At 46.6% G+C, this 70,975-nt stretch overlaps 2 protein-coding genes across 3 annotated transcripts in view; both read left to right on the forward strand.

Moving 5' to 3' along the window:
• Positions 1 to 6,937, forward strand: part of HTATSF1 (HIV-1 Tat specific factor 1) — a 14,126-nt gene extending 7,189 nt beyond the window's left edge. The window contains exons 7-9 of one of the 2 annotated variants that reach the window (XM_029930487.1): positions 3,127 to 3,216; positions 4,020 to 4,157; positions 4,628 to 6,937. In XM_029930487.1, the coding sequence (XP_029786347.1) occupies positions 3,127 to 3,216; positions 4,020 to 4,157; positions 4,628 to 5,917 (1,518 nt within the window). In that variant the 3' untranslated portion in view covers positions 5,918 to 6,937. The remainder of the gene's footprint in view (positions 1 to 3,126; positions 3,217 to 4,019; positions 4,158 to 4,627) is intronic. The other variant, XM_029930488.1, reaches the window with a different exon arrangement.
• A 19,169-nt stretch (positions 6,938 to 26,106) lies between these two features.
• Positions 26,107 to 52,606, forward strand: VGLL1 (vestigial like family member 1). Its single transcript, XM_029930602.1, has 5 exons — positions 26,107 to 26,195; positions 30,547 to 30,769; positions 42,289 to 42,708; positions 44,393 to 44,452; positions 51,119 to 52,606. The coding sequence occupies exons 2-5, from the start codon at positions 30,568 to 30,570 to the stop codon at positions 51,157 to 51,159; spliced, it is 723 nt and encodes a 240-aa protein (XP_029786462.1). The 5' UTR covers positions 26,107 to 26,195; positions 30,547 to 30,567; the 3' UTR covers positions 51,160 to 52,606.
• Positions 52,607 to 70,975: the final 18,369 nt, after the last annotated feature.

Here is a 70,975-nt window from a genome sequence, read left to right on the forward strand (position 1 = left end):
TTTATTCAGGGGAGCCCTAAGCTCCCCTTGCCCCGTCTCTCACATCATGCCCCGCACGTCCAGGCAGTTTGCAGGGGAGGAAGATAAAGCCCAGGGCCAGCGTTTGGATTCTCCCCTGGTCGGCCCAGGGTTCTTGGAGTTACTTCCCAAGGAACGCTACCTGACACCCACACGGTGGCCGCAATGGCCCCTGCTTGCTATGGGAACTCATTAAAAATCCCGTCACGGGAAGATTTCCAGGCGCTGCTCATAGGTTCCGAGTGCAGTTCAGCAAGTACGGGCTGCCTTTGGTGGGGCATCATTTTGCGCTTGGAAATGAGAAGTCCCTTTGGTCCTATAGGTCTGAGCCTTAAAAACAAACAAACGTCAGGTTAACAAACTTTGGCTCCTGACATTTAAATAGCATAGGTCGTTTCTCAAGACCCAGCTTTGACAAAGCTCTTCGTGGCTTGTTGGAGGACTTTATGATACTTACGGCCCGTGCTGTACGTCCGAGAACAGCACGGACACGTGCATTGAGGAGAAAGAGCCGGGGGCGTCTAAGAGGTGTAGGGGGTATGGCTCGCCCCCGCGGAACCTCGGGCTGCATTCTGCCTCCTGTTTGTCTCTGCATAGACCTGGGGCCGCCTTTGTGAAAGATCTGTTCTCCGTTCCCTGCCCGGGTTCTGAAATTCGGGACAACCAGCGACGAGTAAGCTGGAGAAAAGTAACAGGTGAAGATAAGTAAACAGAAAGATAACAAGTCACATGAGAAAAAAATGTTCAGTGTACAGTTCCAGGTTTACAAACGGTTTAGTTGCAACGAAAGCCCACTCTTGTTCCTTCTGTGCATTGAAACAAGAATGGACTTTTCACCGTAGCCCCCCTCGAGGGGACCCCAGAATGGTCTGTTGAGCTCCAGCCCAGCCAGCAGTGACGCGATCGGGTTTACGGTGCCCCTGTGGGGTCCGCATACCTTTTGAGATCATGAGGGAGATCCATGCGTGTGTCTTCTGAGTGGAATTCTGAAGAATTCTGAAAGATGGCAGAACTGCCTAGGCCTGCGGTGATAATGGCGTATGTGCACACGCACACTTCTCAAAACACTCTTTCTGCCTAAAAATACTCTTTGGTACCAGGGTGAACAACGTGAAGACTAGTATGTTTAATGTAACTTCAGAGGGTCTTCAGTATTTAATTCAAAGCCTTATATTTAAAAATACATGTCTGGAGCACCTGTATGGCCCAGTCAGAAGAGTGTGTGACACCTGATCTCCATGTTGTGGGTTTGAGCCCCACGTCGGGTGTAGACAATACTGATAAATAAACAAACACACTTAAAAAATAAATAAAAAGGGGCACCTGGTGGCTCAGTCTGACTCTTGATTTCGGCTCAGGTCATGATCTCCTGGCTCATGAGTTTGAGCCCCGCATCAGGCTCCATGCTGACAGTGTGGATCCTGCTTGGGATTCTCTCTCTCTCTCTGCCCCTCCCCTGCTCACACATGCTCTCGTTCTCTCTCTCTCTCTCTAACTCTCTCACACACACACACACAAATAAATACATAAATGCCTGGCAAATTTGAATGCTGGGAGAGGAAGAGTCAACATTTCAATACAAATGTAGGTTTCTCATTACGTAGACCAGCACTGTCCAGTAGAAATAGAATGTGAGCCACATGTGTAAGTTAAATTTTTCTGGTAGCCACAGTTAAAATATAACCTGAAATAGGGGAAATTAATTTTAATAATGAATTTTATCTAACCTAATATATCCAAATGTTTTTAATTTCAACACGTTCTATAAAAATATCAATGGGTTGGGGCGCCTGGGTGGCTCAGTTAGTTGGTTAAGCGTCCAACTTCGGCTCAGGTCATAATCTTGCGTTTTGTGAGTTTGAGCCCCGCGCCGGACTCTGTGCTGACAGCTCGGAGCCTGGAGCCTGCTTCGAATTCTGTGTCTCCCTCTCTCTCTGCCACCCCCCCCAGCTTGCACTCTGTCTCTCTCTCAAAAATAAACATTAAAAAAATATATCAGTGGGTTACGTTGTGGGGTTTTTTCCCCCTTTAGTAGTAAATCTTCAAAATCTGGTGTTCTTTTCAGACTTGGAACTCACCTCACTTGGGACTAGCCACATTGTAAGTGCCCGGTAGCCGCATGTGGTTAGTGGCCACGGTCTTGGCCAGTGTCGGTTTAGATTGGAAAGGAAGGAGAAACACGGTTTATTTCTTCCTGGGCAAACCAAACACCACCCTGGAGAAAAGTTAGGAGAGTCGTGCTGAAGGTTTCAGTGCACCAGTCTTGATCTTAGTCTCCAGTCTTTTGCTACACGAGTGTGTCTTCTGAAGATTTCCATTCTCAGCTGTATTAACGAGCTTTCCTAGAGGAGGGAACGGTTGTCTTTTAGCTTCAGGCTGCCACACAGCAGTGAGGATATGTTCATTTTTCAAGCTGGTCTACATGAAATCGGAGGTGTAGGAAGATTTTGGCTAGAATTTTGGTATCCTTGTAGGAAAAGCCCGGAGACTTTGCTACGGAAATAAAATGATGCTACTACCCTCCCCACCCCACCCCCACAATGGAATCACGCCGAAACGTATTAAGTATTTTGAAACAGTTTTCATGTGTTTTTACTAGAATCTGATTTCCTTCGGTCAGTAAAGTAGACGTGTTGGTCCAGTTCTGTCTGCCATGCTTGGCCATTTCCTCCACCTTCTAGCCGGGCCAGCCTGTAGCAGCAGCAGCCGCCTTGGTGATCTAACTGCATTTGAATTGGACTTTTTAGAATTTTGTAGACCGCAGACAAGAATAGCTTATTTTAAGCGAAACCTTTTTTTGTTTGTTTGTTGGCGGGTCAAAGCAAGAAATTCGATTCTCAGGATTCTTACTTAAAGAAGGGGGCGGAGCACCTGGGTGGCTCATTCGGTTAAGTGTCTGACTTCAGCTCAGGTCATGATCCTGCCCTGCTTCGGGCTCTGTGCTCAGACCCTGGGGCCTGCTTCGGATTCTGTGTCTCCCCTTCTCTCTCTTCCTTTCTCCTGCTCCTGCTCAGTCTCTCTCTGTCTCTGAATAATAAATAGACATTAAGAAACTAATTTAAAAAAAAGAAGGGGGCAAGCCTGTATTAATCACGTGTATTTTTGCAGGATGATCCGCTGGTGTTGAATGAGATCAGAGAAGACCTTCGAGTAGAGTGTTCAAAGTTTGGGCAGATTAGGAAGCTCCTTCTCTTTGATGTAAGTTCTTGCAGTTTAGCAAGCTATTCGCAGATGTCAGGGTGGTAGTCAAATGTCAGCAATAATTAGATGAACATGGATGGTAAGTCAGGGCTTTGCTGGATGGTCGGATACGGTCAGACGAAGGAAAGCACGAGAAAAGGTGTGTGAGACCTTGTGGTTTCCTGGTTGCCCCTATGTCCCCCTCTTTGTGAGTTATTCTCCATATTTGAAGAACAATCAAGCAAAATATTTTTCTGTATGTTCCCCTTGTTACCCTTTTTTTTTTTTTTACTTCCAAGATGGACACAGAATAATTAAGAGAGTCACCACTTATTGATTGCATATGAGCTACTTTACACATTCCCTCATTTGATCTTCGTGATCCCTTGAGGTAGATGGGCGATAGGTGCTAGTCGACCCATTTCACAGATGGGGAACCTGGACGTTTAGAGATTGAGCACCTTGCTCAAGGTCATTCAGCTGCTAAGTGGCTTTAGCCACTTATCCTGGAGGATTTAATCCCGAGGCTATTTGACTTGAGAATCTACACTCGTTAACAACTCTACCATCTTGCCTCTCTTTAGACGGTGTTGTCAGTAGAAACATTTCCAAGGACATCCTGCTGGGTTCTTGATAGACAAGATTACGCTAAAGAAGCAGCTAGCTTCAAGTCACCGGCTGGGGTCACAAGGAAGAATGGCTTCATACATAAAACGTTGAAGCTTAAGTTATCCGAAAGAACACTACTATATACCTGTTCTGTCCAATGTGTGTGTTTTAGTTTTTAATTTTCTCATTTATTCCTCCTTTTGTCTTTCCAGAGACACCCAGATGGTGTGGCCTCTGTGTCCTTTCGAGATCCAGAGGAGGCTGATCATTGTATTCAGACTCTTGATGGGAGATGGTTTGGTGGCCGTCAAATCACTGCCCAAGCTTGGGATGGGACTACCGATTACCAGGTGAGTTCTGTAACCGTCCAGGGCACATCACTTGGTTCATTACCAACAAATACTGATCTAGTAGTCCTTTGGGTTCCATTTAATCTGTTTAACAGTATTTCTCCTAAATAATACTTTGCATTCAGAGCATAGAAAGAGATGTTTTAGTCTTTCAGTTTAGAAGCCTAAGATTTTGAGGCATGTTCAGAATGGTGACCAGTACTGACAGAGCTCAAATATTAACTTTTTCGTGGATGACACCTTTCTGGAATACTGTGGTGTTGGGCATTTATTTTAAATGCTCTTAAAATCAACCCGAGTTAATCAAGGTGTTCAAGTTTTGTCAACTGGAGATAGGGAAATGTTCTCATTTCCCAGGAAGAGATGCCTTATAAAATCAGGTACTCGAGGCAGTATCAGAAATGTGCAGAGAGATTGCTACTTCTTTTTGCTTAGAACTTATTTTAATGGCAGTTCCCATTTCCCCACAGGTGGAAGAGACCACAAGAGAAAGAGAGGAAAGGCTAAGGGGATGGGAGGCTTTCCTCAATGCTCCTGAGGCCAGCAGAGGCCTTCAGCGTTCAAATTCCATCTGTGCTTCGGAAAGGGCGGGGCCTTCTAGAGTAAGGCATTTTTCGGAGCACCCTAGCACCTCGAAGATGAGCACGCAAGAGGCCACCACTGAAATGGCATTCGAAGGGCCTGTAGATGAAAAGAAGTTTGAAAAAACCGAAGATGGGGGAGAATTTGAAGGAGATGCTTCTGAGAAAGGTGCCAAAGAATGTGGCCCCGAAAAAGAGGCCGAAGGCTACCCCCAGAAAGAATCCGAAGAAAGCTGCCTCAAAACCGGGTCTGAAGAAGGCTGCCCCAAGAGAGAGCGTGAAGAAGACTACCCCGAAAGAGAGTCTGGAGAAGGCAGTGCCGAAAAGGAGTTTGAAGAGGGTAGTCCTGAAACAGAGTCTAAAGAGAACAGCCCTGAACGGGAACCCAAAAAGAAGAGGCTCAAAAATGATCACGAAGAGAATGCCCTGGAGAAGGAGTCCGATCAGGATAGCTCCAGCAAGGAGTGTGAAGAGGAGGAGAACCTCCAAAAGGAGTCTGAAGAAGAGGACTCAGAAAGGGAGTCTGAAGAAGAGTACTCTGAAAAGCAATTCGAAGCTGGCTCCGAAAGAGAATTTGAAGAGAACGGCGTTGAGAAGGATTTCGAAGAGGATGACAGCTCTGACAAGGAATTTGGTGAAAACATCCTTGATAGGGAGTTTGAAGATAATGACTCTGACAAATCGGAATTTGGAGACAGCAGCTCCGAAAGAGTGTTTGATGAGGAAGTCTCTGAGAGAGAGTTTGACGAAGAGTCTGATGAGAAGGAAGAAGGGGAAGACACCTACGAGAAGGTCTTTGACGACGAGTCCGACGAAAAAGAGGACGAGGAATATGCTGACGAAAGGGGCTTCGATGATGCCGACGAGAAGATGTTTGACGATTCAGATGACAAAGAAGATGAGGAGGCTGTCGAGATAAAGGAAGATGAAGACGTGGATGAAAAGATGTTCGAAGGGGAGGATTCCAACGGAAAGCCGTATGATGATGAAGATTCCAGCGAGAAGCTGTATGATGATTCCGATGAGAAAGGGATGGTGAGGGGCGTGGGGAACGCAAAGGAAGAAGGGCCCTTGTCCACAGCCAGCAGCTATGTCCTCAGTAGCGATGACGAAGATGACGATGATGAGGAGGACAACGACGTCGACGATGATGATGACGACGCCGATGACGACATTTAATCCCTTACACTTGCTTTGTAGGGAGCTTCCTCTGGCTCTGTTCTGCCCGTGCTCCAGGGCAATTGCTAGTAGTGTTACATGCACACATGCCTCGTGGTAGGATGCCATCAGAGTAATGCAGTGACGTTTTCATTGTACCTGTACTTAATGAATTTAAATCTGTGTTCATTGGCTGTTCAGTTAAAACTTCGTAATATAATGCAAGTAAGCTGGGTACTTTGTCCTTCGTCCGATTTGTTAATTGCATGCAGAATAATATTTTTTAAAGTATTCTGATTGAAGTTTGTGATACTCAAAAATAAAAATAAGTTGTTAATATGCTGAAACTGATAAGTGGACTTGGCGTTACATTGCATTTGAAATTCTTGCAATTGCTTAATTCTTACTAAAGTGTGGTTTTTGTGAGGACTTGACAAAGCCCGTAGGAGTTGTCTTGCTTCCAGCTTACGTTAGAACTTATGTCCCCACTTGTCCTCCCTAAACCAGAACGTGTTACTAAACTTACAAAGCAGATTAACAGTCTGGAGTGTCCCCCCCGCCCCAGTCCTTGCAAGTTACTTTGATAACTGTTTTCCTTTTCCACCCTGTTTCCCCGGAAATTGACTCTTAGATGTGCAAAAGTGAACTTACTGAGGCCCACAGCTTCTGTTAATTGGAAATATGGAGGGGGTTGGAATTCTGTGTACCGTTGGGGCCCCTTGAGAAGCTGATTACAGTTATGGGACCTTTCCCCAGAAAAATGTATGCACACACTACACAGCTCTTTTGTACGCACTTTTCAGAGGTTTATGGATCCCCTGGAGTTTAACATTGACTTTTGTCACACATACTTCAGCCTTTTGTTCTACGTCATGGTGCCTAGTACTGTGTTCAGTTGTGGAGTCCCAATAAAAATTGGAGTCTTTTCTTCATTGTGCTATCCAGATTCAGTATTGGTGAATTTACTTCTGATGTAGTAGTAAGAAGTTATTCTCGTGAATTAGAAGCATTAAAATAAACTGCCTTGGTGCGTTTTCATTACGCCGTCTGTTAGTGTCATCATTACCCTCTGGAGACCAAAAAAGTAATAATAAGGGTTCTCTATCAAGCCAAAGCAGAGGATTTTGTAGTTGATGTCTGGGATTTCTTAAATCTCAGGATTTTCACCAGGGGTAAATCAGTAAAAGAGCTAAAGACGTTTACTGGGGCGCCTGGGTTCCCCATTCCGTGGAGCACTGGACTCTTGATTTCGCGTCAGGTAGTGATCTTGTTCGTGGGATCAAGTCCTTCTTTGGGCTCTCTGCTGACACTGGAGCCTGATTAGGTTTCCCTCTCTCTCTCTCTCTCTCTCTCTCTCTCTCTCTCTCTCTCTCTCTCTCTGTCTCCCCCCCTCCCATGTGCATGCTCGCTCTCTCTAAATAAACTTTTTTATTTAAAAATAGGGGCGCCTTGGTGGCTCAGTTGATTAAGCATCCAACTCTTGATTTGGGTTCAGGTCATCATCTCACAGTTTGTGCGTTCGAGCCCCACATCAGGCTCTGCGCTGACAGTGTGGAGCCTGCTTGGGATTCTCTCTAACTCTCTTCCTCTCTCTTCCCCACCCCCACTGGTGCTCTCTCTCTCAAAATAAAAACAAATAAGCAACATTTAAAAATAAAAATAATTTTAAAATAAGAGCTAAAGAAATGTAAATCTGGAAAAGTCCCAAGCCATAATAATGTTCGCTTTAAAGGTAAGCCAGAAGCATTTAACATTATATTTTTAGGTTTCCTGTATCACAGGTTGCGTTAATCTTTCATACACGATGGTGGGAACACAGAACAATAGCACAGACCAGCTCTAAGACCGTTAGAAAGGGGGCTGTTTTCTAACTTATTTTCCCCTGCTCATTAATTTGGCTGATAACAAACACTCATGCTCATTTTATTGGAACACCCTGGAAGCAAAAGTCACATGTAGCTGTAAAATAGCACATTATTTGTGAGGTGCTGTTGACAGACATTAAGAGCATGAACCATATACACACCGTCACCTGTTTAACTAAGTAGTCAGGCCTTATTGGTCTTAACCATGGAGTTTATTGTGAGCGAACAATATGTCGTGGTGGCAAAAGAAAAGAACAATATAGGGGTGGGTTTTAAGCACACAAGTGCTCCACATTTACCCGACAACGTCTAAGAATGTTTCTTAAGACTACGTAGCTTACACAAATAATGTACTCAACCCTGAATGCGTGAATCAGAAGTGGCTTGGGGGCACCCTGCTCTTTCGAGTCTCTAAGTGCCCTATATAGGAATAAACTTGAAACTCCATGTTAGAAGATAAAGATACTACTGGTCTTGGGGCGCCTTGGTGGCTCAGTTGGTTTAGTATCTGACTTCGGCTCAGCTCATGACCTCATGGTTTGTGGGTTCGAACCCCGTGTGGGGCTCTGTGCTGACAGCTAGCTCAGAGCCTGGAGCCTGTCTTCGGATTCTGTGTCTCCCTCTCTCTCTGACCCTCCCCCACTCAAGATCTGTCTCTCTCTCAAAAATAAATAAATGTTACCCAAAAAAGTTAAAAAAAGATACCGCTGGTCTTGGCAGTATTCACAAAATATTTGAAATTCTTCCTGCTTTCTGCAAAAGAAATCGGATAGGGAAAAATTGGAGTAATTTGTTCCAAAGGTCTCTGTTTTCCGCCTCCATTTATGTCAACTCTGAGCTCTTCCTAAAGCCCCCAGTGGTCAAATCTGGTCGATTTAGAAGCCACTGCCTCTTCATTTTAAGAATGGAAATCTATTTTTCTGATATGAATTATTTGGGAATTCTGAGGCTTGGAGAAAAGATAGGAGTTAGCTGATTTTCTGAATACACCTTTCTCAATGTGAATCTTACTTTTTTTTTCTTTATGGAAAGTAAACTTTTCAGTGTAATGTGGAGAAATGCTCTTAGTTCATTTGAACAAAGCCATGGCTTGGAGAACAGGAAAAGGCTTATAAATGTGCCCCTTGTGAGGATTTGTCACTATTCGCAGATTGTTTTTTCCTTACTGAATCTCAGATACAAACCACATGCCTTTTTTTCAAGACAGTCACATCATTTAAAATCTGACTGCTCGGATCATTTTTGCCTCTAAACCCATCTCATTTACATGTCTGGCTAATTCATACCTAAGTAAAATACAAACCTGATGTAAGGGGGAAAAATGTTACGATTAGCCCTTTCTAAAATCACAAATCCATAAGGAGCCTAAATTCTTAGCAGGGATCATAGAGATCAATTGCTGGAGAGAAAAAAAAAATCATGGTTTAAAGTTTACTTTTAGATGTTCAGAGTCCCACCGGTTTGTCTTTTCATTTGGAATCGAGGAGGTTGTGATGGTATGGGATGTCAGACGCATTACACCCACACAGAAAGCAAACGCAAGGCAGCCTGTGTATGTTATCTGTAGAACTTCCAGACTATGACACCATGATGCACTGCTGGTCCCAGGCTGGGTAAGGAAAGCTAGACCAGGGGCGCCTGGGTGGCTCAGTCGGTTAAGCATCCAGCTTCAGCTCAGGTCATGATCTCACAGTTCGTGAGTTCGAGCCCCGCGTCGGGCTCGGTGCTGACAGCTCAGAACCTGGAGCCTGTTACCAGTTCTGTGTCTCCCTCTGTCTCTGCCCCTCCCCTGCTCATGATCTGTCTCTCTCTGTCTCTCAAAAATAAATAAATGTTAAAAAAATTAATGCTTCTGCTGAAATAGCACTGATGATGTGAGAAGAGTAAGGCTCTAAGCAGAAAGCATTTCTTGACACCTGACAGAGTGGCTAAAATCAACAACACAAGAAACGACAGGTGTTAGTGAGGATGTGGACAAAAAGGAACCCTCCTACACAGGTGGTGGAAATGCAAACTGGTGCAGCCACTGTAGAAAACAATACAGAGGTTCCTCAGAAAATTAAAAATAGAACTACCTTATGACCCAACAATCACACCACTGGGTATTTACTCAAAGAATACAGAAACACTAATTCAGAGGGATACACTCACCCCATGTTGATAGCAGCATTATCTACAATAGGCGAGGTATGGAAGCAGCCCAAGTGTCCATCAATTGATGAATGGATAAAGACGAGGTCATAGAGGGGCACCTGGGTGGCTCAGTCAGTTGAGTGTCTGACTTGAGCTCAGGTCATGATCTCGCAGTCGTGGGTTTGAGCCCCGTGTCGGGCTCTGTGCTGACAGCTCAGAGCCTGGAGCCTGCTTCGGATTCTGTGTGTGTCTCTCTCTGCCCCTCCCCCCAAAAAATAAACATAAAAATTTGTAAAAGAAGAGGTGGCATATATGTACTGTGGACCATTATTCAGCCATCAAAAGGGATGAAACCATGCCATTTGCAATGACATGGATGGAGCTAGAGAGTATCATCTTAAGTAAAATTAGAGAAAGAAAAATACCACATGATGGAATTTAACAGACAATAATGAGCAAAGAAAACAAAAAACAAGAGACAAAGCAAGAAACAGACTCTTAACTATAGAGAACACACTGCTGGTTACCAGAGGTGAGTGGGGTGGGGGATGGGTGAAACAGGTGATGGGGATTAAGGAGGGCACTTGTGATGAGCACCGGGTGATGTACGGAAGTGTTGAATCACTATCCTGTACACCTGGAACTAATATAATGCAATATATATTAACTACACTGGAATTAAAAACTTAAAATAAAAATAAAATCTGGGACACCTGGCTGGCACAAGTTGGAGGAGCACACAACTCTTGATCTTGGAGTCCTGAGTTCAAGCACCATGCTGGGTGTAGACATTGCTACAAAACATAAATAAACTTAAAAATAAAATAAAATATGTTAAAAATAAAATAAAAAATAGATATTAAAAGAAAGCATGTATTGATTTGTCATTTCCAGCTTAGTCATAGAATTTAGATTTAAATAATAGTGGTGATAAATCTGCATCGTCAATGTCAAATTTCTTGATTCAACAGCATGTCTCAAGTTTGAAAATGTGGGGCGCCTGGGTGGCTCAGTTGGTTAAGTGGCCGACTTCAGCTCAGGTCGTGATCTCGTGGTTCATGATTTCGAGCCCCACGTTGAGTTCTGTGCTGACAGCTCGGAGCCTGGAGCCTGCATTGGATTCTGGGTCTCCCTCTCTCTCTGCCCTCCCCTATTCATGCCCTTTCTCACTGTCTCTCAAAAATAAATAAATGTTTAAAAAAATTTAAGTTTGAAAACGTGATAACTTGACCTCTCTTTTTCTTAAAGTATTTTATACTGCCCTTGCTTTTTTTTTTTAAAGTAATCTACACCCAACATGTGGCTCGGACTCAGGACCCCACAATCAAGAATCACACACTCTGGAGGGGGGGGCACTTGTGGGGAGAAGCACTGGGTGTTATATGGAAACCAATTTGAAAATAAACTATTAAAAAAAAAAAGAAAAGAATCACACACTGCTGGCTAAGCCAGCCAGGTGCCCTATGTGCTTTGGTTTTTGGTGATTGATTCTTTTTTTATTATTGTTTATTTTTGAGAGGGACAGAGCGTGAGGAAGGGTCAGAGAGAGGGAGGCAGAGGATCTGAAGCGGGCTCTGTGTGGACAGCAGAGAGACCCATGTGGGGCTGGAACTCATGAACCAGGAGATCATGACCTGAGCTAAAGTGGGACACAACTGACTGAGTCCCGCGGGTGCCCTTGATTCTTTTTTTTAAGTTTATTATTTTGAGAGAGAGAGAGAGAGAGGCAGAAAGAGAGGGAGAGAAAGAATCTTGGGCAGACTCCACACTCAGTGTGGAGCCTGATGCAGGCCTTGATCTTGAAGATCATAAGATCATGACCGGAGCCAAAATCAAGAGTCAGATGCTTAACTGACAGAGCCACTCAGGTGCCCTGGTGTTTTGGTGATTCTTAAGAAATGGTAGACAAGGGGCACCTGGGTGGCCCAGTCAGTTAAATGTCTGGCTTCAGCTCAGGGCATGATCTCTTGGTTCGTGTGTTCCAGCCGCGCGTCGGGCTCTGTGATGACAGCCAGCTCAGAGCCTGGAGCCTGCATCCGATTCTGTGTTTCCCTGTCTCTCTGATCCTCCCTTGCTCACACTGTCTTTCTCTCTCTCAAAAATAAATAAAAACATTTAAAAAATTTTTAAAAAGAAATAATAGACTAGGGTATCAAAATCGCTTCAATGTGTTTGATATCACGTTTTGCTGGAAATAAATTGATTACCATACTGAGAACCTGTTCTGTATTTACACTCACTGTAGCATCTATTTAATGTAATTTGGTTCAGGCAATTAGTAAGTAGAGATTAGGCTACTGTATGCCCATTAATAGGCTAAGAAGAGTTAGGGCAGTGGGGATAAAGGCAGCATTAGGCATGGACCCTCCTCAAAAGGCATCTGTAATCTATGTTGAGACAAGGCAGATCCCCCAGAACGTGGCAATATCATTTCTAGAGCCCAGAGCAGTGCCTGCCACATAATAGAGACTCAATAAACAGTTGTTGAGTGAATGAATTTATGCTATGGTTACACTTGAGTACCCATTTATCTATTTGAAGAAGTTCGTAAGTTTCACCGCTATCTCGGTGATTTTGCTGTTGAAATAAAGAACACTGTTGTTCCCCAAGCCTTCCCGCCTCAGCAGCCAACTTGTGCAAACCAAAAATCTAGAGATCATCTTTGATTTCTTGGTCTCCTTCACCCCCACATCCAAGCCTTGATGGGGCATCTAACTCCAAATATACCGAGAATCTGAATACTTCTCCCTGTGGCCCCTCCCACCATGAGAGGACAAAGCACCATCACTCCTGAGAGATCTTCTGAGCTGGACTTCCCATTTGCCCACTTGTTCCATTCCAAGGGATTTCTTACATGACTGTGGTCCGGTAGCCCTTAGAATAGAATCCAAACCCCTTGCTGTGGCCTGCCCACAAAGCTCTCAATGGCCTTGCTACACTGCCTGTCCAGATTCTAGGCAGACTGCCTCCTCCCAGTGCACCAGTCCTCGGTCACATAGGCATTAGTTGTTTTTCATCCTGATCTCAGGTCCTTTGCACATGCCTTGGTCTGGGATGCTCCTTCCCCAACCAAGCTGCATCATTGTCATCCTTCAGAATGCTTCGATATCACCTCTGTAAATTTTTTTAATGTTTTTATTTATTTTTGAGAGAGAGAGTGTGTGAGCAGGGGAGAGTCAGAGAGAGAAGGAGTCACAGGATCTGAAGACAGGCTCCAGGCTCTGAGCTAGCTGTCAGCACGGAGCCTGACACAGGGCTCTAACCCACGAACCGTGAGATTATGACCTGAGGTGATGTCAGACGCTTAACCAACTGAGCCAGCCAGGCGCCCCAGTATCACCTCCTTAGAAATTGTGACCATGTTAACCATGGTACAACGCCCCTCCTCCCTATCGAGCTATCCGTCCAATGCCTTCATCTGGGAGCCTTCTTTGGAGCAATTATGCACTCTAATACTATCTTGTTTGTGTGCTTTCATGTCTTCTCCCCACCTCCCCTCACCCAGCAGTGTGCAAGCTCCATAACAGCAGGCTTTCTCCTGGTCTCTGCTGTCTCTTCAATGCCTAGAGCAGTGACTGGCATATGGTAAACGAACACTTTTTCGGGACTGGGAAGAATTATCTTGAATGTATTGTATTCTGTGAGGAGCTCCATATTTTTAGCGAAATGTGCAGAACTTCCAGGAGGGCAAGGGAAGGGGAGTAATAGCAGTTATCTATAATATTAAACCAATGAGATAAGATTTTGAAAATACAAGGCTCACGGGTAAAGTTAATCTCTATTTGGGGACATAAAAATTATATTATTGCCATTTTATCACATCATTGTTCATTATCGTCAATGGAAACTGGATTTGAATTATCATAACAAGAACCTTGGTAAGATATGTTAAACTTTCTAATAATTCATCACCAGGACATCTCAGAGGGATGCCTATGGAATCCACATTTCTGGAAATCTTTCTGTATATACAATGCCTTTTGCAAATGAATTACATCAAATTTCCTTTGGAAAACACCTTGATTTGATTTCTAACACGACTTGTTCTCTGACTTACCTACACTCTTCTTCCCTGTCACTTATCCTCTCTATCTGCTCTGGAACCTCTTACCAAAATTTTGTGTCTTTACATACTTGTTTGGGTCCCTTCCAATCTGACTAGAGGTGGTACCATTAACCATTAGAATTATCTGCAGTTCCAGGTGGATGTTGAAATCACCCAGAATGATAACAGGGATAATGGTGAAGTCGATGAGCCTCTTTAAATGAGTCAGTGGGAGCGTGTAAGTATATCCATGGAATACAAGAACACGTCTTCAAATCACAGACTTTTTTATACCTGAGTCCCATTCAACTGGGAGTTTGTTTATAAAACTTTCTGAAGTGGGGCAACTTCCTGGCTAAGTTGGTGGAGCATGTGACTCTTGATCTCGAAGTTGTGAGTTTGAGCCCCACATTAGGTATAGAGATTACTTGAAAATAAAATCTTACTGGGAACTTCATGTCTGTGTGGACCCCTATTACATTTTATGTGTCTCCTGTTAAACACATCTAAAAAAAACCTTTCTGAAGCATTAGTTCATCTGCTCTTTCATTCTGTGAATCCAAACTATGGGCCAGGCAGGGTTTTAGGTCTGGAAATACAGGAATTAACAAGAGGAAATTGAGGGAGAAATAGACAATACTCATATATTTTTATTTTTTTTTAATTTTTTAATGTTTATTTATTTTTGAGAGAGAGAAAGAGAGAGAGCACATGCCTGTGCAAGCAGAGGAGGGGCAGAAAGAGGGGGCGACAGAGAGAGGGAGAGAGAGGATCCGAAAGAGGACTCCACGCTGACAGCAGAGAGCCCAATGCGGGGCCCAAACTCATGAATCATGAGATCATGACCTGAGGAGAAGTCACATTCTTCACCAAATGAGCCGCCCAGGCGTCTCTCATGTATTTTTAAAAGATAAATTCAGATAGTGCTGGAAATAAATCAGGGTGATTTGCTAGACAATTTTAAAACTTTTTTTAAGGTTTCTATTTTTGAGAGAAAGAGACAGAGTATAAGCAAGAAAGGGGCAGAGAGAGAGGGAGATACAGAATCTGAAGCAGGCTCCAGGCTCTGAGCTGTCAGCACAGAGCCCGAAGCGGGGCTCAAACTCATGACCTGAGCCGAAGTCGGACGCTTAACCAACTGCACCACTCAGGCACCCTGACAGTAGTTTTTAAATTTACTTTTATTTATTTTTTAAAGTGTGTTTATTTATTTTGAGAGAAAGAAAGAGAGCACCAGTGCACACGAGTAAAGGAGGGGGAAAGGGGGGCTGGGGAGAATCTCAAGCAGGCTCCGTGTTGTCAGTGTGGAGCCTGATTTGGAGCTCAATCCCATGACCCTGGTATCATGACCCGAGCCGAAATCAAGAGTTGGATGCTCAACCGACTGAGCTGCCCTAGTGCCCTGAAAGGCGATATGTAAGCAGAGTGGTGATGCAATCTAATTTTTTTTTCAACAGGAACTCGAAGAAAGGGCAGAAATGAGACTATTTGGGTAGTCCAGGTGAGCCAAGATGGTGGTCTGGACTAAGGCTGTAGCTGGGGTGGTGGTGACAGATGATTGGGTTCAGGACGTATTTTGGAGGTTGGGGATCAACCAAAGGCTTCCGTCTCAGCCACATGGTTTGAGATATCTACGTGACATGTCAAACAGGCAATTTGATATGTCTTTAAAGTCTCCAGTCAGAGTTGGAGGTTTCAATTTGGTGACATCAAAATATAGGTGACATTGAAAGCCAGGAGGCCGGATGAAGAGACTTCCAACATTCCTGCCATGTCTGCCTCTGGTTCTCTTTGCTCTGTCTCTTCAAACTGGTTTTTGCCATTTAATGTCTTATGATTTTTTCTTTTCTTGTTTAAAACTGTTTATTTTTCAGAGAGAGAGAGAAAGCGAGCGCAAGTGGGGGCGGGGCAGAGAGAGGGGAACCGAGGATTTGAAGCAGGCTCTGCACTGACAGCACAGAGCCCGATGTGGGGCTCAAACCCACAACCACGAGATCAACGGTCTTCTGCTCCATCAACTGAGTCCACCAGGCTCCCCTGGTTTTCCCCAAATTGCCTGCTGTTGACTGGAAACCTTACCAATAAAATAAATAATAGATTAACATGCATTTTGTATGGTATATATTTTACAAACTGTATTCTTCCAACAAAGTAAAGCTAGAGAGAAGAAAATGGTAGTAAGAAAATCACAAGGAAGAGAAAATGCATTTCCAGTAATGTTCACTCTTGAACCCGGGTTCGAACAGCACGGGTCCACTAATACATAGATTCTTTACAATAAACACAGTGGACCCTTAGCAACTCATTTCTCTTGAGGGCAGACCTTGTTATGAACAACACAAAGCAAACAAAAAAAAGAGAAAGAAAGAAAAAAATCAAGCAAGCAAGCAAGCAAGCAAGCAAGCAAGCAAGCAAGCTCCGGTGTTTTCACAGTGGTTCGTTTCCCCAACCCCCTGCTGGCAACACAAGGGGGGATTTTTCTCAGATATTCAGTGTGAGAATATGGCCAAGCTCAGGGAGCTAAAACTCACACAGCTGCGGGGACCCACCAGCGATCAGGCCCCCCTGGAGTGTTTGGTGTCTCAGACTTGTCCACTAAGCTGCGATTCTCTGTATTCTCCCATCAGTCTCTCCAATGTCGCAGCAATGGACCTCACTTCTCTTCTGATTCTCTAGGAAGAGCTGTTGACATTTCAGTTTGTTCAGCTTTCCGCCTGTTTTTAGGACAGAGCGGTGACTTTCAGCCTTCTTACTTGCCGAACGAGCGCGGGAAATCTTTTTCTCCCGTGGGTGACGTTAAGTCCTGCCTTGGCTATGCTGCCGGGAGGCCGCAGAAGAGAGGAGCGGACGTGCAGGAGACCAGAGGATCACGGCAGGCTTGAAGTCCTGGGGGAAGTCGGCTGTTTCAGATGGAGGGATGCAATCAAGCGGCCTTTGGCGGGGCATTGCGATTGTTCGCTGCGAGGTATCTGGTACCCAACATCATGTAGAGCCCAGCGTTGTGCCCAGCGGTTTCCCCGCCCTCATCCTACCGGGAGAAAACACATTTTGTACTTTTGCTCACCTTGGGAAATAGGCTGGCTTTTCAGTGGATTGGGCCGAACTGTCTGCTTAAAAGGCCCTCATGCCCTGCACAAGTGAGGGGCAGCCCTGATCAGTTCTGGAGCACGTGTGAACACACCCTCGGGACACCCAGAAGTACTCTGGGAGGAGGAAGCAGACCCAAAAAAGATTTAGGAGTCCTGCAGATGTAGGTGATCAAGGGAGCTCAGATCCTTTGAGCACTAATGTCAATGTGACTAGTTAACACTGGACTCCATCCCCATGGGTTGGGGTTCAATAGGTCTGGGGTAGAGTCTGAGATTCTGCATTTCCTTTTTTTTTTAATGTTTTATTCATTTTTGAGAGAGAGTGAGACAGCATGAGCAGGGGAGGGCCAGAGAGAGAGGGAGACACAGAATCCGAAGACAGGCTCCAGGCTCTGAGTCAGCCATCAGCGCAGAGCCTGAACCACTAGATCATGACCTGAGCCGAAGCCGGACACTTAACCGACAGAGCCACCCAGGCACCCTGAGATTTGGCATTTCCAACAAGGGTCCAGGTGGCTACTGTGGCCTCGGAGAAGAGGGCCACAGAGAAGCTGATTCCTTCTCAACAGAGAAGGTCAGGAAGGAAGGGTTTGGGAGCTGCAAAGATTCGTAGACGCAAAGGTGTTTTGGATGTGCCAACAACAGGAGGAGTCAAAGGTTGCTTATTTTTCATGGTGGAGGCAGCTCAAAGTCAACTGGTCATGTGGCCGTTGACATTGTTAACACAACTATAATGAACACATCTTTCTGTGTGTGCTGGTGACTGTTCCAAGGAAATACTGATTTCAGGTAATGCAATCTTAACGGATGTGTTAGTTTTAGTAAATAAATATGATGGGGAACCACTTGAATGACCCTCAGCTATTTCTTTACTGCGAATTTAGATGATGGGAATCGAATTCATTTATAACACTTTTCTTTTAAGTTTATTTATTTATTAGTAATCTTTACACCCAATGTGGGGCTCAAACTTAATGGCCCCGAGATCAAAACCACATGTTGTTCTGACTGAGCCAGCCAGGCGCCCCCTAATTCATTTATAAAAGAGGAAAAGGAGGAACATGAGTGTGTTTCCTCTCCTGCCATAAAATATAATAAAAATTTAATAAATACTTTAGATAAATATCCATCTTGCCTCCTCCAGACACCGTTTGCTTATTTAATAGCTGTAGCTTCTACCCCTCTGATGAAGAGAGAATTTTACTGTACCTCTTTGTAGATTAACAGTCCTTAGTTTGGTTTAATTTTGTTTTGTTTTTAAATTAAGCAAAGGTCAAGAGCATTATCAGTCTCTCTGGAGGTCTGTGCAGATAAACTGTCTTCATGTTGAAGCCTCGCAGATGCCTTGGAATTATCTTGTTATAAATCAGAAATTTGGTTTGGGGGCACCTGGCTGACTCAGTCAGTAGAGCATCTCTAGATCTCAAGAGCATGAGTTCAAGCCCCATGTGAGAGATGGAGCCTACGTAACCATAACAACAAAAGGAGACAATAAAATTTAAAAAATCTGTTTTTGTTAAATGCGGGTTTATATTTACATATCTTTTCATACTGCTTTAAGACAGACTTCATAAAGGGCCATGTGGGCGGCTCCATCAGTTAAGCATCCAACTTTGGCTCAGGTCATGATCTCATGGTTGGTGAGCTCTAGATCCACATCGGGCTCCGTGCAGACAGCTCGGAACCCACTGCACTTCAGATCTTCTGTCCCCTGCTTTCTCCGCCCCTCCCCTGCTTGTGCACCGTCTCCCTCTCTCTGTCTCAGAAATAAACATTAAAAACAAGATAGACGTCATAAAGGAGGCTTCCTGCATCATAAATCATATGTATTTGACATTTCGATGGATGGTGGCCAAACTGGGCTCCAGAAATGTGGAACGCACACTACCACTCAGAACAAGAGTGTGTGAATGTGTTCAGTTTCCCCTAAAAGAAGGTTTTAGGAGTGAAAAGAAAGGGGGCAAGGAGAGACAGTGACCAGCCAGGGATGACCAGTTCAAGGAGTGCGGCTGAAGGGCAACAGAGGAATGGAAATGGAGGGGCGCAGGCTGACAATAATGGGAGCTACGTGGGCATGTTTGCATGGTGACAGAAAGGATCCAGGAGAGACAGAGCAATTGAAGTGGGAGGGAAAGGGGTAACTGAGGTGTAAGATGAGCCCCAGACTTGATTCGTTACCACATGAATAGGCAATTGTCTCAATACCATCCATTGAGGAATCTAGCTGTTCCCTACGATTTGAAATCTTAAAAATACGGAATTTTGCCCTACATGCTTTAGAGATCATTCCACTCATCTTCCGTGACTTGGGCTTCCAAGTCAGTTTGCAAGTTATATCCATTGCTATTTACCTGTCTTTTTTTAATTGTATTTATTTATTTTGAGAGAGAGAGAGACAGAGAGAGAGGGAGAGAATCCCAAGCAGGCTCTGCTCTGTCAGCGCAGAGCCCAACGCGGGAATCGAATCCATGTGAGATCATGACCTGAGCCGAGATCAAGAGTCAGAGGCTTAACTGACTGAGCCACCCAGGCGCCCCTGTTATTCACCTGTCTTATGTCAGCAATTCTGCTATCATTCGGTGAGAACTCATCTTCTCTGATGACTTCTTTTTCATAGCAGACTGATTTTGTTCTATGGATGCAAGCCTCTCTTGGACATGTCTCAAAATACTGATGTGAAGTTTTGAAATGTTTTCCACATTCACTTTCCCCTCAAAAGTCAGTTCGTTTGCTTGTTCATCTTTGTTGGTCCGTAGCATGCTCTTGGTTTTGCTTAAACGTCTGGTAGGGCCATCTGGGTGGCTCAGTCGGTTAAGCATCCGGCTTCGGCTCAGGTCATGATCTTGTGGTTTGGAGGTTCGAGCCCCACGTTGGGCTCTGTGCTGACAGCTCAGAGCCTGGAGCCTCCTTCGGATTCTGTATCTCCCTCTCTCACTGCCCCTCCCCTGCTCACACTCTGTCTCTCTCTGTGTCGCTCAAAAATAAAAAAGCATTAAAAAAAAAAAGTCTGGTGATTGGCCATTCATCTCGAGGACTAGATAAGTACGGTTTGGTAATGGGTTTGGAGTCCCCTGTGGTTGTGAAGGTTTTCTCTCTGAAAGTGACAGAGCAGCGCAGGTGAATGGTCGGGACTGTGCCCACAGGAGAAGTCCCATTTACGAAGCGTGCATAGGAAAGAGGTCGCCGTCAGTGTCTTACTGGATGTATAGAGCTTCAGGGAATGTTCTGCCATGTTTTGTCTTTCCAGTCTTATGGCTGACTCCCCAATTACCTGGGCACTCCCTCCTCTCTCTGACCACGAAGACCAAGCTGGGCTCCCTCTCTGGGCGCAAGAAGTGCTTTATTTATAAAGCTGTTCTCACTGGCTGTAGCCAGTTGTGGTCACTACGGCAAGAACTGTGCACAGAGTTGGAGAATGGCCCATTCGCCTTGGCAGATGTTTAAGAACTCCTCTGCTTTCTGCCCCATGACCCACTCTAGCCTCTACGAATTCAGAGCTTTTCCTGAAAGATTCATAACCTTTTCTCCAATATTCCTTCTCTCATTCCCACCTTAGCAGGGTGTGGGTGCCACATTATAACTTCCAGAAATTTCTTATTGTTCCTGGAAAGTCACATAACAGTAGTTTAGGGCACAGACTCTAGAGTCAGATTGCTTGGCCTTGCACAAGCTCTTAACCTGTCCGTGGCGCTGTTGGCTTATTGTTTTTTTTACAGTGTTCCATTCTTTGTTATTGACCTTGCCTCCTTGGGCTAGTACAAGAATCAGCAAACAGTTTTGCTTTTTCTTTTTTATCGAACAGTAGTTGACCTAACAATATGTTAGTTTCAGGCAGACAACATGGTGATTCATTTATACACAATATGAAGCAATCACCGTGGTAAATCTAGCTGCCATCTGTCACCGTGCAGTGTTGGTACAATAGTATTAACTATATTCCCTGTGCCGTACTTTACATCCCTGTGACTTCCTTATTTTATAACTGGAAGTTTGCACCTTTGAAAGTTTGTACCTTCCCCTTGTCCCCCATCCCCCTTCTCTGTTTACTCATCTTTCAGTTTAGATAATAATTGTACCTGTTGCTTAGAATTATTTAGATGTAAATTGCTGTGGCGTGGCTGGTAACTGTTGGCCATTACATCTCTCTGGTCTGCTGGCAACGCAGACCTTTTCTGGTTTTCCAGCACCATTTTGGATTTGTTCTTCTTTTTATATTTTTTTCTGGCATGTTAGCGGGATTTTGGAAGGAAGATGAGATTAAATACGTGCACTCTGTCCATCACCTTGAACTGGAAGTGAGCACTTGCATTTGAAAACAATAAGAATAAACATTCTAAGTGGTTAATTTTCTACCATCTTGAATTTCACATTCTCTTAGTTTACTTAGAATGGCACAGCTATGGGAACCCTAGAGACCCTCTAATAGAGCACTCTCTTTTTGAAAATGAGCAAAGGGGCGCCTGGGTGGCTCAGTCGGTTAAGCGTCTAACTTCGGCTCCCGTCATGATCTCATGATTTGTGGGTTTGAGCCCCATGTCGGGCTCTGTGCTGACAGCTAGCTCAGAACCTAAAGCCCGCTTCAGATTCCATATCTCCCTCTCTCTCTGACCCTCCCCTGCTCGTGCTCTCTCTCTAAAATAAATTTAAAAATTTTAAATAAAATAAAATAAATAAAAATGAGCAAACACTGGGGTGCCTGGGTGGCTCTGTTGGTTAAGCGTCAGACTCTCGACATCAGCTCAGGTCATGATCTCACAGGGTTCCTGAGTTCGAGCCCCAAGTCGGGCTCTGCGCTGACAGTGCAGAGCCTGCTTGGGATTCTCTCACCTTCTCTCTCTGTCTGGCCTTCCCCCACATGTGTACTCTCTCTCTCTCTCTCTGTCTCTCTCCCTCGTTCTCTCTCTCCCCCAAAATAAATACACTTAAAAAATAAAAATGACCAAATAAATGAGAAATACCTTCCCAAGTTCGCAGATATATTTAGAGGAAGATCCTTGCTTCCTAGTCCAATACCCCTACCACTAAAAATAAGTAAATAAGCTCCCAGGTTATAAACTTCATAGGTTTGTGCACGTCTGCTGCTCTTTCCGCCCTTCACAACAGAACGGTCCCCCCTTCTATTTAAAGCCAATCCTTTTACCTGGACTTTAATCCCATCCTCTCCTGCTTTCCTCAGCATTTTATATTATTAATAATACCTCCTTTTCGTAGTATATTCAACTTCTCACTTTTAACCAGATCCTTTAATCATGTCAAAGTCTATCCTTTTACGAAAAAGGAACAACAGGGGCGCCTGGGTGGCTCAGTCGGTTAAGCCTCCGACTTCGGCTCAGGCTCAGGTCAGATCTCACGTTTTGTGGCTTTGAGCCGCGCGTCAGGCTCTGTGCTGACAGCTAGCTCAGAGCCTGGAGCCTGCTTCCGGTTCTGTCTCCTTCTCTCTCTGACCCTCCCCCTCTCATGCTCTGTCTCTCTCTGTATCAAAAATAAATAAAACATTTAAAAAATTTAAAAAAAAAAGAAGAAGAAAAAGAAAAAATAAAGGGGCGCCTGGGTGGCTTAGTTGGCTGAGGATCTAACTTCGGCTCAGGTCATGATCAGTGAGTTGGAGCCCCTCATTGAGCTCTGTGCTGACAGTTCAGAGCCTGGAGCCTGCTTTGAATCCTCTGTCACCCTCTCTCTCTGCCCTTCTCCTGCTGGTTCTCTCTCTCAAAAATAAATAAATAAACATTAAAAAATAAAATAAGATAAAATCTTTAAATTTATTTTTATGTTTTTTATTTATTTTTGAGAGACAGAGAGAGACAGCGCGAGCAGGGGAGGGTCAGAAAGAGAGGGAGACACAGAATCTGAAGCAGGCTCCAGGCTCTGAGCTGTCAGCACAGAGCCCGACACGGGGCTTGAACCCATAAACCGTGAGATCATGACCTGAGCCGTAGCCAGATGCTTAACTGACTGGGCCACCCAGGTGCCCCAAGATAAAATCTTTAAAAAGAGAAAAAGGAACGACAAATTCAGTGGACCCCTCCCATACCCCCAGACGGCACTCCATCTTTCCACTCCTTTTCACTTCCAAACTCCTGCAAAATACCCTCCTGTCCCACCCCACTTACATCTGCCTCTCCAAGCCGGGCTCTGTGCCGACAGCTCAGAGCCTAGAGCCTGCTTTAGATTCTGTGTCTCCCTCTCTGCTCCTCTCCCACTTCCCCACTCCTCCTTCCACACTGTGTCTCTCAAAAATGAATAAACCTTAAAAATTGGAAAAAAAAAAAAGACCAAGACACTGTTGCAATATTTCATAGCTCAGTGAAAGGCACACTAATCGATCGAGTTCTGCAATACCCAAAGCCAGCAACTCTCCTTGGTCTCCTTCACCCTCTAGCTCCAATTCAGCACCAAATCTATTTTATTTTCTAAATACGTCTTGAATCCATCCACTTCTCTCTATATCTACCTCCTTTACCCCAACCGCCAGATGCAGCTACGTCCCCTAGACTGCTTGAGCAGGGCTCTGACTGGTCTGTCCATGTCCCCTTCATCTTGCAATCCTTTCTCTCCACCACAGCCAGACTGATGGCGTCAGCACACATCTGATTTGGCCACTCCCCTCCCCCCACTTCCGCATACCCCTCAACCAGACCGCCATCAAACCCTTTAATAGCTTCTTTTTATTCTCGGGAAAAATGCAAACTTCTTCAGTATGGCCTGCATAGTGCAGCTGACCTTGACCCCTGCTCAGCTTTCCACTTCATCTTGCAGCTAGTGCTCCCCCTACTGTCTCCATTGCAAACGCTGCTTCTTTCCTCTTTCACTTTGTTTGCCAGGCTCCTCCCACCACAGGGCCTTTGCACTAGCTATTACCACCTCCCCTACCCCGCCTCCCTCCTGCTTTGTGTGGTTAACCATTTCTCAGCCTGTCAGATCTCAGGCCCAGCGTTATTTCCCCAGGAGAGACGGTGATCCCTGACAAAGTCAGAGCCTCTCATCAGAGGTGCTTCTGTTCCCTGATACTGACTTATCACCATTGCAGCTGTACGTTCATTTGGTGAATACTTGAATCCTTTGTCTCTCCCCTGCCACTCATCCCTTTATTCGGCAGATATCTCCTGAGCCCCTACTGTATACCAGGCTTTATTTCAGAAGGGGAGACACATTGTAAACAAATAAATATGCAATATGCCGCCGAGCAGCAAAACGTGCTATGAAGACCAGAGAAATGGGGTAAAAGGTCAGAGAATATGGGAGGTTGCTGACTTGGGATAGGACAGTTCGAGAAGGCTTCTCAAAGGGACTGAGCGGGACGCCTGGGTGGCTCAGCTGGTGGGGCCTCAGACTCTAGATTTCGTCGTGATGTCACAGTTTGGCCCGGGGCACCACCTCACGATTTGTGACAGTGCGGAGTCTGCTTAAGATTCTCTCAATCTCTCCCCCCCCCCCCCCCCCCCCCCGTCTCGGCCCCTCCCATGCGCTTTCTCAGTCTCTCTCAACCTAAAGAAAAACAAAGTGACTGAGCCGGAGAGGTAAAGACAGGGCGAGTGGGGGATGGGCATCCCAGGGAGTGGAAAAGGGAGGCTGTTGACCCCCCATTCAAGGAAAGTCCGGGACCCCCGGAGGGGGGGGGGGCTAGAGCTGAGCAGAGGGGAGGGTGGTGAGAGCGGCAGAGGAAGGGGGTGGGGGTGGGGGTGGGCAGGGCGCTTCCTTTCCGTGAGCCCTTGTAGCCAGGACCTGGAAGAGAAGCCCGCAGAAGCTTTGAAACAAGGAATGACGGGATTCTGTGCATGTTCTAAAATGATCATCGGTGCTCTCTGGAGGTGTTTGGACTCAGAAGTGCCACAGGTGGAAGGAAGGAGCCCAGTTAGGGTCTGGTGCGGTTTTGAGGAGACAGGATGGGTGCCCAGACCAGGGCGAGCCTAGAAGTGGGGGTGGGGGTGGGGGTGGGGGTGGGGAGAAAGTAATGCATTTTGAAGGTAGCACTTTCGAGATTTGTGGATGTGTTTCTCCAAACCCTCCATTGCGTTTCCGTTTCACTTAGAGCAACAGTCAAAAGCCTAAGTGGGCTCCATGGGACCCTCTGATCTGGGCCCGGCTCCCTTCCCCCCCTCCTCTGCAGCCCCACTGGCCTCCTCCCCGGTCTGTGAACAGCCCGAGCACGAGGCCCCCCTTTTGCCTTTGGTGCCCCCCTCAGGCATCAGATGAAGCTAGTATCAACAGGGTTTGCTCCCTCAAGGCTCTACCCAAGTGTCGATTCCTCCATGGTCCTATCCGTTTCCCTTCCCTGCCCCTTTTCCCGGTGCACGCCATCTGACACACACACGCCACACCCATGCCTCTGCACACGCAGGCATCCTAGCCCTGTGTGTGTGTGGATTCCTCCCGTGAAGGCAGAGATCTGGGCTGTTTTGCTAACTTGCAAAACAGATCTCTCAGATCTGTGCCTGGCACACAGTAGGTGTCCACTAAATGTTAAATATCGTTGAAACGGAGAATGAGTGGAGCAAACAGTGGCTCCGGGGTCTGGGACTGGTTTTTCAAGGTGAGCATCGGGTCCCCCTGCTCCAAACTCTCAGCTGCTGTCCCCGAACTGCCTCGTTCTGTCGCAGGTTCAAGAGAAGCCCTCCCTCCCTCTGGGGCCCACGGAAGCCCCTGACACATCCAGAAATTCTCGGGGGTTGGGCGCCCCTTCCCTTCCCACGGGGAGACAGAGAAAGCCGTGATGAGCCAAACACACTTTCCCCGTTCCTGGGAGTGGAGGTGACATCAGTTTAATGCAAACTCCATAGCTGATGTTTTAGACGTTATTGACTCTGTGTGGGTTTCCGGCAAACAACTAGCCGCCTACTTTAAGAGACAATATCACTAAGTGCTTTTTTTTTTAATGCAAAAAGAAAGAAATAAAAAAAGAAAAAGAGCTCCCTATTTTCCTCATTCCTGCAGGTGCCCAACCCGAAGGACTTGTTGGAGTGCATTTTCTGCATTCTTAATAGATAGCCAGCAGGAAATGCCTCTTATAGCCCAGGCTGGAGGGGTAGAAAGTAGCTAGGGGAGGGCACAAAATCCCCAGCCCCTGCTTCCGCAAGCCCTGAGCTGCTCCAAAGTGGACCAGGCAAGTCTGCCCATCACCTCTTCCCAGCCGTGGGATCTTGCTGTCTGGTTGATGGTCAGGAGTTAAGGTAGGAGAAGCTGGTGACTTTGGAGTGGGGCGGGGGGGGGGGGGGGGGGAGGAAGGAGGGATGGAAAGTCAACTGCGAAGGAACCCGGGCGGGGAAGCGGTGAGCATCCCAAGCTTTGCTCACTGATAGACGATCTGGTCCCTTGGGGCCTTTCGTTCCAAGCATTCACTGTGGTGACCTCTCGACCTCTCCGACGTGACACCCCACCCCACGCCCGAGGTGCTGGGTACCATTCTGCGGAAAGCGGGTAAGCGCGTCCCTGCAGGCAGACTGTGTGTGGTAGAGTTGAGCCCGAACTGCTGGCATTGGAGTCCGTGTTAAACTATTTGTGCAGAAGTTTGGGCATTAGTTTGAGGTTGAGTTGGAGCGCTCGGTGTCTTTGAGGTTTCCGTGTTGGAGAGATCGTGAGCTACAGGGAACGTTTGTAATTATGCTGTGCTAACCGCACAACCGGCAGGGCTTGACCTCGGGGTTCTGTCTGCAAGAGGCTGTTGCTACGACAAGCCGGGGACTGGGACAGGGATGTCGCCCGGAAGGTTCCACCCTCTCCCCGCCTCGCTGGTAGTCTCTGCGTTCCAGCTTTGCAGTATCCCCTACCCTGCAGCCAGATCCCAATTCACGCCGGTGTGAACAGACCCCTCTCGGAGGGCTCTTTCGGGGATGGAACTGTCCGGGGTCCTTCTGAGATGCAGCCTCGCAAAGGCTGTAGGCAGCAACATTTCTCAGAATGTCGTAGCCCTCCGATACACACCGTCTCCACTGAGCTGTGGGTGCGGGCCGGATACTTGCCTGGGAGCTAGATGCAGAGAAGGGACCCGTGGTTTTTTCCTTTGGGATGTGTGTCCGTGCGTTTGGGGAGGAAGGGGAGGGCAGAGGTAGCAATCGTGGCTGATTCAAGGTCCCACTGGACTAAGGTCTGACCCTTCCAAGGTGAAGGGAAGGAAGCGTCGCCTCTGGCTGGCTGTCTCTAGCCTTTCCTGGCTGTGGCCAGTGGCCTGCCATCTCTGTGCTCTTTCCCCTGAGACAGTAAGAGCGTGCTCCCGGGCCCTGATGTCCCAAGGGTCCAACGGGCTGCCTGCCTTGTGGCTTCAGGGAGACTTTGCAAAGACAGATTTGCAGGCCGTGAGTCCTACAACGGTGGTAAGCGGCCCTTGCAAGTAGCGGTTTTGAGGGGCCTGGAAGGATCGCACAGGTGTTCCGCTTGTATTCCCTAAAGGAACGCAGGTGGCTGCCTTAGGGTCTGGGTCAAGATTCCCTAGATATCGGAAGCCAAGCCTTCACATTTGATACACGCGTCGGGGACTGAAGCTCGTAGAAGGGGGGGTCTGTTAGTCCCCACCAGGTTGACAGTAGGGGATGGTGGGGAAAGGACCAACACTGAGGCTGGAAAAGATTCACATCCCAGCTCTGCCTCATACCCAGCTGTGTGGCCTGGGCAGTTCATTTCACCTTCTGGGCCCCCATATTGCTCATCTGCAAAATGGGGGCAATAGTACCTGCGCTGAGCAGTGTAAAGACTAGAGAAAGTATCCGTATAGCTTCAGGCACAAGGAGGTATTTTGTAAATTGCGGCTTTAGAAAAAGTGCCGCCTGCCAACATTTATCATGACTTTATACTTCAGAACAGTTTTGCTTTCTCCCCTCCTCCTCCTCTCTCTCCTCCTCTCTCTCCTCCTCCTCCTCCTCCTCCTCCTCCTCCTCTTTCTCCTCGCTGTGTTTTCACACAATTGTGTAAATTTCAGGTATTCCGTGCTACTTTGGCAAATGTAGACATTGTAATAGGAATGGCACAGTAGCGATCACTGGCACCTCTGTCACCGCACATAGTTACCCTTGTGGGGAGCTGGCATGATTTAGTTCTAGTCTCTGAAAGTTGGAGGCGTGTACTGCGATACGGTTCTGGGTTCTGTATGTTCTCTATACTGTCTTAGATCTTCAGGGTTTATTTCCTCCTTATAACTTTCTCCCCTAAACACCACTTGCCTGGTCCCTCTGTCCCCCGCCCCCCCGCAAGCCTCCCATAACCACTACTTTATTCTCTGTTTCTATGAGTTTGGCTTTTTAAAATTCCACACTTTGATGATATGCAGTACAGTTGACTTCTGAACTACATTTCTTTTCTCTCACTTTACTGGAAGAATGCAGCCTGTGATACATATACAAAATATATGCTAATTGACTGTTTATGTTTCCAGTAAGACTTTCCGGTCAACAGTAGGCCATTCATAGTTAAGTTTGGGGACTCAAGTATATGCAGATTTCCGACTGCATAGGGGGTTTGCATCCCAAACTCATGACGATAACACCTTTGTTTTGTTTCTGTGATGCTGAGTATCTGAATAGAGCTCGTCTTTTTGTTTTTGTTTTTGTTTTTTTACCGAGGAATACTTTACCTTTAGTGAAGGAATTCTTTACCTTTAGTGGAATGCACTGATCCTAAGTGTACCATTCGATGGATTTTGACGAGCGTGTACATCCACACATGACATTCACCCTCCTCAAGATGTAGGACATTTTGAACACTCGCGAGAGTTCCTCATGGCCCTTCCCAGCCTCCATCCTAGAGCCAGCGACTATTCTGATTTCTACCCCCACAGCTTATGTGTGTCTGTCCCGTGTAATGGGAACCATATACTGTGTGGTCTTTTGTGTCTGTTTTTTCCTCTCTGTTGTTGAATGACATTCCGAAATATGATAGTATCACAGCTAGTTGATTTATACTCCTGGTGCTGGGCATTGGGCTCGTTTCAACTTTTTGGCTATTTTAAATAAAGCCACTATAAATATCCTATACAAAGTCTTTGCGCAGACATATGTTTTTGTTTCTCTTGGCTCTCTGTACATAGAAGTAGGATTGCTGGGTCATATATATAGTAAGCATATGTTTAACTTTATAAGAAACTGCCAGACGGTGTTTTGGAGCAGTTGTTTGCGTGTTTGTTTGTTTTTTTAATAAGGATACAATGGATTCAGTTTTCACGTGGTTCCTGATGATGCCTACTTAGCAGGGCGGTCCACAAGAGCGGAACAGAGTGATGGGCTCAGTTGAAGGCTGTGTTATGAAGGCTTCATAAAGCAGAACCAGTGATGATGGGGAGCCGGAATGAGTGGGAAAGGAGAACTTTTTAGAAGGGTTGACTGCTCGCTGCCAGATTTCCTTCCTAAAGTCCTCAGTCACAATCGACTGACACTAGGAACCTAAAAGAATAGGCTGCGGAGTTAATCCTCTCCAACTTCTGAATTTTACCCAGGAGGAATCTGAATCCCAGAGAGGTTACGTGCTTCCCCCCAAATCACACAGCGGAGGAAAACCCCAGGTCTTCTGACTCCTAATTGGTATGATTTCCTTGCATTGTGCTTTCTCTGCATGAAATGGCATTCAGGCATTCAGCCATTGTTTACTGACCTACTTATGCTAGGTGCTCCGGATAAAGAAATGAATAAGAAATGGCCCCCACCCTCAAGGACTAGGGAAGAACATAGGCTATTAAACTGTAATCGTTTCCCTCGTATTCGCAGGAATGAATACAAGCGCCTTTAGCCAGGAGCAAGTCTCATTGGGTGGTCAAAGGTAAAGAAGCATCCAGACAGGCTACTTCTCCAGTTAAGCAAGGCCATGCAGCAGGTCTTGAGTGCCCACTGTGTGCCCAGTCCTGCCTTTGGTGCCAGAGGACAGTCTTGCTCCGAAGGAGTTCACAGGATCCAGTGATGGAAGCCAAGTTTAAGGCAACTCAGCAAACAGCGATCGAGCTGTTTGGGTCTCAGGCGTTGTTCTGGGTGCGAAGCATCTGGTGATCTTTCAGGAGCTTTTCACCCATGTGCCATATGTATTAGCATAGAGAATGTTTGCGTTTGCGATCTGTATTTGGTCCAGAATAGATCTGTCCGGAGGTCTGGGGACCAGTGCTGATTTTAAATGCTCGTTCCTAGCATGTGGTGGGGGGGCGGGGCGGGGACACCATCATGGGTAGATCAACAGCGTCAGGGTCGTGGGATTGGTCTTTGGCTCATTTGTTTTGTAGGAAGAAGGCGCTGCCCTAAGAGGCAAGTTACTGTTGGGGCCTCCATGGCCTTTTTTTTTTTTAACCTTCCTGCTCTTCTTGTACTGGGGTTGCCAGATCATTCTCATCTGAGGCTCCTGAGGACCCCCTTCAGTGCTCTGTAGACTTGTGTCTTGTTCCCAGATCCCCGATCACACAGGGCTCCTCTCCTGGAGGGCAGGGGCTCAGGGGGTCTCTGGAAGCCAACGGAGAGCGTGAGCGGTGCTTGCTCCCCCAGGGCCCTCTCATCCAAACTGTAGCCAAGCCGCTCGGAAAAACAGTGCCAGTAACGTCTTGTGTTCGATCCGCAGCTATCATCTGCGGCCCTCACAATGGAAGGAACGGGGAAGACTGCTGTCCAGCTCCAGAGACCTATAAAGACAGAGTGGAATTCCCAGTGCGTCCTTTTCACCTATTTCCAAGGAGACATCGGCAGCGTCGTGGACGAACACTTCTCCAGGGCTCTGAGCAATGTCAAGAGCCCCCAGGAACTGAGCCCCTTGAGCCAGAGTACAGATGTGATCCTGAAGAATGGTGAGCAGGCTGGGGGTGGAGGGGGCGGAGACCAGAATTCTCTACCAAGGCTGGCAGGGAAAAGACTAGTTCTACCATGTTGTCACAGTCACTGATGCGTATCACAAGTCACACTGTAAAGGAAAAGCTCCACCCGTTCCTTCGAAGTTTAGTGTCAACACTGGGGTGCCTGGGTGGCTCAGTCAGTTGAACGTCAGACTTCCTCTCAGGTCCTGATCTCGCGGTTCGATTCCCGCATCGGGCTCTGTGCTGACAGGTCAGCCTGGAGCCTGCTTCAGACTCTGTCGCGGTCTTTCTCTGCCCCTCCCCCATTCACATTCTCTCTTTCTCTCTCAAAGATAAATAAACATTAAAAAATTAAAAAAAAAAGGAGTTTACAGTGAAAATCAACCTCCTCGTTTAATCACGCCGGTTCACTTATTTCACTATTTCCTAAATTGGGTTAAATGCTGGGTTTTCTGTTGCTACTACTACTGGCCTGACAGTACGCCCCATGCAGGTGCACCCAGCCTCCTTGCAACTAATAACAGAGGATCTGGTGCACAAGGGCGGCACTCGCAGGGGTCCCTGAAGGGTCTTGCTGCACCCCTGTCCCCACCCTTAATAGCATCGGGGCGTGGGCTGCATACAGCGTCGGGGAATTTGTTTTACATAAACGTTCTTTACATCACACAATTATTTCAAGACAACTGTCTCAAGAAGTGCTTATGAAAATGGCCGGGTTTGGAAAAACCGTAAAAATTAAGATGGCAGCGCCGTAGCACGGCCTCTTCCTTGTAGAGATATGAAACAGGACAGTTTGTGACCACACTGGTTGGTTCAAAAACAACTGTAATCCAGGCTGGAGCCGTTTTTATGTATTCGTTATTTTATTACACTCATGTTTTCTTCCAATCTTAAAAGAAGTTAAAACATTATCATGGACACCCATTTTGATGTTTATTTATTTTTGAGAGAGAGACAGAGACTGAGGGTGAGTTGGGGGGAGGAGGTGGGCAGAGAGAGAGGAGGATGCACAGGGCCAAACATGGGGCTCGAACCCATGAATGGCGAGGTCATGACCTGAGCCAAAGTCAGACGCCTAATGACTGAGGCACCCAAGCGCCCCCTCCAAACACCATTTTGAAATGTGCAACAGACCAGGGCCTGGTTGATTTTTAAAAACTCTCTATTGGGGGAGGAGGAAAAACTCTCTACTGTAGTTGCCCGGCACCCACATTGAATGCCTGGCTCCCCACTGGAGGATGCGTATACGCCCCCCAAATGCTTGTTTGCTTTGTGCAAAGCTGCCAGGTGGGGTCTTTGCCTGCAGGGGAAGATCCCCCCTCTTTCCAGAAGCCATCGCTCTGGCTTTGCTCTTTGGGCCTGGACGGGGAGTTGGTTGGTGTATAGCTGATGTATTCACCTTTGCAGAATTTACTGCTCTCCTAGAAATGATCTGTCAGGTCAGGTGACATGATTTTCTCCGAGACCTTTGTGAGTTTAAGTGGAAGGCAGTGTGGGAGCAGCAGATACTAAAGGAAACGACGTGGAGTTGCTGTTGCAATGGGCACAACGGTGGGGGGGGGAGCAGAGAGTGGGGAGCTGATGTCCAACAGTGTGTGGATCACTTAGAGCAGGAGCAGGGATGAGTGTAACCGAGTCATTTGGGGAATTGACACGTAGTAAGAGCTGATAAATGGGTAAGTGGGTTTCAGACGAGGTTAACCGGCTCCTTGGAAGAGTCAAAATCCCAAGCTCTTCAATTCTGGGGAAGTCAGCTGACTTCAGCTATTTGGCTTTTAGTGCTGAACACGTTGGCTTGGATGCATTCCAATCACTCCTTTGAAAGTGCCTTCTATCTATAGTCCCTTACTTCTTCCTCTGTCCTGCTCACCTGAGAAAATCCAGCTTGAAATAAAACCACCTCTTGACCCCTTGCTCCATGTCTCTGCTGCATTTTGCAGCAAGACTCAAAACTGCACCCACGCACACGCTTTCCTCTTCCTTGACTGCTCTTTGGAACTCACTCCACTAGGCTTTTATGACAATTACTCCTTAGCTACTCTCGTCAAGGGTAGCCTGTGACCTGTCCTTGCCGAATCAACCGTCTTTCCCTGTCTCCATCCATCAACCTTTTTTTTTTTAACTTGTCTACAACATTTGCTGCAGTTGGTTGCCCTCTCTTTCATAGGGTGACCAGGTGGCTCAGTCAGCTCTCAGGTCAAGATCTCCCAGGTCATGAGTTCGAGCCCCATGTTGGGCTCTGCCGTGACAATGGAGAGCCTGCTTGGGATTCTGTGTCTCCCTCTCTCTTGGCCCCTCCCTTGCTTGAACTCACTCTCAAAATAAATAAACTTGAAAAAAAAAAAAAAGGATTCCCTCCCTCTGCCCCTTCCCTAGCTCGACCTCTCTAAAATAAAAAAAATTAAAACAAAAAAATTTTAAAACCTCCCCTTCATATGGGTTCTGTAACATCACACACACTCTCTTGGTTTTCCTCCTTTCTCTCTGGTTCCTACTCCCTTTTAAAAAAAAATTTTTTTTTTACGGGTGCCTGGGTGGCTCAGTCAGTTGAGCGTCAGACTTTGGCTCAGGTCATGGTCTCACGGTTCATGTGTTGGAGTCCCTCATCGGGGTCTGCTGACAGCTCAGGGCCCGGAGCCTGCTTCGGATTCATCTCCCTTTCTCTCTGACCCTCCCCTGCTCATGCTCTGTTTCTCTCTCTCTCAATAATAAATAAACATTAAAATAAAACATTAAATTAATTAAAATTAAAACATTTTAATGTTTATTTATTATTGAGAGAGAGAAAGAGAGCGTGCACAAGAGATAGCACAAGCAGGGGAGGGGCAGAGAGAGAGGGAGACAACGAATCAGAAGCAGGCTCCAGGCTCTGAGCTGTCAGCACTGAGCCCAACTCGGGGCTCAAATCCACGAACCGTGAGAGTATGACCTGAACCGAAGTCAGATGCTCAACTGACTGAACCACCTAGGTGCCCCCAAATTCTGTCAATTTTACCTTCAAAATATATCCAAGTTCTGGGGTGCTTGGATGGCTCAGTCAGTTGAGCGTCGGAATCCTGATTTCAGCTCAGGTCATATCTTGTAGTTTATGGGATCGAGCCCAGTGTCATACTCTGAACTGGGGGTGCAAAGCCTTCTTGGCATTCTCTCCCTCTCTTTCTCTCTGCCCCTCCCCCACTCACGTGCACACCTCCACAGGCTCTTTCTCTAAAAATAAATAAACATTAAAAAAGTATCTATCCAAGTTCTGACCACTTCTCTCCACCTCTGCTGCTCTCACGCCATCAGCCCACCCCTGGAGTTTTGCTTCTTGATTGGTCTCCCTGCTTCCACCTGTGCTCCCCTTCAGTCTGTTCACAAGATAGCCAACAGAATATCACTAAAACGAAAGTCTCATCCTATCTCTCTTCTGTTCACAACGTTCTAGTAGCATCCTGTCTCTTGGAATCATATCCAAAGCCTTTAATGGGGCCCTATTTGCTTCCTGATTTCATCTCCTACCACCTCCTACATCACTCAATCCAATCTAGCCTCTTTGCTGTTTGTAGAATGTGCCAAGTACAATCCTGCCTCAGAGCCTTTGCACCCTCCTTGAAATGCTCTTTCCCCAGATAACTGCCTGACTTCCCCTTTCCTTCATTCAGGTCTCCATTGGAATGTCACCTCTTCAGCCAGTTTTTCTCTGTGCAATCTCTTTAAAAAATAGAAGCCTCCACCCTGTCAACCTCTGTCATCTTACATGATTTTATTTTATATTTTAGCGTTTGTCACCACTGGACATATATATTTATACGTTCTCTTCCTTGTCTGCTCCCATGCTCTAGACTGAATTCCGTGGCAGCAGGGACTCTGTGGTGATTGCGGCTTCCCAAGGACCTAGCCCAATGTCTGACACATGGAAGGTGCCCAGTAATGTTGCTTGAATGAATGAAATTGTGATTTGGGTCATAGGGTACTGATGATAGTCATAGAAAGAGTCCCCAAAGTGAGCGAGCACCCTGTGGTGGATGGCTTTAGAACCGGATAGCCTGGGGCCCAGGCCAGCTCCACTGTGTATTAACAATGTGATCTCCAGGCACATCACTTCCTCCATCTGTGCCTCAGTTTCCTCATCTCTAAAATTGAGTATTATTGAACTGTAGCAGGGGTCGGTGAGATAGTGCATGTCTGCTGGCACAGAGTGCCGTGTAGGTGTTAGTTTTGTGTGGTGGTATGAAAGCTTGATATGTTCTTTGAGTGGCAAGAGTGGATATGAGGGCCTGTATCCAAATCCTTCAGATCACAGAGCAGCAGGCTCCGCCCGGAAGCCTGCATGTTTTCTAGGGTCAGCTGTATGGTTTCCTATGCCTGCTGACCTCATTCTATTCTGTGACAGCCCTGTGCCTGAAGGGAACTTGGGATGTGGCTCTATTTCTTATCCAAGCCAACTTTCCCAGGTCAAACAGAGAGGCAGACATCTTCTCCACTACTCTCTTGCTTGCGTTTTCCTTGTGAGAATCTCCCAGATCCCTTGACGGTCAAGTTGTCTTCTTCACAGACTGTGGGGTGTGCTAGGCTCCACCTGACAGAGCAAAGAAGGGCCTGACCTCCTCAAGGCATCTCCTCGCTCTTAGGAGTCAAGTTCTTCATAAGCTTTGCTGCCTCAAGGGAGGTCCCATGAAAAAAGGGCAGCCCCACGCCCCCACCCAGTGGTTCTCACAAAGGTGTTATGTGAGAGACGGGCAGCTTCGGAAACGGTGGGAAGGTCCATAAAGTGGCCTTTCATTACTGACCGTTAACAGCCTCTCGGGCCCTGCAGGCCAGGCCCAGGCTGCCGAGCCCGGACTGAACCACGCAGAACAGAACAGGCTCCCATTCACGGGCTCTCACGACCGACTCGGCCACTTTCTAAAGGTGCTCTGTCAACCCAAAAATGCAAGCCCAAACACAGAGACCCACGTGGCTAGGAAATGCCATCGAATTTCCTCGCTGCTTTTCCCAAATCAAAGTTATGTGTGAACTTACTTATGTATACTGGCCATACTTTAGAAAAGAAAACACAGGGTCAAGTTATTTTTGAATTCTCCTCCTTTAAAAAGGACCTGGGCTGTCTCAGGGTCCATAACCGGAGAAGCTTCCGTAGTTACCGTTTCCGGAAGAACGGGGGATATGGTTCTGGGGCACATCCCACTCCATATTCTTGCCCCAGGCCTGGCAACGTTGTTCAGGGCCTGCTGACAGGTGAAGGGCTGTATATCTGAGCACCCAGAGGCTTTTGGAGCCAGACCCAAAAGAGCCCACCTCCTTCTCTCCCCTCCGCCATGATCCAGTGGGGGTGGGGAAGAAACTCTGGCTCTTCCTTTCAGTGTCAATATCCATTTGAGATCCAGTGGCTTATGGCCCTTATGAACACCGACAGCTTCGTGTCTTCCTGCTCAGTAAAGGGAGTGGGATCTGCACCCACATATAGTGAGCCCCACTGGGGGCTAGACACCCTGTTCCAATGACTATCTTCTTCAGTCTCAAAATCCGCTGTGATTTATGAAGGTCCAAGACAGGCCAAGTGAGTGTGCCATTAGAAGACAGGAGACTGGGGGTGCCTGGGTGGCTCAGTCGGTTAGGCGTCCGGCTTTGGCTCAGGTCATGATCTCACAGTTCGTGGGGTCGAGCCTCACATCGGGCTCTGTGGTGACAGCTAGCTCAGAGCCTGGAGCCTGTTTCGGATTCTGTACCTTGTCATGGATCCTTGTTACCTAGTTTGTGAAAATTCCCCTGGCTGCACACTTACACTTGTGCTCTTCCTGTGTGCGTGTCAAATTTCACAAAGCCACTTTACAATGCGTATGAATAACCTCACTTTACTTTACGGAGGAGGGAAGTGCCTCCCAGATAGGGCTAAGTGAGGAAATGGGTCACATAGCCAGTGACTGAGAGAGATTGAAACCCAGGTCCATTAGGTAGGCTCTTTACTACTCCACTGGCCTGCCTTTGCAGACCTTGGCAGCACCCCAGTGAGCGGGCCCAGGAGGACAGTCACTGACATTGTTTACAGTGGCTGACAGGTGTTGAGTACTTCCCGTTATCTTGGGAGGGAACCTGAGGCTCGGAGAGCCCAGTGACGTGTCTAAGGTCCCACAGCTAGTGAGAGGTGGCTATTTGAAACCAGGCCAACTTGACTCAGACCCTCAGCTCTTAGCCACTTGCAAATACCGCACATGTTCCATGTTTCATTTTCACTTTCCCCAAGGGAAAGGGTCTGGATGATCAGCAAAAATGAGGTGCCGCAGGGAGGGGACGACGTTAAGGCAGAGAGTGGGACTGAGCAGGTCACCTCAGTGGCCTGGAACGGGACCGTGTCCTGTAAGCTGTCCCTGGTGTTGTTTCAACCTCGGCTAATACAAACAATATCTTCTTTGTTTCTGGGGTGAATGAATAAGCTACCAGCGCCACTAGCCAAGAAGGCAGAGAAGGGAGAGTCCATGTGTACAGACTGCACAGGGCCGGGGGTTGGACTTTCAGGGTGTAAGATGCAGTGGGTGCTCAGAGGGTGCTTCGTTTTAATGTCTTCAGAAAGCAGGATTGTATGAAGAAGAAAGGATGGATGTAAGGAAATCTGGCAATTATGGATTGGTCGGATTCAGTGAGTCAAGTGGTTTCCCAGTTTTTACTTGAAAGAACTTTTTCTAATCACAAAAGTACTGTTATTTTTTCAAAGTTAGAAAACAGAGATAAGCCTTCAGGGCACAAAACCATGTGTGCATCTCTGCGCCTATGCTAAGCGTTACAGCGTATCATCATTTTGGACGTAAATCTTATATCTCTCTCCCCATGCCGTTACATGTTCTGCTTCAACATTATTTTAGTGGCTCAAGAGTATATGTTTTAGGGCACCTGGGTGGCTCAGTGATTAATCATCCGACTTTGGCTCAGGTCATGATCTCCCAGTTGGTGAGTTCGAGCCCCGCTCTGGGTGAACAAGAGCCCTGGGTGAGCCCCACTTCTCTCTCTCTTGCTCGCTTTTGCTCCCTCTCGCTCTCGCTCTCTCTGCCCCTTTCTCACTTGCATCCTCTCTCTTTCTCTCAAAAACAAGAGTATGCTTTTTAAAGATCTACGGAATCTATTAGAATTTTTGGACATTGGGGAGTTGCCAATTTTTCACTGTATTCTAAATATCACTTTGAATATCGTTGTGGCTAAATTTTTGCACCCATCATTGACGATAGCCCAAAATTGCTATAAAGGCAATAACTGGATCAGAGGGTGTGTACAAATCCCACAGAAATAGTATGCCCACCTGCCACCCTTTCCAAACCCACTAGTTCGTGAAGACGCCCAGCTCACTCTGTTCTTGGGAATATCGTGGAGGTACTGCTGCTCAGGGCACAAATTTTGTAATCAGACAGCGGAGCTCTTGCCAACTGTGTGACCTCACGCAAGTTACCTTCACCACTCCCAGTCTCTCTTTTGTCATCTGGCTTGCTGTGCGGATCACATGAGATCGTGCGTGCAGAGTGCCGAGCAAGATGCCTGACCCATAATCAGTGCTCAATAAATAAAACTGTTCCAGGGGTGCCTGGGTGGCTCAGTCAATTGAACGTCTGGCTGTTGATTTCAGCTCAGGTCATGATCCCAGGGTCATGGGATCGAGCTCCGTGTTGGGATCCGTGCCGAGTGTGGAACCTACTTAAGACTGTCTTTCTCCCTCTCTTCCCTCTGCCCATCTCGTGTCTCTTGCTTTAAAACCATTCTGGATTCGCAGTTGCCCTACCCACCCCTGATGTACTATTCCCTGGAAATGGGTACACAAGGAGCAATGGCGTCTGAAAATTCTCTTGCACACCTGCTGTGATGGCCAAGGGAAGGGGGGACCCTCCGGCCTCCTGCTGTTACCATTGTGCTTTCCTCTGGGTTGATCTCTGCAGAGTGTGGCAAACCAGGAAAGAAATGTATGAATGTGAGCCTCTAATAACAATTGGTGTGTACCAGGCACTGTGTAAGCCTTTCACAGGGACTGTCCCGAATCCCAAGGGGCTCTGAGATGGGAGTGGATGTGCTTCCGCTAGGAAGTGGCAGCGCTGTGAAGGCTGTCTGACTTCAAAGCCTATGTTCATAGCGGCTTTGCATGCTGGTCTCAATATAGAAAGATTTGGTGGGGAGGGGTGTGCGGGTATGCGTCTGAGAGGGATACATGCTTGTGAGTGTGGGTGTGTGTTTGTGCACAAGCACGAGTGTGCGTGCTCTCGAGCATAGTGTTCAGGGCCTCCCACGTGTCAGGTGCTGTGCAAGTCCTTGAGGGTGTGAGGGTGAACAGAAGAGAAATGGTCTCCATGTTCCTTTTTAAAACTTTTTTTCAATTATTTTTTAATGTTTATTTACTTTTTGAGAGAGAGAGAGAAATAGAGCATGAGTGGGGGAGGGGCAGAGAGAGAGAGAGAGAGAGAGAGAGAGAGAGAGAGAGAGACAGACTCTGAAGCGGGCTCCAGGCTCTGCACTATCAGCACAGATAGAGCCTAATGGGGGGCTCAAACCCACGAACCGTGAGATCATGACCTGAGCTGAAGTCAGACGCTTAGCCAACTGAGCCACCTGGTGCCCCTAAAAATTTTTTAATGTGTATTTAGTCTTGAGAGAGACAGAGCATGAGTGGGGGAGGGACAGAGAGAGAGGGAGACACAGAATCCAAAGCAGGCTCCAGGCTCTGAGCTGTCAGCACAGAGCCCGAAGTGGGGCTTGAACTCACGAACTGTGAGATCATGTCCTGAGCTAGAGTCCAACGCTTAAGCAACTGAGCCACCCAGGCACTCCCATGTTCCTCTTTTTTTTAATGTTTATTTATTTATGTATTTTGAGGGACAGAGAGAATGAGTGAGGTAGGGGCAGAGAGGGAGGGAGTGAGAATTCCAAACAGGCTTGGAGCTCGATCCCAGGAACTGCAAGATCATGGCCTGAGCCAAAATCAAGAGTCAGATGCTTAACCGACTGAGCCACCCAGGCGCCCTGATCTGTGTGATCTCAGAGCTATTTGGCTAGTGGGGAAGACCAAGTTTGAGTGAGTGAGTGAGTGAGTGAGTGGAGAGATTGCCTATTAGGGTTACTGCTACAAAGGAAATAAACCGGGCATAGTCACACAGGAGCAAGATGACAAACTTTAGATTGGAGGTTCAGGGACAGCCTCTCTGAAAGAGTGACATTTAAGTTTGTGTTTCGAGAAACCAGCCTGGAATAGGGAGGCAGGGCCACCATGTAAGGACGGACTGAAAGGAGGGTCCTCTGGGATGGAAGCAAACTCTTCGGTGCCCGAAGATGCTTTCTAGAAGGTTCTGGTGCTCTCAGAACTGCATGTGGGTGGGGGAGGGTGTTGTCTCTGGCTTTGTTTAGGAGGTGGGGAGATAGCCTGCCTCTTTCACCCTAAGGGCAGAGCAGGAGATGGGGACCAGCGCTGTCCTAGGCTTGGATGGGCCTGGGAGGCAGGCTCCAGATGCTCCAGTTGGGAACCTTCCTTTTGTATTCCTACTGAATGGAAAACCCAGGCTGTTCCAAGGGTCCCAGAGCCAACATGTCCCTTGACTGCTCTCTGTGAATGTAGTTGGGGTTTGATAAAGCCACAGTCTTTGCTGGCGTTCCGTCTCTCCTTTCTAATGGTAACTGGTGGGGGATCTCAGCTGTGGGATCGAGCCCCTGCGTCAGGCTCCACGCTGGGCATGGGACCTGCTTGGGATTATCTCTCTCTCTCTTTCTTCTCTCTCTGTCCCCCTTCCTCCCTTCTCTGTCCCTCTCTCAAAATATTCAAGAGACCCTAGGTCCCTGCCTTGCACATTTCAAGCATTCAGTGCCTAAGTCAGGTGTATGAGATCCGTAAGGCCAATTCAGGATGGAGACTGTCCCCTTGTCAGGCGACACATTGTTTCTAACTTGCATTTGGGACATGCAGGACCTCATTCAGCACGGGGCACACATGGTGATTCTACTAAGTCCCCTTACTCTATTTATGATACATGGGACACTGAATTGCGACTGGTCTGGAGGTATCAATTTTCAAAAGAACATCCCCAAGAACAAATCTTAATATGTTCCCTTGCCCTTAGTTTCATGAAGAAGCCGACCATCGGCCGTTGCTCATTGCCAGGGATGAGAAATGTTGGGTAGAATGTCTGTGCCACGTAGGTTAGTGCTTATGCTGCTCTTATCTGTGTTGCTTGAAAAACTCTGGTTGTTGGGGGGAGGTTGCAGTGTCACTGTGCAGACCACTCAGCTGTTTTTGTCTTGTACACAATCCAGGCAAGCAGAACATTCAGGAGAGCTGTGAGAGGCACATGTGGGAGGGGGGGTGGAGAAGGGGACCAGACAGCCTCTCCAGCCCTCCTATCTTCCTTTGTCTCATGCCCACGCCCCCCCGTCATTATCTTCGATAGATGAGAGGCTCCAGGCTTTAAGCACCATCTGCCAGAGCTCTTCTCCCTCCTCCCCTCTTGCCTGAGTGGGTGTTGCAAATGGAAAAACATCCATCCATGTCATGAGCAGTCCTGGACTCTTTGAACACACGGATTCAGCTGCTACCACATGAACAATTAGAATAGTGTCTACGAGACCAAAGGAAACTCCGTCCTCATTACCTAGTCCACATGAACTTCGCAGGAAGAAACTGAGTCACCCCTTCCTTGACCTTCAGCATTTTGCTTTTGCAGGAAGAGGTGTGAAAACCACTTCCGTACCCATCACTTACTGCTCCAGCTCAGATCCCTACCTGGCTAATCTGCTCTGCTAGCTTAATATCCCCACACCCCAGATCCCTCTAGAAAATGGGGTTTCAACCCGTAGAGTTCTTTGAGTGGCTTACACAGGCAAATGTTAAACTCTCCAGAAAGTTTGGGGGGGGGTCCTTCTATTTGGTATGTATTCAAACGCCCAGCTATAAGATAAAGCCAACAAGCAACAACCAACCAGAAATCACCTTTAATCAAGCAATTCTACTTCTAGAAAAGTTTCATTGAGGGCTCTTTGGACATAGGTGCAAAGCCATATATCCAGAGATGTTCCAAAGATGGAAATTGGGGCGCCTGGGTGGCTCAGTCGTTTAAGCGACGGACTTTGGCTCAGGTCATGATCTTGCAGTTCATGAGTTGAGGCCCCGCATCGGGCTCTGTGCTGACAGCTCAGAGCCTGGATCCTGCTTCAGATTCTGTGTCTCCCTCTCTCTCTCTGCCCCTCTCTGGCTCACACTCTGTCTCTCTCTTCCTCTCTTAAAAACAAAATAAATAAATAAACATTGAAAAGATGGAAATAACCGAGTTGCCCACAAATGCCATGTTGGTTGGTCACATGATTACCGTCTTATGATGGACACTGTGCAGCTATTTAAAAGGCTCATGTTGGCTCCATTCATTGTTAGGGGAGGTTATTTGGGGGATATTTAATGCTGCAAAAGCAGCTTTTAAGATAAAAGAAAAAGAAGAGTATGTATTAACCAGAAAAAATGAAGCTATTTCCATGTCAAACACAGTAAACACCTAACATGTCTTGTCTTTCCTTCCCAGATAGCAACATGCCTCCAAATCAGTGGCGTTTCTCTTCTCAGTGGACAAAACCAGAGCCAGAAGCATCTTTTGCATATGGTGCCACCAATTCCAGGTTCAATGGGCCTGGTCTCATGACCGTGGATCAGTACCCGGTGTCCCTGGCGGGGAGCTCCTCCATACCGTCTGGCGAGTCCTGGCTGTATCCCTCCCCAGCCAGCCCCAGCTCCTCAGAGCCTGGCTACTCTCACGCCTATTCCAGTGGCCACATGGTGCCAGATCCCCAGCCTGATGGGAAATACGAGCCCTTCCTAAGCCTCCTCCAGCAGGACCGATACCTCACCCCTCCTCAGGAATCTGCAGTGTGGGAGGACTCCAGCTCTGCCCCGATGGCCGGAAGCACGGGATTACTCTTCAATGTGCCTGCCAGCCCAGCCCACTGTAAGGAAGGGCCTCCAGACGCTTGGGGGACTGCCACTGGTCGGTTGCGGTTGAAGAGGGAGCAGGCGTGAGCTGGGGTGCTAAGATTAATCGCTCCCACATCAGACGTGGGGCTTCAGGGGGATGGGATGCTCTGGTTAAACGTTCCATAGACCTTCGCTAAGGTTCACTGACGTTCACAGTTTAATGATGAAGGGTTACATAGACAGGGGCCAGATGGACTTGGCCCAGAATGTTGACCCCAGTCTGTGGACTTGGACTTATCCTAGAAAAATGATTTAGGCTACTACCTAAAATCACAGGGTCCTGCATTCACCTCACTGTGAGCCACCGAATCATCCTGATGTAAAACAGCTCTGTGACCCATCTACAGGCTCTGACTCCATCCAGCAAATAGGCTGGCAACTTGCAGTGAGGCCGGGTTCCTGGACAAAGACAAGGGCAGTCTATACCCACCATTTGCTCTAAACATTAAAATCCAAAGCCATCATCACAGCGCCTGGCCATCGTGGCTTGTGCCTATACACCGGGCCCCACCTGCTAAGGCTTCCCTTGGGTTCCTGCTCCCTGACCCTCCCCCTGAACTAAAACCCCCTTCAGGCTCCTTCACTTTTTTATTCACCCTTTCACGAACAAATACTTAATCTGTGCCTCCTAGATGTACAATACCTACCCAAAAACACAAGACTCCCTTCTTCGTAAAAGTCCAAGGGAGCATTGGCCTAAACTATACTTTCACCAACAGGAACAACCCAATCTGCTACAAAACTTGCTTTTCATAGTAAATATTGGTAATAATATATATTTTATAGTTTCATGGGGCCAAGTCTGCATCCTCTGGCATTCTGTACCCTGGATGACTTTTCTTTCATAGCCCCCTAGTCCGTACATATCTGTAGTTCTAGTGTTCCATGCCTGAAAGAAATCACTCGAAGCCGCCTTTACTCTGAACTAAATATACAGTGCACAAAGGGCCTGTTCAGCATGGCCAACCTAAGTCCAGCCTAATGTCGAAAACAAATTTCCCATTAAAATACCCCTCTGTCATTTCCAGAGTTTGATTAGGAACGCACTTCAAGAGTAGATCATAAAAATGTCATGCTTAGGAAACCTATGAAAATCCCCACCCCTGTGCTGCTCTTTTTCAAAATTCTGTTCTGACCAGATTCAGAGGAAAAATTTGGCCAACCATGTTTGTATCTATGCCTGCACATACACACAGCAGAGCCCTGTTTCGACAGTTGGTTAGAACACAGGTGCCTCAAATCCTCGCCTCCTGAACATAACAGCTATACGGTTCAAACCCAATACACCAGATGTTTAGTAAGCATTTACTATACAGCAGGCATCTCATGGCAAAATTACGATGCAGGCGTTATCCTATTTCTGAAAGTTAGACACATCCTCAAATGTTTTTCACCAAGTCTGACTGCTGCGAACTTCACGCTCCTCAAACATTGACGTCGGTTGTATTATTTGGCCTGACGGTCTAGGATCCTCTGGGGAAGTCAGAAACCCTCCTTGTAGATGGGAACAAGGCCCAGGGTCCTTTAAAAACAAAAGCTTCTCTGGTTTTTGGACCTTCTGATAAAAGAGAAGATAGACCCTGTGTCTTTAAACTGAGGGACAGGGCATTTCGGGTCCCTGGAGGTTTCTTTTCTAATCACATGTTCTTCCTTTCTAGACAAGAAAATATATTTCCCCCCTGATGGCGGACCTGCCAATGCCAACCTTGCAAGTGAAAGTAAGTATCTGGTTCTGCCTTTGATAGTGTATTTCAAACACACTATCAAGCTCAATTTTGTTCTCTGCATCTTGAGAACAAACTTAAGACTGTGGTGTGAGAACCAGGCTCTTAAACTGAAAAGACCTTCATTTCTATTTAGTATTTTTCATAGCTGCAATTTGTTTCATCTTTGTCTGAAAAAGCACATGCACTGGTTGCCTTGTAAACTGCCTTGAGTATTTTATTTTTTATAATGTTTTATTTTGATTTTTGAGAGAGAGGGGGTGGCACAGAATCTGAAGTACGCTCCAGGCTCTGGGTTGTCCTGACCATTTTCTTATTCTGCTCACCTCGCAGCTTTGTTCTTTTACCTGAGCTAGATTTAACCCAGTTGACTCTGCAAACTGATGAAATTCATGAAGATTAGTTTGCTCTGTACCAGATGTTCAGTGTTCAGCCTAGAACATAGGGCCACCCCCAGGACTCTTCAGAATGGGAAAATGCCACCTGAAGTCAAAGGCCAGGACTCTGGGCACCACACTCAATTTTTCTAAACACCATTTAAGTTTATTTATTTATTTTGAGAGAGAGAAAGCACAAGCAGGGGAGGGGCAGAGAGAGAGAGAGAGAGAGAGAGAGAGAGTCTCCCAAGGAAGCTATGAGCTGTCAGCACAGAGCCGGGCATGGGGCTCCAAACACACCTGAGCCAAAGTCAGATGCCCAGCCGACTGAGCCATTAAGGCGCCCCTTCCATGCTCAATTTGAAAGTGGTGTCAGAGGCATCTGGCTGGCTCAGTTTTCGTAGAACATGTGACTCTTGATCTCAGGGTTGTAAGTTTGAGCCCCGGGTTGGGTATAGAAATTATGTGAACATAAAAAATCTAAAAGCAACAAAAAAAGAAAATGGTGTCAGTACGAATATCCAAATGACACAATCTAGGTGGAAAAGGCATGAGGATCTTCCTGGCCTGGGTTCTAATGTGGGTTCATTACTTACTAGCTTCAGAAACTTGGTCACATTTCTTAACCTCTCCATTCTTCAGCTCATTTGCAAAATGAGGATTAACATCGTGTGAGCCCCATTGAGTTTCTATGAGGATTAAATGAAATAATATATGTAAATGCCTAGGATTTACATTCCAATGTAAATTAGCCACAGTGAACCATGGAAAGTCAGCAACCAAACATGCGAGTGAGACAGCACACAGCAGACCATCAGGGAGCGACTTTGGGGAAGAGCGGGCCTCAGGCTGTGCTCCAGGCTGTGTGTGTGTGTGTGTGTGTGTGTGTGTGTGTGTGTGTGTGTGTGAAGGGAGGGAAGAGATGGGGCTTCGAGCGCCCCCAGTTCTCAAGTTCTTTACCGTCTAGTAGGTAGGGTAGGGCAGTCGGAGACCTCACCAGAATGTTACTTCCTGGAGGGCCAAGACGTTGAGGTGTGTACCCCCATATCCCAGCACCTACAACAGAGCCTGGCATCGATGTCGGTTGAATACGTATTGGTTGAATGGATGAACAACTGAAGGCTAGAAACAATAGAACACTAAAGGAGGAAATTGAAAAATACATCTGCCGATATAGTTCAAATTATTTTGTTTGAAGCCCTTGTGTAAGACAGACCAAGAAACAAGCCATAAAGCACCCTGAGTGATTAAATTGGCTATGCCCAGGTGAGGAGATGGATTTCGGGCTGGCTCAAGGGCCTTAGCACGGCTGAGCTAGGTCTTACCCACACCACATCCTGCTCAGTCCCCACAGTGACCTTGTGAATTGTGTATGTGCCTTGCACAGTAAGTATTCGCTAAACAGGGGTTGAATGAATGAACACCCAGTCTCATTTTATAGATGAGAAGACTGAGTCTCTAAGAGGTGAAAGGGCTTGCCTTAAGATCACACAGCAGAAGGGGCGCCTGGGTGGCTCAGTCGGTTAAGCCTCTGACTTTGGCTCAGATCATGATCTGATGGTTCGTGAGTTCAGGCCCCACATCGGGCTCTGTGCTGCCCACTTTTGATCCTCAGTCCCTCTCTCTTTCTGCCCCTCTCATGCTCATATATGTGTGCATATATGTTCTCTCTCTCTCTCAAAAATAAACACTTTAAAAATAAAGATCACATAGGAGACTAGGGGGAGGGAAGGCTTAGAAAGGAACAGTATTTCCTTGGGAAAAGGGCAATGGGCTGGAATTGCCAAGCAGAGAGTGGTTGAGGGGAGATGGGGAGTGGGTACCTGGCTATGCCAACAGCCCCAAATCAGCTATCCTGCCACTGGGACTCTGGGCATGGGGAAGGGGGGTGCAGGGCCTGGGGACTGGGAAGGACTTGACTTCCAGGAACCCCAACAAAGCCCGTGCCTCCCTTGCCGCCCAGCTCCCAGTCTTGGCCACGGGAGAGCTTGTGAAATGCACAGACTCTGTCTTCGCTTCCTGTTTTGTAAGATTTGGCCTGGAACTCAGTTGCTTGTAGACGTTTGATTCTTTGTATATTTTATATTAACCTGGTTTCAAAGTGAACCCGATGAATCTTTCAGTAGGAATTTCAGTAGTTCTGAAAGAGTTCCTGTGTGAGGTCCCAGATAAATATTTGTCAAAGGAAGGAAAGCAGAGGCTCTTCCTGGGCCTCCTATATGGGCGCAGTCCCCTTGTGCTGGCTATCACACCCCTGTGAGGCAGACCCATGTGGAGCACAGTGGTCAGCCAGAAGGGTAGTCAGAAAGACCTTTCCGGAGGTGAGTCCCAAAGCACTTTGGTGCCAAAATTGTTAGTGAATTTGATTGGGAGGGGGGCATCTGTAGAAATAGATACTCTGTGTTGCTTTAATGTCTTCAGATAATAATACATTGATATACTGTTCATTGATCTGCTAGTTGCCAGACACGGTGTTATAATACACATATATGATAGAATAGTGAATACAACTATCTCTGTCCCTACCCCCATAGAGGCAGTAGGCTAGTGGGGACCAACTTTGGATAAGGCGGTCAAAGAGGACTTCTCTGAAGCAGCAATATGGGAGCAGGGGCCTGAGCACCGGGGGAGAGCCAGCTTTAGGAAGAGTTGGCATAAAGATGGAGGGGGTCAGGGAAGTCTGTAAGGAATGGAGAAAGATCAAGGTGGCCAGAGTGTTGTGAGAAAGGGCACAAGACCAGGCTGGAGAGGTAGACAGGAGCCGGGTGACATGGAGTCTCAGTGGGTCATGACAGGGTGTTTGGATTTTATGTTCTACGCGACTTGGTAAGCCATGGGAGGATTTTAAAGGTGATCCACTTTCTACTTAACTAAGGTCACCTTGGCCATCATGGACAGGTTGGCCCTGGAGTAAGGCAAGGAGGAAAACAGCAGTAAGGGGACAAGATGCATGACAAGAGGGCGGCTTCCTTTAGGTGCCTGCAGTGGAGCTGGATAGAAGTGAATGCCTTTGGGGTGCCTGGGTGGCTCAGTCTATTAAGCGTCCAACTCTTGATCTCAGTTCAGGCTTTGACCTCAGGGTCATGTGTTCAAGCCCCAGTCAGTCTACGCATTTGAGATCTATGTGGGAGGTTTAGCTCTCAGCGTTTGCTAATGGACTTGATGGGAGTGCTGAGGAAAGGGCAAGAATCCAGGGTAGCTCTTAGGTTTCTTGCTTGAGCAACTGGGTGGATAGTGGTACAGGTGTCAACATTAACTCTGTTAACTCTGTTAAACCCTGGTCATGGTAGTCTGAGGTGCCTGAAAGACATCCAAGGGGATCACTCTCTTGTTCCTAAAATTTATTGATTTAATTCAAGTTTGTTAACATACAGTGTGGTGTTGGTTTCAAGGGCAGAACCCAGTGATTCATCACTTGCGTACGACACCCAGTGCTCATCCCAACAAGTGCCCTCCTTAAGGCCCATCACCCATTTACCCCACCCTCCATCCTTCCATCTCCCCACCAACAACCCTTAGTTTGTTCTCTGTATTCAAGAGTCTCCTTGGGTTGGCTTCCCTCCCTGTTTTTATATTATTTTTCCTTCCCTTCCCCTATGTTCATCTGCTTTGTTTCTCAAATTCCACATATGAGTGAAATCATATGATACTTCTCTTTCTCTGACTGACTCATTTCACTTAGTGTAATACACTTTAGTTCCCAAGTGGATATATGTCTGAAACAGCTTCGTATGTAAGTGAGGAGTCCAGAAGGGAAACCTAAGGAAAACTTTGAGATTGATCAGTATATAAATGACAGTATTTAGACACTCCAGGCATAGGGTGTAGGTAGAGGGTAGATGATGGTGTCCAGGAGTGTGCCGATGTTTAGAGGTCAGAGCCAAGGGGACCCAGCAGAGGATAGTGAGAGGAGCAGTTGGTGTGGTTGGAGGAGAACCAGGAGAAACTAGAAGAAGAGGATGTTTCAAAACAGGGAGCAATCCACTGTGTCAAAGGCTTCCAGGAGATCCAAGAGAAGCAGGAAATTTCTATTGGATGTGGTATCAGATTTTGATAACCTTGTTCAGAGGAGTTTTCCTTGGGGCGCCTGGGTGGCTCAGTCCATTGAGCATCTGACTTCGGCTCAGGTCATGATCTTACGGTTCTTGGGTATGAGCCTCATATCGGCTCTGTGCTGATGGTGCAGAGTCTGCTTGGGATTCTGTCTCTCCCCTTGTCTCTGTTCCTCCACCACTTGCATACTTTCTCTCCCTCTCTGCTTCTCTCTCTCTCTCAAAATAAATAAACATTTAAAAACACAGGCAAATATTAGAGCCTATCTGTATGGTATGATCCAACAAAGATGAAGAGATTGATAATGTTGGAGGGTGGCCGCTGGGTGGCTCAGTTGGTTGAGCATCCGACTTCGGCTCAGGTCATGATCTCACAGTTCATGGGTTCGATCCCCACGTGGGGCTCTGTGCTGACAGCTCAGAGCCTGGATCCTGCTTCAGATTCTGTGTCTCCCACTCTCTCTGACCTTCCCCTGCTCACGCTCTCTCTCTCTCTCTTTCTCTCTCTCTCTCTCACTCTCAAAAATAAATAAAAAACATTAAAAAATTAAAAAAAAAGATAATGTAGGAGGATGAGGATAGTGTCATTGAGGGAGCTCACTGAGCCCATAGACGGGACACGTGGAAGTGTAGACACGTGCTAGGAGGAGGGACACTGTAACACTGAAAGTGCACAAAAGGAGAATAAGGACACAGATTCGAATCGATTGGCTGGTTTGTTCGTGGGGAGTCGGAAGAGTATCAATCAGATGATCTCTATTTTCTCCATCAATTCTGGGGCAAAAGCCTCCGCCAAGAGCACGGATTCGGGTATTGAAATGTGGGAAAGTAAAAAATAAAAAATAAAAAAAATAAAAGTGGGAAAGTATGAAAGCTGTCAGCTTCCTGAGCGCCCAGCTGAAGTCTGAGATCAGCAGTCGAAGGTTGAACTGGCTGTGTTGTGTGATTTTCTTCAGTGCCATTTGGTTAGTGTGATGCACGGAAGGCAAACGGTAATGTTCATTCAGAGGGAGGCCTTGGGGGGTGAGCGTGATAGATGGGGAGCGAGGAAAAGGAGCTGAGGGTACTTGCAAGTTGAGTGACTATAACCACTGAGCCTGATCTCTGACCTGCACAAAGAAGGAAATGGAGGCCGATGGAGGGTGACGGGTAGTGGAGGTTGATAGACCGGAGGATTAGGTTATGGAAACATGTAGTGATAAGACTACTTACGCCAATGACATGGGAGGTGGTGGGTGGAGAGTAGATGTTTGAAGTTGAAATGGCAACAGTGCTACCTGTGTAGGCGATGACAAAGTCTAGCGCATGACCATGGGAATGGCTGGCTGAGGTAGAAGGAAGTAAAAGGTCATTAGAGATGAGAAGAATGATAAGATTCATGGAGGTGAAGCAAAATAAGAACCAGTAGCTACCTACAAGGTAGGTACTATTTTTATCCTCATTCACAGGATGGGAAAATTGAAGTTTAGGATGGTTAAGTAATTTGCCCAAAGTCACGGTGAGTGAGTACCAGAGTCTGCCTTCTCTGACTTCAAAATGCTGTGCTTCCCTATGAAGCTAATTCTACTCTACTACGTGTGGAGACCCTACCTCTTCAATGAGAAAGCATGAAATCTGGCCATTTGTAGGAAAGTGGATGGATCTCGAGGGTGTCATGCTAAGCGAAATAAGTCAGGCAGAGAAGGACAGATACCATATGTTTGCACTCATAAGTGGAACAGTAGAAACTTAAGAGGACCATGGGGGAGAGGAAGGGGGAAATAGTTGGAGAGAGGGAGGGAGGCAAAGCATGAGACACTCTTAAATACTGAGAACAAACTGAAGGCTGATGGAAGAGGGGGAGAGGGGAAGGAGATGATGGGCATAGAGGAGGGCACTTGTGGGGAAGAGCACTGGGTGTTCTATGGAAACCAACTTGACAATAAACTATAAAAGGAAAAGAGAGATCCTGCCTCTTTAACAAAACAATAGTTAACATTTATTGAGCAAATATGTGACAGGCACCCTTTGAAAGGGATTTTTGTGGGTTTAATTCACTTAATCCTTTCCAGAATCTTAGGAGGTAGGTATCATTTGTAACGCCATTCAATAGATGAGAACGTGGGGCTCCATTAGGCTAGGTAACTGGCCCAAGGTCACACAACTAGGCAGTGGTGAAGTCAGGATTCACACCTGGGCTTGTTCAACCCCAGACCCAGCTTCTTCCTCATCATGTTTATCTTGTTTTTCAGAAAGCCAGTGTCCAGAGAGAAGAAATATGTTCTTTTACTGAATTTCAGTCTGAAGAAGAGAATTCCTTTTTCCAAACCTGCTCAGGATTTTCTACTGTGAATCTAGAGGGTCTAAAGACTGCACCGTCCTTTTCTCTCTCTGTCACAAAAGAGCACTGCACCAGGAACAAGTTTCTGTTCTGTCTAAAATTCTACACTTCTCTTCCTTGGCACCTATGTCCTATGGCAGGGTTATCAAATTTCAGTGGACCCCCAGTGTCTGAAATGTTTAAAAGAGCAGCTCAGGGATGGGGACCACAGAGAGTCCACCCACCTTGCCTACCCCTACTGCCCTCCTACTTAGCAATCATAGTCCCCGAACCCTCCACCAGCAAGGTCTTTGGTATCCCACAGGGTTGTCCCACGTTGCCGACTGAATGGCAGAGATCCAAGAACAGCCTGAAGCTTTCTAGCCGCACCCAGACCGAGGCCAACTGCACTCCAGCTTCTAACCAACAACAAGATGAACATGCAGTGCGCAAAACCCACTGAGAAAGAGTTGAGGCCGGGCATTCCCTGGCTCCTCAGAGTACGGAAGGAAGCTGAAAAGGTTTCAGGAAGACTCTCATGAATGATGTACTTTCTTTTTTTTTTAATGTTATATTTATTTTTGAGAGAGCAAGTATGAGAGAGAAGGGGGACAGGATCTGAAGCGAGCTCTGCGGTGAGAGCCGTAAGCCCAACGCGAGTCTTGAACTCACAAACTGTGACATCATGATGTGAGCTGAAGTCAGACAGTCAACTGACTGAGTTACCCAGGCGCCCCAAATGAAGTACTTTCACTTGGGATTTTTGATTCGTCCATTAAAAAAAAAAGTGGTTCCAAATGGGGCTGGCCAAGAAATCCAAAAATAACTTTCTGGAAGGAGATTAGCCAACTGCCCCATCCCAAGCATAACCTGGAGAAAGTTCTCTTCCAAGAGCGTTTCTCAGTTGCAGTTCCAGGAGTTTCTTCCTGCCCTCACTCTGAAGATGAGCATTCTGGCATGTGACACATCACAGGTGTTCCCTTGGATGCTGGTGATAACTTACAGCGCACCACCAGAACCCACCTGGCTTCCACAAAGAATGAAACCTTCCCTTCGGCTCTTTCACTGTTAGGGACATCTGCGAACTATTAGCTCTTTTTTCAGCGCGGAGCTGCTGGGGCCACCCATGTGGATACCCACAGCGTCTTTGACAAATTGGTGATGAAAGACCAGGTTTAGTCCAAGACATGGCAGCAGGACCTCCCTGCAGATTGTTCCAGAAAAAGTGAGAAATTTCTCCAAACTCATTCATCTCTCTAATCTAATCTACTAGAAACCCTTGCGGCTGGTGTGAGCTTGGGAGCTAGCCCGTGACAACCCCAGAAGGCCTTGCTGTGTCCATGATCCCCATCCCCACAGCCCCCGCTTGCTCCTGGGTAATTGCTCAGAGGGTGGATAATAAACCTACTTTTTTGGATTACGCTATTGTCCATTCCACGTTCTTTCACATGCATGGTCTCAGGCCAACTTCCCAGCACCCCTGGGGCTGGCATTATCACGTCCATGTAATACTTGTGGGTACTGAGGCTTAGTGTGGCTAACGGACCTGCCCACGGTGTCCCCGCCATACTACTTGTCAGGGGCTGACATCCGGGTGGCTCTTTGATAATTTCCCCCCCATCTGCTATGTGAGTGAAGACCACAGCTCTTGCATGAGTAAATCGGTGACCTTGGCAGTTGAATACAGTAGTACTCCTGTCTCAAGAACAGTTTTTCCAGTGTGTTATGCGTGTTTCATACATTTGGGGAGAGAAAAGAACCTTGGCCAGTACAGCTCCTCAAAGCTATTTACTTGGAAAGCCATGCTCTTTTTTAGATGATGGTTGGGGAAAATTCAGGTGACTGATTCTAACACTTGCGATGTATAATTATGCAAGCGTGTGTTTCTTGGCTCATGCTAGGAAGTTTCATCAGTGTTCAGAGATACTATGTACCATCAGGTTTGAGCTCCTAATATACTATTAAAGGAAACAGAAATGATTCCGAGAAGGATGGCATCTTCTGTCGCCTGGTAAAATCTGATAACATTTCCTGAACAAATTCCTCAGCCCGCAAGCTCGATCTTGAATAAAGCTGAAAGCAGTAATCAATAGTCCCACTTTTTTTTTAATAAAAGGTTTTTTTTAATTTTTTATTTATTTTTGAGAGAGAGAGAGAGAGAGCGAGCGTGCGTGAGCAGAATCTGAAGACAGGCTCCTGGCTCTGAGCTAGCTGTCAGCACAGAGTCCGAGGTGGGGCTCAAACTCGAGAACCGTCAAGATCATGCCCTGAGCCGAAGTCAGACCCACAAGTGACTGAGCCATCCATGCGCCCCTCAGTTGTCCCACTTTAATAAAGGGAAAACCAGGCGTCCTTCCTCAGAGACCCCTCTGACATACCCCGGTGCATCCCCCGTCCAGGTCAACTTCTACTTAATCCCAGACTTTGATTCCTGGTTTTCTAAACCCATTCTTTTGTTTCTTTTCCTGCCTCACTTCCAAAAAGCTAACTTGAAAACCATTTCTTTAACTCACGCTTGGTGTTTTACCCTTGGAATTAAAATTACACAAGATGTGTGCCGCCCTTCACACACAAAGGTGGGGTGTTCTTGTGGCTTCATCTACACTCCTAGTGAATAATCTGAGATGCGAGTTTGGGGGTGAGGGGTGTAGAATTAGATTGCTCAAGGTCTGAAACTGGAGGGGCACCTGGGTGGCTCAGTCAGTTAAGTGTCTGATTTTAGCTCAGGTCATGCTGTGGCGCATCGATCCAGCACTGAGCTCTGCGCTTTCGGATACTCTCTTTCTGCCCGTCTCCTGCTCACTCCTCTCTTTCTCTCTCAAAATAAATAAACATTTCTTTAAAAAAAAAGATTTGAAACTGGTAAGTTGGGGCCCAGTACAGTTAGAGTCCATAAACCTCATTTGCCTCTTTCTCTACAGGTTTGGGGAACTGACAAGGACCTGATTGACTATCAGCTGCCGGTCCTCACCCCTAACACACGTCCATGCCTGAACTCTACCGTTGGGAAGAATGGGAATTACTTCAAATGGGAAACTCCCATACTTGAATGATGCCTGTTCTGAAAAAGCCAGAAAAAGGTGACAACTCCCTTTTTCTAGTAGCAAAGATCTTAAGAAGTTCAAGTAGAGGCGCCTGGGTGGCTCAGTTGGTTAAGTGTCTGACTTAAATTCAGGTCATGATCTCACAGTTGTTGGGTTAGAGCCCCAAGTGGGGCTCTGTGCTGACAGCTCAGAGCCTGGAACCTGCTGCTTCAGATTCTGTGTCTCCCTCTCTCTCTGCCCTTTACCCGACTGTCATGCTCTCTCTCTCTCTCTCTCTCATAAATAGATAAATATTTTTAAAGTTTTTTTTTTTAAAAAAAAAGGAATAGTGGACTTTCTTAGGCTTTTAAAAAAAAGAATTTCAAGTAAGAATTTTTTTAATGTTTACTTTTGAGACAGAGACAGAAAGCAAGTGGGGGAGCAACAGAGAGAAAGAGCAGATACACAATCTGTTTCTTTTTTTTAATTTTTAAGGTTTATTTATTATTTTGTCAGAAACAGAGCATGAGCGGGGGAGTGTCAGAGAGAGAGGGAGACACAGAATCTGAAACAGGCTCCAGGCTCTGAGCTAGCTGTCAGCACAGAGCCCGACGTGGGGCTCGAACCCACCAACCATGAGATCACGACGTGAGCTGAAGTCAGACTGACTGAGTCACCCAGGCGCCCCTCAAGTAAGAATGTTGTTGGCAGATCCAGTTGAGACGGGTGTTGGAGCACAACTTTTCCATTTCACAAATCAGTATCACGGACAACACTGAAAATAAAGTCATCCCTCCATAAACAAACGCTAACGAGAGTACTACAGTCCTCTCCCGGATAAACAATTTCGGCCCTTTCCATAATGGTTTCCCTCTTGATATAATTAATTGAAAACAATCTAGTATACCATTTTGCATTTTCAAAGTGCGCATTTCAAAATGCGACAGCCCATTTCAATTCCTTTACCGTGTGAGATTTAAAACCGTACGTCCCTGTGAATTTTTATAGATTAGTGGTGATGAAGTGGGCTATAGCATGTTTTTAAGGCTTACAGTTTTATTGCTATTTTTAAAATAAATTTAATTAAGATTAAATTAAGCCTCAAAGATCTCAAAGTGAAGTCTGGTTATTTATTTATTTTTTGTCCTTTTAATGATTCTATATGCTTTGAAGCAAGTAAGTGGAATCTATTAATTTATAGCAGTTAGGGTTACTTTTTTGGTAAAAACTGTGAGCCTCCACCAGTCTTTCCAAAGGAGTTGCCTTATTTATTTATTTTTAGTTTTTTAAAATATTTATTCATCTTTGAGAGGAGAAAGAGAGACAGAGAGAGGCAGAGCATGAGCAGAGGAGTAGAGAGAAAGGGAGACAAAGAATCAGAAGCAGGCTCCAGGCTTTGAGTGGTCAGCACAGAGTTCAACATGGGGCTCAAACTCATGAAGCGTGAGATCATGACCCGAGCCGAAGTCTGGTGCTCTCTCTTTCTTTTTTATTTTCTTTTTCTTTCTTTTCTTCTCTCTCTCTCTCTCTCTCTTTCTTTCTGAGCAGGGGAGGGGGGACAGAGAATCCGTAGTAGCCTTTGCGCTGACAGCACAGAGCCTGATGAGGGGCTTGAACTCATGAACTGCGTGAGTCCATCATGACCTGAGCTGAAGTGCGGCCTTCAACTGACTGAGCCACCCACGCACCCCAAGCAGCCTTTTCTTGATGCTCCCACAGGAGGCTCCCCGCCCGCCAGGTCTCAGTTTCTCTGTGGAAAATGAGATGTATCCCCGAAGTCATTTCCCGCTCCAATGGCCTGTGTTTTGAAATTGTTGTATTTACAAGACCTACCCACAGTTGCCATAGCAGGGCTCAAAGGAGAGGCCGGGGTCTGGACAACTGACGGACAGAAGGAAGGGAGGGAGGGGACGGCTGCAGGTACGCCATTGGGCGGCAGGGAGTGCAGTTGGCCACGTGAGGACCTCCCCAGGTTCGAGCCTTAGCATATACTTCAGGCTGTTTGAGGGAACTAAGTCCCCAGCCAGTGACTGAGCGTTATAGGGGGTACAATGGCCTGGCCTTTTTTGCCCAACGTGGGGCTCGTCTAATGGGCAATATTTGTTACAGATTCTCGTTGAAGTGGCTGAAACTTTGTGAGCTTCTCATCAGGTTCTGAATTTCTCTGTTCAACCCTACTTCCTCCCCCACCCTTGTATCTTTCAACTCTGCTTCTCCTCCCCCTTGTATATTTCACAGGTTGGAGCCCCCTCATAAGGTCACACCCCTAGCTTTTTCTCAGTGCCTGCTTCCTCTTGCAGGGTCAAGGATTCTTGTGATTACACTGGGCACCAGATAATCAGGATAATCCCCCTGGTTAAAGTTAAGCTGATTAGCAACCTTAATTCCCTCTGCACCCTGAGTTCCCCTTTGCCATGTCACAGAACGTATTCCCAGGTTCCGGGGTTTGGCCCACGGGCCTCACCACCCGCCGGCCACATCAGGTCTGGAAACAACCAATTTATCTGATGTAAAGGCTTAGCCCTGAGGCCACTCTATCTGAGGACCTTGGGTTAGCAGATCTGCATGACAGAATTGGCAGCTTTTCTTTTAAATGAAGTGACTACTCTTCAAAATAGGCACACCCCTGGCCCTGGAAACCTCCCCTCTAGGGATATATATCCAAGGAAAATAATTTGACAAATGCACGAAGGTTTCAGTACAGAGGTGTTCAACACTGCATTGTTTATAACAGTGTAAAATCCGGAACAACAGCGTTTGTTAAACAAATTATGTTTAATCCATCCAATTTGATATACAGTCATTAAAAATGATGCTCTACAGGCTGGCTCAGTCTGTTGAGCATCCAACTTTGGCTCAGGTCATGATCTCACAGTATGTGGGTTTCACCCTGCTTTGGGTTCTGTGCTGACAGCTTGGAGCCTGGAACCTGTTTCGGATATTGTGTCTCCCTCTCTCTCTGCCCCTCCTCCTTTTGCACTCTGTCTCTGTCAAAAATAAACATTGAACACATTTTTTAAAAAATGATGCTATATTGGTGTCTGGCTGGCTCAGTCAGTAGAGCATGTGACTTTTCATCTCCCAGTCGTGAGTTCGAGCCCTATGTTGGGAATCAAGATGACTTACATAAATAAACTTTTTAAAAACGATGCTATAGATCCATATTCATGAAAATGCATATCCTCAAGTAAAAAAGCTGCCACACATCCATGGTATACACACACACACACACACACACACACACACACACAGGTACTTAAAGCTCATTGTAAAATATACACCAAAAATCCAAATAGGCATAAGTGTTTATTACAGTATTGTTAGTAATGGCAAAAATTCTAGACGTGGCCCCAATTTCTGTCAGAAACAAATTGGCCAAATAAATACACTTGTGCAGTTGAACACTGGGGAGCACGTACACAGAGTCAGGTAGATTTATATGCATTGATATGGAAAGCTAGAGCATTCATTGAGAAAGGCAAGTTACAAAATGCCCGGTTTGGTATTATCCCCGTGTGCTTTTTGGAAAAGCAGTCTATGACGACATTCTTTTTAAAAAAAAAGTTTCTATTGTTTCTTTATTTTTGAGGGGGGAGGGGCAGAGAGAGAGACACACACACAGAGAATCAGAAGCAGACCCCAGGTTCTGAAAGATCAGCTCAGAGCCTGACACAGGGCTCGAACTCACAAACTGTGAGATTGTGACCTGAGCTGAAGTCAGACCTTCAACTGACTGAGCCACCCAGGTGCCCCATCATCATATTCTATGTGAGTAAGGCTGTCTCCGAAACACAGGGGGTATGTAGGTATATGTGTGTGTGTGTGTGTGTGTGTGTGTGTGTGTCCAGGATATGCATATTTGTACATGCCTAGGAAATGCAGAGCTCATTCCTGGAAGAATCTCAGGCAATCCATCAAGAGCAGTTTCCTTTGAGGGGGTGTGTTTGGGGGGCTGATGTGGGTGTGGTGTGTACTTGTGTGTGGTGGTGTTGGGGAACGTTTACTTTCACGTAACATCCTTTTGTGCCCTTCGAACTTTTTACGAGCGTGTATTATTTTCACGAGAAAGTAGTTTTCACATGTGTTGTATGCAGAAAACTTTTAGAAAGTGAAGAGCGGTATCTCCAAGGGGTATAATTGCGAAACGGCAAAATATGTTCTGTTCTTTCAGAACTTGTCTGATAACCGAGGCCACGTGTCTTTCTGAGCCCTGTTTTGTGAGCCTGGAAGAACACTGTCTTGAGAGAGATGACATTATTAAAGTGATTCAAGACAAGTTGTTGCTCATCAGGAAACTATTTCTTTTTAATTTTCTTAAACATTTATTAACCGACTGAGCCACCCAGGCACCCCTGTTACCGTCACGTGCCTTAACACATGTTGAACCTCACCGTGACTTGTGCAATTGAGACACGGCAGCCTAAGGCTCAGTGAGATGTAAACATGTTGCCGAAATGGGACCGGGGAGGGAACGAGCGGTCATGTGCCGGTTACAGTAGGTGAGGGTTTATGTACATGTTGTTATTCCCATCTCGCGGATGCGGAAACTGAGGTGGTCAGAGTTTCAGCAGTTTCTCTCAAGGCCGCTGTGTGACTCCCTTTGGGGTGCCATAACAAATTGCCACAGACCGGGCAGCTTATAAACAATCGAAACTGATTTCCCACAGTTCTGGAGGCTGAAGTCCAAGTTCAAGGCACCGGCAGAGTTGGTGGCTCCTGAGAGCCTGCTTCCGGGTTCTCAAGTGGCCGCCTCTTTTCTGGGTCCTCACTGGGGGAAGGGGTGAGGAGGTTGGTCTCTGGAGTCCTTTTCACAGGAGCACTCCCCATTCTTGAGGGCTCCACCCTTGGGACCTAATCACCTCTCAAAGGGCTCACCTCCAAATGCCATGACTAAATAATCAGGGATTAGGTTAGAGCATATGGACTGGGGGGAGGTGGGGAGGGGGACAAAACCATTCCGTCTATAGCGGCCACACAGCTTGGGACGAGACAGCCACAAGTCCAAACCAGCTCTTCCCTTTCTCTCCGCCAGTCTCACAGGAATCCTGCAACTTTTCCCTGCTGAGCCTTAAATCCCTTTGATGTAGTCCTGGAATTAAAAAATAATAATGTTAACCTTTTATTTTTATAGAATCCTGCACTTAAAGGCCTCCAGACTCACTCTCCCAGCCCTTGGGAGCCAGGACAGTCAGTCCCCAGGGGCTCAGCTCAGAGATTTGGTTAACAAAAGATGCATCACTACTTCAGAAACATTCTTTTGTTCCCGAAGTAGTAGGGTGGGGGAGGGGGAAGGAGAGGGCCGTTTGTTTTTGTGGTAATAACTGCTTTTTCATGACAATTATGTATCCTTTATCTATTTATATATTATAATTTAATAATTACGGTAAAAACACAGGCCCCTAAAGGAATGTCTGCCTGTGAGTGATCCATTGGTAAAACCTGTTATTCATGGGAATAGAGATTCCATTTCACAAGACGTGAAGTTCTAGAGATGTGTTGCACAACAGTGTGAATGTGCTTAACGCCACTGAACTGCACTTAGAAACAGTTAAGATAGTCAACTGTATGTTCTGTGCTTTTTATCACATTAAACAATTGTTTTAAAAACCTCTTAGAGGGGTGCCTGGCTGGGTCAGTCGGTAGAGTGTCTGACTCTGATCTCAGGATCATGAGTTCCAGCCCAACCTGGCGCGTGGAGCCTACTTAAAAAAAAAAATAGGGGCGCACGGATGGCTCAGTCGGTTAAGCGTCTGATGTCAGCTCAGGTCTTGATCTCATGGTTTGTGAGGTGGAGCTCTGTGTTAGCAGTTGAAAGCCTGGAGCCTGCTTCCGATTTTGCATGTGTCTCTCTCTGCCCCTCCCCCCCCATGATCTGTTTCTGTCTCTCTCTTTCTCTCTCTCAAAAATAAACGTTAAAAAAATAAAAATAATAATAAAAAACAGTAAAAATAAAAACCTCTTAGAGAGTTCTGGGAACTTTAAAACAATGTCCAAGAAAAAAAAAGAGAGAGGTGGAGATCCTGTCATGTTCTTTGCTCTGACCGTGTGTTTGCTGCTTGCTCTGACTCCTGTAGTTAGTGCAGGCCTAGAATCTTCAGACTGCAGACTTGAATCTATCGTACTCAGGACAAGTGAGGAATCAAGCCATGAAACTCAGAATAACAGGGCGAGGAAGGTGACCGTCTCCACATATAACCTATGCATGAAACAACCCACTGACCTGAGCCCTCAGAGATTCTCTTCAAGAGCCCTTAACTTAAACATGTACATGTCAGCTGTATAAGGACACACCACTAGATGGTACAAAAACCTAGATTTCTGGTAGTGATTTGTTCATGCTGTGAAGGCAACAGCAGAGTATTTAATTTGAAGCCCTCTACGTCCTTTATGAAGTTGGAAAATGAAAAGCATTGAAGTAACATCTGAAAAAGTTAGCATCACCTTCTCATTTTCTGTTAGTTTGCTTTCCTCTAGCTAATGACAAAGAAAAGCACTTTTGGGAAAACATCGGGGATCCATTTTCAAAATTTTCCAACCCCTTGGCTGGGATTCTGGGTCTCAAAACCTAATTGCGATGGTGGTATATCCACTCTAACTGGCTTAACCTCAGCAGTTTCTAAAATTCTTGACATTTTGAAAGCATTTCCTTCCATTTCTAGGTCAGAAGAGCTCGGTACCTAGAAAGTATATTGTCATTGGTACTGAAAAGAAATACTTTGGAGTTCCAAAAGAGGAAATAGCAGGATTCCATTTATATTGAGTTAAAACACACACACATACACACACACACACACACACACACACACACACACAGCCAGGCAGAACAAATCTATGATGTAAAACGTCAAGGTTCTAAAAGGAATAAGACTAGAATTGAAAAACGAAACCAAAAAAGTAGAAAGACAAACCTCAGTGTTAATGTGTCTGCTCATATCGCAGACACAGAGCTTGATTTCACCCTCAAAAGCTGAAGGTCAGTCTTCAAGACTCCATTAGCTAATGCCATAACTTACAGCCATGCAGGGGCGGGGAGTAGGGGGGTCTGGAATCTCATGTACACTTTCCTACTTGCGAACCAACACATTTTGTGATGCCAACAGAAGAAATAATCGATGGATTTTTAAGTCAGGCAGAAATGGACCATTGAATCATCAGACTTAGTTTTTGTTGTGTTACCGGATGCTCTTCGGGTTGGTAATTCGGAATAAACTGATAAATCATCACTGGCACCACTTCCTAAAGAAAAGAGCCAGGTTTTGGAAGAGCAATACTCGTGTCTGAGTCATCTTTAGTGGATCCTGCCTAGCACTGTGCCTGGCACAGACACCTGGCTCAGTAAGTTTTTGTTGAATAAACGAATGAAAACAGCATTGTACCGCTAACAACTGCATTACCGTTGTTGGCCTTTGGCTTCAGACACACGAGGTTTAAGGTCCATCTCTAGTACTTTATGATCAACTTTGGGTGATTATCTCATCCCTTGGAGCTTTGTTTCTTTGTCTTACCCTGCCGCTGATTACCTTCAAGGCGAATTCATAAGTATGTGTGTGTCCGTGTTTAGAAGTCTTAAAATGTTTTTGTAATAGGCACTCCGGTTTACTCAGTGCTCATTGTGCGCCAGGCTCCAGGCTAAGTGCTTTAGATGCATCTTCTCATTGGATTGTCACAATAGCCCTTCGAATCAGGAATTAGAGTTACCGTTTTGCCGAGAAGGAAAAATAAAACTCGGGGGAGCTGAAGTGGGTGACCCAGCCCATGCAGCTGCTAAGTTGCAGAGCTGGGATTCAAGCCTGGTTTTGTCTGACTCCAAAGCCCATACTCTTAACCCTTACACTCGACTGCTTTAGCTTAATTAAGGGGCATTAAGATAGAGCCCTGTAAAAGCCAGTGAATAAGGTAAATAAATAGAAAGCTTTCGCCTTCCCTTGAAAGGCCATTAGTTTCAGCAGGCTCTTGGTGTCAAATGGAAAAAATAATAAGGTTGGCCCATCAGTTAGCAGAATCAGGCAATGTGCTTTACCAGTATGCTGGGCCCTTCGGCGTATTGCTAGCTAAAATAATTACCACCTATTCAACCACTTTAATGACTCCCTACCTGGGCCTGTGTGGCTTTCATTTGGCTCTCTATCTCACTGTAAACATCAAATGATCTATTAGACAGGCAGGCCTCCCGAAGGGGCTTTTGAAAGCACCATTACGAAAAAGAAGACGAAGAAAAAGAAGCATAAGTCTCCAGTTCTCCATCTTCTAAAGCCAAGAATTCTTTCCAAATTCCGTGGGACCTTTCGTCAAACACATTAGAGGGGGAAGCTGTCCCTCCCCCGACAGTTTCAGACCTCATGGATGCTGCGTCTAAAGTTAACATTGGGAATGGCCTTGGCAAACTGCTTAGGTTCGGGGAGACATTTTAGTCAAACCAGGCGCGATTTCCACCCCTTTGGAGAGAGGCCAAATGCAGTGCAAGGTTAGAGAGGGAAGGGGGCCTGGCCCCGAAGCAGAGGGGGCTGGACTCGGGGTCTCTGCTGCTCTCTGCTGGCCACAGGCTGGTGCTGTAGGCGCCGAGGAAGTGACTCATTCGAAGGGCTGCCGCCACAGTGCGCTTTCACTGCCACCAACACTGCCATTTTGGCAGCGTGGTCCCGCTGACAGGCCCCGAGTGAGGCGTGGCCCTGGTCATTGCCCTTGGCGAACTCAGGCTCATGGGGAAGACAGATTCCCAGAGAATTAAAATAAAGCGCATCGTGTCACAAGAGAGCAGCGAACAGGATCTCTGTGTTCTTTTAATCAGCAGTGCTGAGCTCCGACTCTGTCAACTGCAGAGTGACCCTCTGGACACAGGGCTGTATTGTTGCTGGGCTCCTCTTAGTTCACATCGCTTTTGAGCGTTGAAACAAGCTGGTGAGGTATACAGAGCAAATGGTAGTATCCCCATTATGTGGATTAGGAAACTGAGGCTCTGATAGGTGGCACGGGTTGCCAAGCATAACACAGCTAGCTGCCAGGGCACAGAGCTTGCACCCAATGGTGACTTCAAACCCACTCCCTTTTGCTGTGGCACACAGCTTTGTGCTGCTTACTGAGAGCCTGGAGGAGTAACAGCGAAGGCCAGGTACTCGGGAGTCCTACCGCTGTCTAGCTCTGGAGCATCAGGCAAATTACTTCTGTTTGCTTCATTTCACCCATCTTTTAAATTTTTTAAATGTTTTATTTATTTTTGAGAGAGAGAGAGAGAGAGAGAGAGAGAGAGAGAGAGAGAGAGAGAAAGCATGAGCAGGGGAGGGTCAGGGAGAGAGGGAAACAAAGACAGGCCCCAGGCTCTGAGCTAGCTGTCAGCACAGAGCCCGATGCAGGACTTGAACCCAGGAACCGCAAGATTATGACCTGGGCTGAAGCCTGGACGGTCAACCAACTGAGCCAGCCAGGCGCCCCTCCCCCATCTTTTAACCGAGAAGACAAACAGCTCAGTGTTCAGTCTCACGGGGACAATACCTTTTCCTCTTGTCTCCAAGAGTCCTTGCAGGAAGAACACAGCTATGTAGGTTGGAGGAACCAGTTCTGCCTGGAGAGGCGACTTCCGCCTTTCCAGAGAGAAAGGGAAACTGCCAGAGCAAGCGGATCTTGGAAAAGAGAGCTGTAAAATATTCTTGTTAGAAACAATGTCATCAGGGGTGGGTGAGGTGGCTATACTGCTCTGGACTCACCAGTGAGGAGTCGCATGCCATTCACGTCAGAGACCGGACTTAATGGCTTACACACTAGCGGTTTGCTTCAATTATATTTTAAGAGACAGAGATGTTTCGCATACATTTTAATAATAAGGATTGGCTCCGGTTAACAAGACATATATCAAAGAAGGTCCTTTTTTTTTAAACTTTTTAAAATGTTTTTTATTTATTTTTGAGAGATACAGAGAGACAGCGTGAACAGGGGAGGGTCAGAGAGAGGGGGAGATACAGAATCTGAAGTAGGCTCCAGGCTCTGAGCTAGCTGTCAGCACAGAGCCCGATGTGGGGCTAGAACCCACAAACTGTGAGATCATGACCTGAGCCGAAGCCGGTCGCTTAACCAACTGAGTCATCCAGGCGCCCCAAGAAGGTCCTTATAATACAGACATACATATGCAGTTGGAGAATTTTATCCGGCTGGAAATAAAGGCATTTTTTAGCAAAGGGGAAAAAAAGAATGAAAAGACCCTGAAAAATTCTCCAGAGAAGTTTTTAAATTATAGGGACTGTGTCATTGGACAAAAATCATCTTACCTATATCTGCAAAAGGAGGTCAGTAGAGGCTGGTCCTGGGAATGTGGGCAAGGACTTAAGTCTACAATAGCATTGAAACCGAATCTTCTATCTCAATGCTCTGGATCCCACGACAACCCATCCTCTGAGTCTGCTCCTCTCCTCAAATCTCTCTGAGGCTCCTTTTAGGCACCTTCGTGAGCCCTTCTTTCTCTACCATTTCCCAAGTGTTTGTGTTCCCCAGGGATTTCTCTTTGGACGAAGCTTTCACACACTATACCCTCTTCCTACGTGCATCCTTTTCCATAACATCAGTGACCACCGATGACTGAGCTGATTGCTCCAAAGTCCGTGTCTCCTACCAAGACCTCTTCCGGACGCTCCAGAGTCATCACCCACCTCTTCTGGACATCGGCACCCAGCAGTCCCACAGGCACCCACTCTTCTCAATGTGTTCCTCCCCCTGTTTTCTCTACATCATTTAGTGAATCCATCATGAACCCAGCCAGTCAATGTTGAAAACTTGGAAGTCATTTTTTAAAATTTATTTATTTACTTTGGGGGGGTGGTGAGAGATCTGGGAAGGGGCAGAGAGAGAGCACAAGTGGGGAGGGGCAGAGAGAAAGGGGGACAGAGTATCCGAAGCAGACTCTGTGCTGCCAGCAGTGAGCCCAATTTGGGGCTCAAACCCCCAAGCTGTGAGATCATGGCCTGAGCCCACATCTAGAGTCAGACACTCAACCAACTGAGCCACCCATGTACTCCTCAAGTCATTCTGTTTTTTAAGAATAGAGGTATAATTTGCAGGACAACTAGGTGGCTCAGTTGATGAGGCATCTGACCCTTGATGTCGGCTCAGGTCATGATCTCACAGTTTGTGACATCAAGCCCCATGTCGGGCTCTCTGTTGTCAGTTGAGGATCCTGCTTGGGATTCTCTCCCTTCTCTCTCTGCCCTTCCCCTGCTTGGGCTCTCTCTCTCTCTGTCTCTGTCTCTTTCTTGCATGCACATGAGTACGTGCTCAAAATAAATAAATAAACTTAAAATACAATTGAGCTATAATTTGCATATCTACCCTTTCAAAGCGTTCAGTTCAGTACTTTTTAGTAAATTGACACTTGTGCAACTGGCTCCATAATCTAGTCTCATGACATTTCGTCACCCCTGAAAAGATCCCTCTTCCCCATTAGCAGCCACTCCTTAGCTCCCCCCACCCTTGAAAACAACTAATGTACTTTCTATCTCCTTGGATTTTGTCCACTCTGTGTTTTTCATATAAATGGGATTATAGGGGCTCCTCTGTGGCTCAGTCGGTTGAGTGTCTGGCTTCGGCTCAGGTCATGATCTCACGGTTCATGGGTTCAAGCCCCACATCGGGCTCTGTGCTGACAGCTAGCTCAGAGCCTGAAGCCTGCTTCAGATTCCGTATCTTCCTCTCTCTCTGACCCTCCCCTGCTCGTGCTGCCTCTCTCTATCTCTCAAAAATAAATAAAAAACAATTAAAAAATGGGATCATAAAATACGTGGTCTTTTGTGACTCACTCCTCTCACTTAGTGTAATGTTTGCAAGCCATGTTGTAGCATGGATCAGAATTTCATTCTGTTTTATGACTGAACAGCATTCCATTGTATGGACATACCACATTTGATTTATCCATTTATCAGTTGATGGACATTTGGGTTGTTTCTAATTTTGGGCTATTATCAACAATGCTGCCATGAAGTCCATCTACACATTTTTGTGTGGCCAAGTATTTTCAGTTTTCTTGGGTGCATATTTAGAAGTGAAATTTCTGAGTCATACAGTAATCTATCTTCAGGTTTTTGAGGAACTGCCAACCCATTTTCCAAAGCGAATATGCTATGTTCCACCCCACCAGTCACGTAGGAGGGTCAAATTTCCTTGAGAGCTAGTCTTGAGTCCTCCCTGTCCCTGAGCTCACACAGCTAATCAGTCACCTAAGTCTTGTCAATTTAACACGCTAAACATCTCTCAAAACTGTATCTTCCTCTCCACTCCTACTACTATTGCTTTGGTTCATCCTACATGACCTCCCTCCTAGACCTTTGCAATCGCCTCTGTAGTGGTTCTCGCCTCTGCCTTTGGTACCCCACTTGCTGTCACAACTGAGCTCTGGTAAACAGGGTCCTGACCACATCGTTGTCCTGCTTGAAACCCTCTACCCTAGCTGCACAGCAGAATCACCTGGACAGATTTCTAGTATCCTGATGCCCACATTGCACCCAAGGCCGGTTCAATCGGAACCTTGGGGCTTGGGAATCCAGGCGTCCAGCTCTCCAGGTGATTCTAATACATAGCCAAATTGGAGAAATGCTGTTTTTGTGGCTCCCTATCGCTCATAGGATAGAGTTCCAGCTCCATAACATCACCCTCGGATTCTTCACCATCTGACCCCTGACCACAACCTCACTTGGAAAACCTCAGCTAATTGTGACATGGCCAATGTTAGGACTGATCAGTCTTAGAATGTCCCCGCAGCAGGACTTCCTCTTATGCCCGGGATCACAGAGGTTACTCCACTGGACATGATCTAGACCACTGCCACTGAGTTTCCTTCCCCTCAGGCCTTTAAGAGTTTACTCCTGGGGCGCCTGGGTGGCTCAGTAGGTTAAATGTCTGACTTCAGCTCAGCTCATGATCTCACGGTTCATGGGTTCGAGCCCCTGCGCTGGGCTCTGCGCTGGTGGGGCAGAGCCTGCTTGAAATTCTCTCCCCTTCTCTCTGTTCCCCTTCCCCGCCTGTGCACGTGCTGTTTCAAAATAAATAAATAAACTTAAAAAAAAAGAGCTTATTCCCATTATTCCACCTCTATTTGCAAAGGAGCCCAAAACTCACTCTTCTGTGCAGCTCGGCCTTTTAAAACCAGCCCCTTTGGCTTTAATTTTTGGTTCGTTCTGTCTGGTCCAAACTGAAAGCCCAAAGTGAGCGCACCCCATGCTGCAGAGTGACCTGCTGGGGTTTGGTGCCAAAAACCCTTACAACGCCCACTTTCCAATCAATGGTGACTAAATTATGAACTAGCACCGCCCCCACCCCCTCCTTTTTCATTCCTCACTTGCCTGCTATCACCCATTTTATAATTAGCAGTCGATTAGCATGAAAAAGATCTTCCTTCCTGAATGAGGCCTCACAACTGGGTTTTTCAACTTCTGACCCAAATTGCCAGACGATTTAGGGTTGTTGTTTGTTTGCCTGCTTGCTTTTTGTTGCTGTTGTGGTTTCCACTTGCCAAATCCTTGAAACACATTTTGAACAAAGCAGCTTAAAAGCAGAGTTGGGCTGTTTCTGACGCAGACAGAAGGGCACCTAAGTTTGTGTTTCCACCAGTGGTAGAAAAACGACTTTTTCCTTCTGTAGGAAAAGATGAAGACCAACAGTTGTGGTGACCGAAGTTGAAGTTGCACCCGAAGCAAACTGGATTCCATTTTGCACATGACACTGAGTCTGTGTTCCAAGGTCGGGACTTGCCAAATCAAGGCTCTCTTGTTTTCAGGGAGGGTGGGGGTTCCACACAGTGAGTTTTTAGGGTGCACTTGATGGAGGGCTTTGAATCGGGTCCCCACCCATTTCCTACTGGCCAGGATGGAGGTAGCACTGCCGCGCTCTCTCCCAGAAGGTTCCTCTCACAAAGCACCCCGCTTCCTTTGCAAAATTGACTAATTTCACTCATCAGCAAGAACATGAAAATGTCTTCTTTTTCACTTCTTTGTGATCATCTCCCCAACTCAGCAACTTAATGCATCTCTGTCACTTTGATTTATTCAAATGATGTGAAATGTCAACCTATTGAGATCTGGAGGGGACCGTGGGTAGTGTCACCAGTGCCCTGAAAAGCCAACGGATTTCAACTCTCTGAACGGATGTCAGGGACGGTCAAAGCTGAGCCTGTGGGACCTCTTCCTGCCATGTTTCTCAGTGGAGCGACTCTGGGGGACTTACACTTATTGAAGGAGCCACATCTCTCCCCGAGTCCCCCTTGCCCCCTAGTTTGAATGGTACCATCTTGACAAGAATGAAGCCAGTCCCTGAGATCATGAGGCAGAACCTGGTGAACCCAACCACAGTCTGATCTTACTGGGTGGGCAACAGCTCCATACGCAGTGGCCATCTTAATGAGGATGCCTGTGGGCAAGGACTCTGGGTGAGGCCTCATGAATCGGTCTTCGAAGATGGCCTCCCAATGGTGCTTGGCACCAAGGCAGGAAGCGCTTCTTGCATGGTAGCATTTGCTCTGATTAATAAAAGCTCACTTCCACAGGGTGCCACTCACGGCTGACGTGGCCCCAAACACACTGTGACTATTCCTGCGTTTCCCTCCTGCCGTGGCCAGCCTGGTGCCCCGGTGTAGGTGCAAGCATGACCACAGACCCTCAGGGAAATGCCTCCATTCTCCTGAGTGGGCTGGAATCCAGTGATCCCTGCTGGGTCCTAAAAGAACTGGATTCGTGGCTGAGGCCTGGAAAGGCAAGAATTCTCTTTCCCTCTGTGGGGTTTGGTGTGAATTTTGCAGCAAGACCAGACCTACACCGCCCTGCCCTGTTGTCAGCAGGGAGCGCACATTAGCTCAGCGTGAAGGAAGTTGGTCATGAGGTGCTATATATAACAAAGCCCTGACCTTGTTCTTAGCTGAGGTCAGACCAGCTTCCTCTACAGCGTTTGCCAAGTGGCCTTTGTGGTGAAATGGCAGCCCGAGCTCTCACTCAACTTGTTTATAGGGACGACAAAAGGATGGATTTGCCTGGCCGGCTGCAGTGAAGGCTAGTGAGTGTCCTTTGTGCTGGGTGCTGGACGGTCCTAGCCTGGGCCCTCACCAAATTCACAGTCGAGTTGGGGACCCAGATGGTTCCAGGCTGTAGCCAGCTTCTACTGGCTCCTGAGAGCGGATAAATGTTCCGGAATATTGCAAACAGACTGTCAACCAAACCATGATTACAAATTAAATTATATAAACTTACCGTTAAATAAAACATAATTAAGAGAAAGGTAATAGGTCCTCAAAGCTTGTTGTCACTTCCGAACCATTTTTCTGGCTTTTATTATTCTCCCTGCTCTTGAAGCAATCTACTGCTACTGTATCCATGTGGTGGAAATGATATCTAATATAAAATATATATAATAATATATAAGGCGTGGCTGCTGGCATTTCTCCCCAGCTTAGTGTGTTGAGTGACCTCAAACTGGTAGCCAGAGACTGGCCATGGTAGGCGTATTTATATCGTGGAAATTGGCGATCATTATAAAGTTGGATTTTTTTTCCAGAAAACAAGTTATTAAACATTTACCAGCATAGCACCAGAGACTAGCACATAGGTGATTACAGGAAATCCAGTGGACCTATGGGATTTCATGGAGGATGGGGGAGTATGAGGAAGTATCACCTAGGGCTTCCCGGAGGAAGCAGTGCTTAAGCAAGACCGTGAAGGATGATTAGGAGTGAAGACCCAGAAGCAAGATAGAGCAGAATTGATGGAGTGGAAAAGATGTGTTCCTTGCCCTTGGGGGCTCTCAGTCCAGTAGGAGAGACAAATGAAGAAACAGACAGAAGGAAATTCACGGTCAAGTGCCCCACAGAGACCGGCTGGAGCATCTCCAGAGGCGCAGAGGAGGGCACTCTGTTGATGGAAGTAGAGGAAGACTTCCTGAAGGAGGTGATATGATTTCTTTAAAAAATAATTTCTTTAATTCTTGCTGAACTTTTTCTTTTAAGTTTATTTCTTTATTCTGAGAGAGACAGAGACAGTGCTAGTGGAGAAGGGACAGAGAGACAGGGAGACAGAGAATACCAAGCAAGGTCCGCACTGTCAGCACAGCCTAGTGCGAGGCTTGAACCCATGAACCATGAGATCATGACCTGAGCAGAAACCAAGAGTCAGATGCTTAACCAACTGATCCACCCAAGCACCCTGCTGAACTATTTTTTTAAGTTTATTTATTTTCTTAGTAACCTGTACACCCAACGTGGGGCTCCAACTCACAACCCTGATATCAAAGGTCACATGCCAGGGGCGCCTGGCTGGCTCAGTCTGCAGAGCATGTGACTCTTGATCTCAGAGTTGTAAATTTGAGCCCCACGTTGGGTGTAGAGATTAAACAAAAATAAAATTTTAGGGGCACTTGTGTGGCTCCGTTGACTGAGTGTCTGACTCTTGAATTCAGCTTAGCTCATGATCCCAGTGTCGTAAAATCAAGCCCTGCAACAGGCTCCAGGCTGAGCCTGAAGCCTGCTTGAGATTCTCTTTCTCTCCTTCTGCCCCTCTCCCCTGCTTTCACTTTCTCTCTCTCTCTCTCTCTCTCTCTCTCTCTCTCTCTCTCTCTGTCTGTCTCTCTCAAAATATAAAATAAAATAAGAGGTGTCTGGGTGACTCACTCGGTTAAGCATCCAACTCTTGATTTCAGTTCAGGTCGTGATCTCCTGGTTTGTGAGACAGAGCCCGGTGTCGGGCTCTGCACGTACAACACAGAGCCTTCTTGGGATTCTCTCTCTCCCAATTTCTCTCTGCTCCTAT

The sequence above is a fragment of the Suricata suricatta genome, chromosome X, assembly GCF_006229205.1.
Source record: "Suricata suricatta isolate VVHF042 chromosome X, meerkat_22Aug2017_6uvM2_HiC, whole genome shotgun sequence".
Taxonomy (NCBI): Eukaryota; Metazoa; Chordata; class Mammalia; order Carnivora; family Herpestidae; genus Suricata; species Suricata suricatta.

Bases quoted from the DNA above. Each gene is read 5' to 3' on its own strand.
- VGLL1 (XM_029930602.1), top strand. From the start codon at position 30,568: ATGGAAGGAACGGGGAAGACTGCTGTCCAGCTCCAGAGACCTATAAAG. The intron at 42,709-44,392 runs GTAAGGAAGGGC...CTTCCTTTCTAG, and splicing joins GCCTGCCAGCCCAGCCCACT to ACAAGAAAATATATTTCCCC. The intron at 44,453-51,118 runs GTAAGTATCTGG...CTTGTTTTTCAG, and splicing joins TGCCAACCTTGCAAGTGAAA to AAAGCCAGTGTCCAGAGAGA.